This window comes from Oxyura jamaicensis (genome assembly GCF_011077185.1).
Source record: "Oxyura jamaicensis isolate SHBP4307 breed ruddy duck chromosome 1 unlocalized genomic scaffold, BPBGC_Ojam_1.0 oxy1_random_OJ106682, whole genome shotgun sequence".
NCBI classification, from domain to species: domain Eukaryota; kingdom Metazoa; phylum Chordata; class Aves; order Anseriformes; family Anatidae; genus Oxyura; species Oxyura jamaicensis.
Window position 1 is genome coordinate 52618 of NW_023303267.1, and position 65331 is coordinate 117948.

The following is a 65331-nucleotide window of genomic DNA, read 5'->3' on the forward strand; positions in this document are numbered from 1 at the left end:
GCTAGAACATTGCTGCCTGTTCTGGTGGTAAAAATATTACATATTTGAATGAAGTATAACTGTGCAATAACTGAACTGAAGGTGCTTGATACTGTTGCATATACATTCTACTGCATTCTACTACATCTCTCTGGACATCTCTATCAGTCCAAAATTAAATCAGGTTTTAATAAACTTTGCAAAATGAAAGCAACTAATTAAAGGCCAAGGAGAAAAGTAGTAGCTTTATAGTTTTTAGGCTCTACTGTTGTGACACAAGCAAGTAGCAGAGTCCCTGATCTTACATTTGAAGTCACTTAGATGCCACATAGGATATGCTGATGTAATAGTTACAGATAAAGGATGTAAGGTGAAGAAAATAATTAAACAAGTCATGAGACATTACTGCTATACAGATACACAACACACAAGAAAAAGAAATCATGTAAGCAAGGAAAATACATGGAGAAGACCTAGCACTTTTCCTGGAAAATATAAAGGAGAGCAATTGTCTAAGCTTCTCTGTGTAAACCTTATTTGGCAGCACAGTGGATTTTAAGACCAATGTTTCTCACATGTCAATAATGTAAGGACATTGATTTTCTTCATTAAGTCAGAGCTATAATCCATGAGACTGATAACAAAAGAATTCATGGTACTTTGTTAAATTTTCAGCTGATTAGCATCCACTCCTACAACCCACAATAAACAAGAATTTAAGTGACTCATTCAACAACAGACTGAACTGCTTTTCTATGAAACAGTAAAATGTCCTTCTTTGGGCACATGGTGCCAAACTTAACCAAAAAAAAGTTGTTTGTCCACAATCTTCTCAACATATGACTTATTTGTCATGGTGTGTTTTCTAATGTTTAAGGTGTGATCTTCTCTGCTTCTCAGCTCCCATTGCTCCCGAGCCCTGTGCCCTTGCCAGTCCAAGACGAGCGTTTCTCACAGAGGAGGACGTGGGCAGAAGAGGTCTCTAGGACAGTCTGTGACACAGCACACACAAGATGCTCAAATGCACCTCTCAGCTTAGGACTTTCTGCAGCAGCTCTGGAGAGATTTGTGGCTCAAGGGTACCAAACTAGACTGGGAAATACAGCCCTGCCCACAGCCTGTCAACAGGCTTACAGTGAGGAAAATCCTACAACCTTAAACCACCATTTCTGGGGAGAGTATTCAGGGAAGCATCACTGTATTTTCTCTGATCTTCCTCTCTCTTAAATATCTTCTATTGGACAAAAGGCAGGATACCTGCATAGGTGATCTTTGGTCTGACATGGTATGTCTTTTCTTATGTTAGGTAGGACTACTGGCTATAATTTGATATCCAGAATTCAGAAAAAGAATGAGAAAAGATCAGTTTTCCTAGATGTCTTTTCTTCTTTCTTTTATATATATATATATTCCAACAAGTGCAAGTAACTCACGATTTTTAAAAAGTCAAGAAAGAAAGAAAGAAAAAAAAATGATCTGTAATGTCCTTGCAAGTAAGTGAATGACATTTAGAATTTCCACTATAGAAGTCTGACTATATCTGATTGATTTTATGCTGGAGAATTTAGTTTAGGCAAGCAGTACTGCTGAAGTCTCATGCATCAAAACAAGGCAGATTTCATGTGAGATCTCCTGAAAAACAGAATGGAACTGTACATCTAAGCCTTTCAGGTACACTTTGTACGCTTGACCACATAGGAAGCACACTGAGAGCTACTTATATCACCTAGAGAAGCACGGCACAGAGTGAGCCTATTAATTCCACCTGTGTGACTTCCTTTTTGCCACATACTTCTCTATAAATGACAAAAATTATCATCTTGGGAATGAAAATACAGAATAAAAACAGTGATAAAGGAGTTCTCAGAACTAGAGAGTTAATAGCAGAGCAGCACCTTGCAAAGTTTACAAATTGCCATCTGAAAAAAAAAAAAAAAAAAAAAAAAGAAAAAGCATAAAGACTCTTCACCTAGCAAACTCCTGGAGGAAGTAGGGTGGGCAGTGGCTGAAGAAATTGTTCAGACATCTGGCACACATGAACTAATTCAGCCCCAGCCTCACCAGTCACTCCAGAAGGCTATGGTGAACCACAGCTCCCATCCGAGTACCAAAACCTAGGTGTCACTCATCCTGGAGGAGTGCCCAAGAGATTTCTGCTCACTGCACACTAAATATAAAACCCACATTCACAAACTACCAAGAAGAAATTGGACTTGAAGGGATACCATCCAAAGGGACCTCGACAGACTTAAGCCATGGGCCCATGCAAACTTTATGAAGTTCAACGTTTTAAAATGCAAGGTCCTGCGGCTGAGTTAGGACAATCCCAAACAGGAATACAGGCTGGGCAATGAGTGGCATTGAGAGCAGCCCTGCAGTGAATGATTTGGGGTTGTTGGTGGATGAAAGACTGAATATGAGCCAATGTACACTTGCAGCCCAGAAAACCAATCGTATCCTGGGCTACATCAGAAGAGATGAAGGTAAGCAGAGGGAGGTGATTCTCCCCTTCAGCTCTGTTCTTGTGAGACCCCACCTGGATACTGCATTCAACTCTGGGACTCCCAGCACAAGATGGACACGGACCTGTTGGAGTGAGTCCAGAGGAAGGCCATGAAGATAATCAGAGGGATGAAGCACCTCTCCTATGAAGATAGGGTGAGAGTTGGGGTTGTTTAGCCTCTAGAAAAGAAGGCTCTGGAGAGACCTTATATCAGCCTTCCAATATTTAAAGTGGGCCTACAGGAAAGATGGGGAGGGACTTTTTCAGGGAGCATAGTGACAGAACAAGGGGGAATGGTTTTAAACTGAAAAAGGGTAGGTTTAGTTTAGGTATATGAAAGAAAGTCTTCACTGTAAGGGTGGTGAGGCACTGGAGCAGGTTGCCCAGAGAAGTTATGCTTGTCTCATCCCTGCAAATGTTCAAGGCCAGATTGGATGGAGCTTGGAACAACTTGATCTAATGGAAGGTGTTCCTGCCTTAATTTCCTTTGTCCCTGTCCATAATTTCCTTTTATGACAACGTTATCCACCTTGACCAATAGAATCCAGGTGATGTAAGCTTCCTGAATGCCAACAAAGCTTTTGATACTGTTTCTCACAACATCCACCTGGACAAAACGTCCAGCATACAGCTAAAAAAATATATAATATAATGGGTGTACAATGTCTGATGGGTTTGGCTCAAAAGGTTACAGTAAATGGGGTTACATCAGGCTGGTGGCCAGCTACTAGTGGGGTTCAGGCACTCCATTTTAGGGCTAATTCTCTTCAGTGCCTTCATAATTGACTTGGATGTAGGACTCGAAGGTGTTTTGAGTAAGTTTGCAGATTATTCTAAACTGGGAGGAGCTGTTGACTCCATCAAGGATTAGAGAGGCCTTGCAGAGAAATCTTGACAAGGGGCTGGGCAATCACCAACTGCATGAAGTTCAACAAGAGCAAGTGCCGGATTCTGTTCCTTGGGAAAGTGCAACCCTGTCTGTATGTACAGACTGGGGGGACAAGAGGCTGGAGAGGAGCCCTGCAGGAAGGGATCTGGGGGTTCTGATCAATGGAAACTTGAATATCAGCCCTGGAAGCCTAAAGGGCCAACCATACCCTGGGCTAGGCAGTCCAAGGGAAGTGATTATCCTGTGCTGGTGCGCCTCTGTGCTGGTGCATCCTCAACCTCAAGTACTGTGCACAGTTTGGGGCACCACCATATAAATAAGACATAAATCTATTAGTGTCCAGAGGAGGGCAGTAAAAATGTAGAAGGGTCTACAGGGCAAGACAAATGAGTGGCTGAGGCGCCTTGGTTTGCTCAGCCCAGAGCAGAGCAGGCCGAGGGGAGGCCTCATGGCGGCCTGCAGCTCCCTCACGAGGGGAGCGGAGGGGCAGGCGCTGAGCTCTGCTCCCTGGGGACAGTGACAGGACCCGAGGGAACAACATGGAGCTGGGACAGGGGAGGGTCAGGCTGGGGGTTAGGGAAAGCTTCTGCACCGAAAAAGTGGTCAGGCACTGGGACAGACTGCCCAAGGCAGTGGTCATGACACTGAGCCTGCCAGGGTGCAAGAAGCATTTAGACAATGTTCTCAGACACATGGTCTGATTTTTGGGTGGTCCTGTGTGGAGCCGGGGTTTGGACTCGATGATCCTTGTGAGTCCCTTTCAACTTGGGATATGCTACGATTCTTCTTGTACTAAACACATGCTTAAGTCCCTATAAAGTCTATCATATTTAACCCATTGGGATGGGAAAGACCTAGGCAAGGAGCATCGTTATTCTTTGGAGAGCTGCTTTGAAACTTGGATTTGCATTATCATAGTGTTAGTTGTCAGTGTGATTTTAAAGAGAAAAAATAAGTCATTCTATTTTTATTTTGTTACAAATCCTGGAATTTGATAGACAACTTACTAACTTCTTCCACTCAAATTCTGTCCTTTAGTGTTCTTACAGTGACAGTCCTGCTACTTGTCTTAGATGACTAGACTCCAGTTAAATCTCACCATCTGAATTAATTCTCAGTTTCAGATTAATTTTATCTTCTCTTATCAATGTTCTGTTATTTGAGTGCACTTTCTGACCCTGCTTATTAAGGGGCGGGTTTGATTTGAATTTTAAATTAAAACAGCATTCTTCCCTGGGATCACATGCTGATAGAAAATGCTTTGCAAATTTTGTGACTTAAAAAAAAAAAAAAAAAAAAAAAAGCAATAACATTTTTATCTGAAGAGCACAATTATGTTTGAGGTGACCAACAAAGACAAAACAACATTCTGATCGTTTAAATACTCTACAAAGTCAGCACAATAAAAGTGGGCTTGACTGAAAAACACATCAATCAATAAAGCAACAATCATAATTTCACATCACTCAGAAAAATGTTTACCTGTGGCTGCATTAAAGACTGAAAAATTAATTTTGCTAACTTTCAGAGGGGACGAAATGACCTTTTACCAGAACCACCATAGCAAATGTTTAATTACTTTCTGACTTTTTTGCATGATAGCAAAACCCAGAATCCCACAAGGCATGTGAGCGCAGAGTCCCATCAAACAGAGGTCGAGAGGATCTTACATACAACCAATTCTAGTCCCCTATATATTTATAGCTACTCTGATTGGGGTGAAAAAGAAAACAGAGCAGGATGCATGTGCTAGCTCAAATCCACGATAAGTTGTGCTACTGAATTTTGGATAAATTGCAAGTGGCAGGTCAGTTCTACCAAACAAAAAGGGAGTTATGACTGTTAAATCTCACAAAAGCATGGGCTATTATTGCCAGATCAATACATGATAAATAACAGTGTATCCCACACAGACTGTGTATCTTAAATCAACCCTGTCAAACTATGCTTGTTGAAGCAGAGCTAAAAATGACATTGAAATTTTTCATGCAGTTTGTACTTCAGAGTAAATCCAAGGAGAAGTAAAGAAAGAGTGGATCCTCTCAGAGAAATTACTCTTATCTAGCAACAGCATTCCTGCTTCACCGGGACTGAGGACATCTAACTAGCAGTGTCACTCAGGCGTTCCTTCCCACAGAACTGAGTCTTAAATTGAAGAGTACACAGAGCATAAAATACAGAAGTGAATCACAACAGACTTATACCCCATGCCTCCTGTTCATCTCCCCAGAAAACTCCACTTTTGCTTTCAGCAACTAGTTTCCAAACTTTTCTGACAAGTGAGTCACTATCCATCCCCCCATGTTTCTTTTGGAGAAAAGAAGCCTTATGCAATTTTTTGGTGCTGAGAAAGGCTCACCCATTGCAAGTGGCTGACAGGGAGCAGCCACCACACAGAGCTGGAGATGTGGGAGAGCTAGCCTCAACACTATGCACAAAATCCTCTTAGAAAATGGCTGAAGGCTGTAATTAACATAATATTACCACTAACAATTATGTTATTCATCAAAAAACTTTTCTTTTTTTCCCTGAACATTTGAAGGAACCATCTCCTAAATACCACCTTCCCTTTGAACCTCTGGGTTTACCAAATATTTCACTCCATGCCTACATAGACCTGACTCTGGTTTCCACCTGCATTCCCTCCCCAGCTTGTCTTCTCTATTACCAATGTGTTTCTGTTTAGTATCATTTAAAATTACAGTTTTAAGTCAGTTCATCTAAACTTGTTCTGTTGAGAAAGAAGTAAATAGCATTGAGCATATTTGGTATTTCTGCGCTAAGTATAATCTAAACCAAAATACACCTCCAAGGACTTAAAAGCTGCTGTAGCTCTTTGTCATATTATATTGTTATTAGCAATAACAATATAGCAAAAGATTTTTCCTTTTTTGAAAGTGTGAGCCCTTTTTTTACTCTGTATTTTCTCAGACAGAATTCTTATTGTTTTAACAAGCACCTTTTTTTTTTTCCTGGAAGACATCTCTTCTAGATAGACTTTCTGGCAATTTTCTCACCAGCAATAATTTCTGACCTATTATGGGTAAATCAGCAGCATTAAATGATCTTCAAAGCACTTCTGTGGATGGTGCAAAATGTATATAAACTGCTACAGTTAGTTACTGATAGTTATCTACCTTCTGGTGTCATTACACAGAACAGCCTAATATACATAATCACACTAATTATGCAGAGCACAGCACAAACAAAAACAAAATGATACGCTGCTTCACACTGCCACTCTTTCAACCAAATTCATTTTCACATTTACAGTACTGTAAATATGGACAATATCATTAAAGCAAAATTTGAACATAATTATGAGTACCAACTCCATATTAAATTTGTGTTTTCCATCTTCAGTTGTAGCTAGCTATTTTGATGCATTTTTGATAGCACATTAAATCACCAAAAACCTGGAAGTCTACCAACTTTTCTGTCAACAGTATCTCTGAAAGTTAAATATTAAAAAATCTGTAATCACCTACTGCCTTCAAGCTAGCATTCCCTGCTTTACATAGCACAAGGAGCTGGTAGGAATTAACACACACAGAAAAAAAATCTTGACATTAGGTCAAAAAATTTTGTCCAAAAACAGATCTGCAGGTAATTCAGAAAATAAACATTTTTTTCCTGTTTTTGAATTAAATATATACATTTTAATTTCCTCCACAAGAAGGAAAAAGGATAGAGAAAATATGTTCAGCACTATCATTTCACATCAATTATTTTTTAAGCACAATGAAACCTTGGAGCCCAAGCTTGAGACTTCCCACACTACAGTATCATCTTCCATGAGCACAGCTGTTTTCAGAGTAAAAACTCCTCTGTAACCCCTGATAAAATTACAAGTGACTGTTAACTAAACCATGCAGTTATTTAAAAAGAAAACTCCTGCTCAGACACCAGGCTGCTCTGAGGCTGGGGCTGCCACTTTGGATGGTGGTTTGCTTGGAGCCACGCTGGGCTTTTTCCTCCTGTTAGCTCCAGCAGCTGGAGAACACTCCAGTACAAGGATGAGAGTGAGCTGAGATTTACTAGCAGTTATTTTAGGGATGGGTGATGGAGGCACCTGGAAATGACTCATCAGGTATCAGAGATAAGACACTGCTGTGGCTGAAAGAGTACCTAGAACCCACCTAGATAAGCAGTAAGTGATTATTGCACTGGTGTGTAATTGTAAGCAATGAGTTACTGCTGGCACAAAACACCCCCATTTGGAAACTCAGCAGATTGAAGAGGAAAAATAAAAGATGGCCCAGTCTAAAGCCTCCAAGGGAAAAATCTTGATACCAGCAGCAACTGTGGAAATCTTTTTCACCTATTTGTATACTAGCTCTTTCACAAGTGGTTTCATCTATTCAGGCTTATGACATTTGAGAGTGGGAAGGGGAGGAAAGAGGGATCATTACAAGCAAGCTCCAGAGAAAAACAAAATTCTGAATATTTTGTTGAAGGATTAATTAGTAGAACACTGAAGCACACTGACCCATGCTAATGATGTCCTCCTTCGCACCAAGTGGGTGCCCTGGTAGGAATTCAAACCAAGACCACCAAGAGATGTAGACCACGGGAGAGTCAGCTAATGTGAGAATAAACCTGCAGAGTCCTCTCTTGGGTCTGCAGGACCCAAGGGTGATGTTCAGGTAACCCAAAATGATCGAGCACAGGAAAGACCTTGACACCAGCCTCCAGATTCCTTCAGCCACTGTCATGAAGGTTCCCAGTCCCAAAGGGCTGTGTGAGCAGAAAAACACAGTTTCTCTCTGGACATTCCTTTAACCAGCTTCAGTTCTTATTTTAAGAGTAAAAACTAAAATGCTAACATTTCTTAAGAAAACAAGGCCATGAAACAATGCTGGCTTTGTGTATACATCCGTGCCTGTTTGTCTTTCATTTCAGTGTCTCTTTCCTAACCTTTTATGAGCCTGTTGGCCAATTTCCGTCTAATATGACAGGCAAGAAGAAGTCTCAAAGACATTAAGTTCCTACACATTTCCGGAAAATAGGGCGTGGGTAGAAGAGAAAGACCTCATTAATGCTGCCTGCGAGGGAAAGGCTGTCGAGCGAACTCCTACCTCTTTAGGAACCAGATTGCAAATGAGAGAGAAAACAACACGCAGTAATGAGTATCTCAAGTGTGGGAAAAGCTTCACTGAGTGCTAGTACCTTAGTAGGTTGCAGAGGATCCAAACACAAAACCCCAAACCATAGGAATCCAAACTTCCTTTTCAATCTGTTTTTGACATTCAGTTTTATCATTTGGGATAATTCAACCTCGTTTAGTTGCAGGACCTGAAATGAGAAGGGAACCAGATACGCCTGTGTTTGGGGTCCGAGTGTGCATATCTGTGAGCTCACATAAGCTTCATGCAGGAAGCAAATGCCCCCAAATAAAATAACAATAAAAAAAAATACTCATATATTAAATGTCCAGGTGCTGGGAAACTGCTTTCTATAATTGCTGATAATTGATGGCCATTAATAAAACTGATGGAATGCTGGTTGTTGAGTGAATCCTGGTAAGGAGTGCATTATATGGACAGTGCAGCAGCTTACAGGAAAGGAAGTGTCTGATTTCCACAAAACAACTTAAACAAAGATGAAAGCTTTATGATCAGAGTCGAGGTTAGGGATATGGTTTAGTGGGGACTGTTAGTGTTAGGTTAGAGGTTGGACTCGATGATCTTGAGGTCTCTTCCAACCTAGAAATTCTGTGATTCTGTGATTCTGTGAGGTTGTGGCTTGCATATTAGATAAATATCTTGCTTCTGTGTATCTAGCTGACTAGAGCAGCTTTGACTCTGATAAAATTCTGTTTTTATGGTTTAGAGTCAAACAGTAGCCAATTCTTCACAAACTTCTTCACCATGAGCATGGTTTTTATTTATTTTTATTTATTTATTTATTTATTTTGTCAGCAGGTTTCATTCTGTGTGGTCTGTGACTGGTTTTCCACCAGGTGCAGATATTCAGGTCCTCACTTTCCTTGGCAGGAAATCTCCTACAACTCTCCTAAAGTGCAAGCCTCAGTTCTTCACTCCTAATACACTCTGACAATAAAAAGGTCTTCAAGTTGTCACCTAGAAGTTATGGCACCTGCTTGAAGACAGTGTCTGAATCTAGCTTTTCAAACACCTATTTTTGCATCTTTACATTTGTTTCAACCTTAATTTCTACAGAAACAAAATATAAAAGATAATAAGGTTTTAAGTACAAAGGATGACATTTTTTTAATTGCAACATTTTCAAAAATATTTCCATTTCAAAAGAAAAATTCTCAGTGCACATACTGGGTGAAGAAAATGCATTACATAGAACATTTTCAGCTTCTGTCTTAGAGTCATGATATTTAATTTTTGCATTCATTTTTTTTTCTGGGAGTGTTGTGTCCATTTTACTTCATCTCATGATGTTGCTAGAATTAATTAATTTTATGCCTAGATCAAACCACCTCCCTAATAGGTTCACTTATTCTTTTGGCCGTGCTGACAACACTCAATGGAGCACAACGTTGAAACTGTTGAGCCAGCACACACAAACCTGCTAATATGTATGAGAGGTCAGTTCAGCTTCAAAAAAAAAAAAAAAAAGAAAAGAAAAACAAAAAAAAAAATCAGCCACAACAGCACCAGAGCTAAAAAGTCTGGCCTTTAAGCAGGTATAGCCAAGTTAGGTAAAATACAGAGTAGCCACTTATGGCCAAGGGCTAATCTTTCACAGATTGCATGGGTGGCAGGTTGATAAATCTGGAATTACAGCTAGTCCCCAGGAGGAAGGCTGCATGCAAGCTGCATGGGGCTTTGATTGTTCAGAAAAAGGGCAAAACACTAAGGATCTCGAGCCCAGGTTGACTCGGTAGAGAGAACCTTTTTGGAGTCATCTTTTACTAACTCTACAGGACACCAGAGCTCTGTTCTCTGCTCCTGTTTCATGAGAAGGTCCTAACCTCTGAGTAAAAAATGTATTCAAGGTTTACAAAATCACAGGTTGGTTGAGGTTGGAAGGCAGCTCATGTGGTCCAATCCCCTACTCAGAATATGTGTGTTTACCAGTCTTTTAGCAGAAAGGGATGAGTTTTGCCAATAGGTATCTTTTCCAATAAAGTTAAATGTTAAAAGAAGCAATGCTTCTATAAAACCTATATCAACAGGCTTAATAAAATATACCCTCTCTCCCTAAAATCTTTTATTAGACCGAAGTGTTTGCTACTAGTACTACTGCTGTTGCTACTATAAAATTTCAATCTTCTTACATGGGCTTTAAGAGTAGGTTTTATGGATTCTTCACCAGTAGATAAGAACTCTTGACTCTTACCTCTGTGTACTTGAATAAATTGCCTCATATATTTTGTTAAATTGTTATTAATCATATTTATTACTTGAAGATTTAATCCTTCACTTGAGAGACTCATACAGAGAGTAAGGAGGTATACAGTACTGGAGGGGCACATCACTGACTTGTCTACCTTTTCCAAGATACCAAAGGCAAGATCTCTACCCATACAGCTACCCCACTTCACAGCAGATAGTGATCTCCCTTTAACACCTGAAAGGCATTTCTTATTTAACAATGGCAGATAATTAAATAATCAGAGAAGCATATGCCTATGGAGACCATTCAGTCCCAGGCACAACTGTGAAAATGTTTTTTTTTTTTTTTCCCTCTAATTAGTATTGAAGCTGATTTCCTCCTTAACTCTTTATCTTACCATGCATTTGAATTTCTCAGAAGTGTTCACTTTGACTCTAAGAAAAGCAGTGTTTCAAACAACTCCCACCTCTGCTGATGTCTGGATTAGCACTCCTCCTGGAGCAAAGTGTTTCACAGAATGGCTCTGCTTAGCAGGATGTGGCACCCTGTATTTGTGCGAATCAATCCAGGCAATTTCAGGGTCACTTTTAGCAAAGGAAAGCCTGCCTGTTAAGACCAGATAAGAATGAGGTCATTGATTTATTTTTTCCTCATTATCTGGCAAGGTTTCAGTTGAAGCCTAAACCCATTATCTCTGTGGAAATACAAACATGAGTTGGTCCCTTGAAGCAAGTTAATTTAGTTTGAAAACAGTTAGGGAGTTACCTTCTGAATTCAATTAGCTAATAACTCCTGATGGATATGGGTCATAGCAGATCAAGGCATCGTGCTGGTTCAAGCTGAATGCAATTCCAGGTGGTATCAGAGAAGCACATTTCCCTTTCACACCAAACCACGGCTGCAGCTTCCAGCCACCGTCTCCAAATTCTACAAAAAATAAAAGAGACAAATTCATGTCGGGAGGAGGGAACACCCTGGGGACAAGAACAGCTGCAGTGCCTTTGAGCCACGGCTCCCCCAAAGCTTTCCTTCATGCAGGGAGGATATCAGCAGGGGAAGGACTTGCCCCTTCCAGCCAGGCTGAACAAGGCCCTGCTGCTCCCTCACAGTAATTAAACTGCATGGATGTTAAAACCAACCCCCACCACCACCACGGCCCAACGTGGGATCCATTTTCTGTTCCCAGGCAGCACACAGTCCCTGTTTGCCTGTGTTTCTAAAGAAGAAGCAACACTCCTCGTGGGCCAGCAGCCATTTCAGACTGGGCTGGGAAAACATTTCCAGTTTAACAGCCAAGTTAGAAAATAATACCACGACAGAAACCCTGACAGGCTGAAGTACACCGTAAAACCCACTGGTATTGCTGTAATGAAGGGGAAGCAAATGGTGCAAGGGCAGCACGTTGTGACTGCTCCCTGAAGGCAACGCAGCGCTACCGCAAGCTAAGTGCAGCTCCCTCCCACAGAAACTATTTTTCATGTTACACAAAGGCAAATTTCTTCCCAATATTACCTCAGAACATTAGCTGGATTATAATTCTTGTGTGTTTCCAAACTGATTTCCACCTTAATTTCGTTTTGAGCGCCTGATTAAATTTACCCTCCCCAAAGAAACAGACGTTCAATTTAACTCCAGCTTGACGTTACCGTCACACTGAAATACAGTGCTCACGGTTGTGCTTTTAGTTAAAGAGCAATTTTGTCACTGGATTGAAGAGGCAGTCCCTAACCATGGCTTGTTGCTGTGCACAGTCTCAGAAAGCAATCAGAGCAATACCACATAACAGTGCAAAAAGGGGAGCCAGCCATCTCTCTTCAGGGAGCTACAACGCGCGTAGTTACAGGACGAGGGAGGCCGTGTATCATGCTTGCCCAGCACACTTTACCTTTCCCAAATGGCTCTTTTCATCCCACCAACATGCACCACGGGACCGCGTGCAAGGTGCTGCACCAGTATTCATTTTATTTCCTCGTTCTTTGGGGAACTGAATTCAACACCCAAAAGCACGGGGCTCTTTGTTTCATCAGAGCAGGCCTCAGGGCTCTCCCTCTTTCACATGGTTGGATCAATGTGGCCTTTTGGCTACTTTCTGCCCTGGGACTCTGAGGGGAAATCCAGGTGACATCTACATTATATCAGCACAGAACCCATGGATCTCAGGGGTATTACATGTGCCTTTCTCCCAGGCTGACCCCTCATAAAAATATATATATATATATATATATATATATATCAGAAGAATTACATCGGATCAGATTGAAGGCCCATTTTTCGTCCAGTGTCCTGCTGCTGACAGGAACCTGTAGAACCTAAGGGAAATAATTTTTTAAAACGAGCTATTGTGCAGGCCATTTCCCTGCTCTGTGCCCAGCAGCCTGCAGCCAGCCACCCAGGAGTCCTGCAGCAGAGACATCATCTCTGTGCTGCATAGCTCTGGATGGCTTTATTTTTCCTATTACTTTGTCTGGTCACTTTTGAGCCCATCCAAACCCTTGACACCCACAGGACGCTGTGAGGCTCGTTGCAGCGTAATCGCACATCATGAGGAAAATGTTTGCTGTTGTTTGCTAAACTGCAACCCGATAATTCTACATGATGTCCCTCATTCTTGTTCTCTGAGAAACACAAATAATCATCTGCTACTTATTTTCCCTGTGCCAATCATGATTTCAAACACGGCCATCACATGCCTTTCTACCTTCTCTTTTTCCCTCTGAGGAATCTATTTAATCAGTCTCAATTCAGAAGCCACTCCATATTTCTGCAAATACTTGTCAGGTTCCCCTGTTCCTTTATGGCTCAACTCTGTGCTTTCTTAGACAGGGAGACCAGAACTGCTTGCAGTAATCAAGAGGTGACTGCACAAGAAAATGATTATTTTGTTTTCTATGTCTTCCCTAGTAATTTCTGACAATCTGTTTGCTGTTTTGAACATCACTCTGCCCAAGCCAACATTTCTTAGAATCACTCATAGCCAATCTGAGCTCTGTTTCCTGAGAGGTAACGGGTAATTTAAAGCCCATCTTCAGCAACATACAGTTGGGTTGATTTTGTCCCGTGTTTGTTATTTTGTACTTGCTGGCTCTGATTGCATGCTGCCATTTCACTGCAATGTCACTTGGTGTTGTGAGATTTTTCTACATTTTGTGAGGCAGATTTTTATTTTCCCTACCGTTAATAACTTAGTTTAGGAAACAGCTAGTGCATCACTATTTAGCACATTTTCCTGGCCACTAATGAGTATGCTGGACATCACAGATCTTAGCATAGGCCCCTGTGGTATTTCATATGCTACGTCCTCCTACTGAAGTAGCTGCCCACCTATTCCTACCCCTCCCATCCCCTTCTTAGCTACTGATCAATCCCAAAGGGGATCTTTCCTTTCATCCTACAGCTGTGTTGCTTCTTCAGGGCCTTCAGGATCTTTCCTAAAGTCCCTTTTAAAAACTGGTGTGAAATTGCCATTTTCATTCTCAGTGGTCCTTCAGTACAGAGGATTTATGTGAAGGGGACGTGTGTGTCTTTCTGCTCAGCTATGGCAAGTTGGCTTTTGCTCCATTTGCAACTCATGTGGGTTGCCCACTGATGAAAAGTTTGAACCCACACAGCCGCACTGACCCTTCTCTTGATGATTCTGGGTTCATCATCGTATTGTTATGGTTACTCATCTAAAGCCTGAGATGTTAAACAAACGAATGCCAGGGACAGACTTCTAATAGCACCAGTCATTTGGCAACAGATCCGGTAGTTATTCCAAATTAATCTGGTTATTCCAAACAAGATTTAACTATGCAAACGTACCTCAGTGCTTTCTAATTTTGCTTGTTTTTGTGTTAACAGGCTTGCTTTTATCTCAGCCCTTTTCTGATTTTTCACTTAATGCCTTGAAATATATAAACATGCAAGTTTCAGTGACAAAGCAACTCAGCTCCTCAGAATATGGCACAAGTCCTTAGAGCTTTATACATACAATAAATTAAAATACACCAGGATCTCAGACACTGTTTTGCATGTATGAGGTGCTATCTGTATAAGAATTCAATCACAAAATTCATTACAAAATGTGACAAGTGGCCCGAAACCTCCAGTCCTAGCTGCAGTATAGTGTATACAGAATTTTATGAAGTGGTGTAAAGAGAAAATTGTTTCCAGAAGGCATCAGACAGATAAGATAGTAAAGATAAAGACTTCCAGACAACAAGTCGGAAAACAGACCACACAGCAATGCCCAAAAATGCATCAGTATAATCAGGTTACCAATGTTCCAGTTAGCTCTGAGCAGGTAGGTGTGTATCCACTCGTGAAGTAAGACTGGACATTAAAAATGCTCTTGTCTCTGGAAGCAGATCTTACGGTGCATGTTAATATTGATGGATTGTTCTCCACTGATGAGGCAAAAGGTTCCAGTGGAAGAAAACTAATGAGTTGGAGCTTTGTCACTGATACCCGTGTCTGTGTGTGTACAGGGACATAAGGATGGACACAGAGCTCACGGAGTGCTGTAGAAACACATGCATCGAGCTTTGCAGCTCATATGCCTTTTTGAAATTGAAACGTGAAACAGGTACAGTGGTGCTACTTTCCCCTTGTGAAACACATTCAAACGTTTCATTTCAGATGAAATGCTTTTTGGATGGGGCCGTTTATGTCACTGGAGCTACAGTAAGTGCCACTAGTCAATAACTAGTATCATTTACTGCAAAATTTCGTGTACAAAAATACCTCCCTCCACCGCACTCCAGCAGCCAGGAGGACACATGTATAATGAATATTTCAGTACTTAGCACTCATAAAGAAAGGAAAACCCAGCCGCGTTAGATCCCAAACTCAACCACATTTGGACAATCGCTGCACAGAAGCACAGTGTGAATGAATGGTTTCCAGCTAATTAAAACCTAACAGCCACAGCAATGTTTCCAGCCCAGCAGGTCTCACTAATGTTTCCTCTTTTTTTTTTCCCATTAATGTTCATTTCATGTAATATTTTAGCGGTGTTTGTGTCTCTTGGTGCAGTGTAAGTCCTGATGCTCAGAGCTAGGCCAGCTTCCTTGCATCCATCTTCCACGCTAAGCGGCTGTACCCAGCAGTTGTGTACAGCCACTGTGTAGGACCACAGGCCAAATCTGACCCGTGGCAAAAAGAAGACACTCTGCAATCCATCCCTGTTACCATTTCAAACCCCCTGACTTTTTAGCATTTGGATTTGGCAGTGCTGCACAGGAGACTCATCGCTGTCTTTCTCGCAGGTATCTCTTGCAGCTGAGGTGTTTTTTTTTATATTGCAAGTTTGTCTTTGTGACAGGACAAAGATACATCTGCAAAATTCCAGGAAACCGTTTGCCTGACAGGTTTGGGGCTTTTCTGTGCCATTGGGGATGAGGGTGCGGGGGCGGTTTCTATCAATTTATTTCTTCTGCTGCTGTGCCGAGAAGCATATCGCCACTGCTGAGCAAACCTCACGCTGCTGACTTGTGAGAGCAGCACCGGCACCAACAGCAGGCTTCAAACCACAGACTTTCAGGCTAAAAGCAAAAATCCTAGCAGCTTCTGAAAAACAGCCAGCCTCTGTGGCTGCAGACGGAGCAGATCTGCATTTTCTTTGAGGGGGTGCAGAAGGAGGTAGCACACTTACTGACCGCTCTATATCCTGTCACCTGGATCTTCTGTTGGCTCTTTATTCATCATTTTTCAAAAAATCACCCGTCCAGCATTAAAACAGGGCTAGGTAGGGTGTCCGCTAAGTGAGGTGGGTAGGAGGGACGTACGCTAGGCTGCTGGTGACAGTCTTTTCCCACCACCACCCCCCCGATAACCACCCTGCAGCTCTCCCAGTGTTATCAGAAGCGCCCAGGAGCACCGAGATGAGAAGCGCGGACGCGCTGAAGCACGAAGCGGCGTGGGATTGCAATGAGCTGCTGATCCTTAACAAATAATTTGGTAAACACAAACAGCCATTCCCTGTGGTGACCTGTTCTCGCACGCCCCGCAGAGCTGCGTGCCAGGTGCGGGAGCAGGCAACTTGCACGGCGCGCTGCTGCTACCTGCAGACAAAACCCATGGCACTGCCAAGCCCGCTCGCCACAGCTGGTTCTGACTTTTTCCAGTAAGTAAGCTGCCCTTAGGTTGTAATAGAAATTGAATCACAAAAGAGGCGATTTGGGGCATTTTTGATGGGGCAGTTCTTAACTTATTCCTTGCTAAGCAGCCATATGTTCCAGTCTGCTCGCACCATGGCTACAGGCTCACCAAGAATTAAAGTGTGGTATCAGCCCTCTGTGAAATGGCAGCACATGTTGCAAATGACCTTGAAGACTGTTTTCCTACGGGAAGATCAAGAGATATGGAACCTGACTTTTCGTGTTTTTTTCTTTTTGTTGTTGTTGTTTTGGTTTTGGTTTTTGGTTTTTTGTTGTTGTTTTTTTGTTTTTCTTTTTTGTAAGTGCTGCCTGTCTTGTTTCCATTAAAAATACCATCTGGCAGGAATCTAATCTCAGAAATCAACACCCAGGTCTAAGAGAGAAACTCTGCCCCAAGAACTATTCTGTGTTATCAACTTCTTTAACTGGGAACCTCAGCTCACTCAGACAACTTTTAATAAGCATTTCAAAGCATACGCCTGAGGAGAAATTCCATTTAACAGCTAGCGGTGCAGCAGGTCAACACAGCATTTTATTTCTCTTACCAATACCAGCCATCTTAAAGATCTTTGAAGGTTTGGCAGTTTTAAAATCTTTTTAAAAAAAAAAAAATGTTGAACGCTGCCTCCCACACGGTGAACAGCTGAGATGAGACAAATTCTGACAAGAGGGCTGCAGCTCCACAGTCACCCTGCCCTGCCTGTACCCGTTTTGGGGCGGTTTTGCTGCTTCTGAAAGCACAGGGAGCACCCCTATGCAGCAACAAGAACCGTGTGCATGCTTAACAGCTGGAAGCAGAGATGCAATTTTATTTCCAAATGACAGCGTGACCAAAACCACTTTTTTTACCACATTAACACTCTAGGTTCCATACAGAAGAAAGTGGTCACAGTATTTTGTTTTTTACCCTTTTAATTTCAGTTGTTACACCATGCTTTACCATACCCTTTAAAGAAGAGAGCAGCAGATACAAGCAAATCAGCTGCACACGACCACAGAAATATTAGTCTCTTCTAACTGTTTTCCTCCATTTTTTGATTCTGTAGTGGTGAGTAAGATTGTAGGGTATAAGCAAACAAATGCATTGCACACAAGCAGTATATTTTAAGTGTAGTATCTTGAACACATTTATTATCTTGAAATCCCTATGCTTTTAGTTAAAGAGTTCATAAACCTGCAAACTGTCTAAACTTTTATGAATAATGCTCTTCTAAAGAAAAAGTAAGCAAGCAATAACACATAAAACTTTTAGATGGTAATTCATCCTGGGTTTTGGTTTTATGTTATTTTTTTCCCCTAAATCATGGGAAAACAACAGCACTCTTTAAAGTTTAGATGTGGTACATCAAAAATTGGCTCTTGCACAGAGCCATGGCTTCTCAAGGTCCCATGTGAAGCTGACAGCCCAAAGCAGAGAAGGAGCTTTGGCTCACGAAGCGGTGAGGTTTGTGTTGACTTAAATCCATGTACAGTTCACCACCAATACAGCTTAAGTGCTAAATTAAACTGTGAAAAATACATGAGGTAATGGAAAGAGATTCAAGAGAAATAGCTATAGTATAGTATGTCTATTTCATTTCCAACGACTACGAAATTTTGCTTTGCAAGGAAATGTCTAGGTCCTTGCACTACACCAAGCTGACATGTTCAAGAGTTGAACCTCTGAAATCTATGCAAAATTGAATTGGAACAGATGAGGATATTGCCATAAAAAAAAAAAAAAAAAAAAAAAAATGTAATGTCTGCATTTATTTATAGTAATTCTAAATGGAGCAAAGAGACTTCCGAAAGAGCAAAACAAGAATGAAGGTTCAATATATTCAGCTTGGTTAAAGTAGAGATTGTAGTTTTCTGGACTTATGCTTAAATTCTAAGGAAAAAAAAAAAAAAAAAAAAAAAACTGTATGTAGCTAGCAAAAAGGAAGTAGAAACAAAAATCAATTTCAGTACTCCATAGTGACTAGGTTAAAAGTTACTTTCTGAAACATATTTCCACCTCTCTTACTCTAGTTTTATGGCTAGTTCTTGTCTCACTTCCTCCTTTTATAGACTACTTTAGTCTCCCATTTTCTTTCCTCTTAAGAGACACATTAGAGAAAACTTCTCACTGAAAAATTATACAAGGTTGATTATCTTTACTGTTCACAGAAATTGGGGTAGACGATAAGTATTGAATATATCTTTTCATCTTGCATTTCCTACACTTGTGGGCTTCACGATTTAAAAACCAAAACAGAACAAAAGCTCCTGGTACCGGATCCCCAGATTTTAGAACATGAAGGGACTTGCGGAACACACTTGAGTTGTTTTAACCGGTATAACAACATCTTACTGACACCTAGTGGGCAGTGCGAAAGCGACCAACGCACTAAGGCTAGTGAATGTACCTGGTGAAAAGCCATTTTACTCTTTCATGTGTCCAAATGAAAGAGGAAGAAACCCTAGATATTGAATGGTGCTAGAAGGTTTATGATATAAAAAGGATTAGCTTTGCAACCAAGGAGAGAGAGGAGAAGGATGCAGGCAAGAGTAAAAACGAGATGGGAATTCTTTAAGACCGTTCATTATCCCTGTATCGTGGAAATGTCACCTCCTCTTCTCTGGAATGCCTTGATGTGCTCCATGCCTTGGGCAGCAGGGTCTACCTTTTCAACCATTTTATTTTCCTCCACTTAGCCCAAATGAGAAGTATGTAGCACACCCAGAGTGTTAAATGCGGCTTTAGTGACCACCCACGCAAGAGACACAGACAAGTATGAACTACCATCAGTGACCTCTGTCTCCATTCTGGTCTGAGAGGATATGGATTTGAGTTTCTACAGGGTTTCTTTCCATCTGTAAGGCTGCTGTGGCAAGCCCCTGTGAGGGCTGGAACACTTCTTGTCTTCTTGTCTGAACTGAGGAGCCAAATTTTCCCTATTTTTCCGGAGGCTGGCTAAGCTAGGGACTTAGGCAAGAATGAGCTAACCTAAGTGCAGGCCTCAGGAGGCAGAACCAAAGTCAGGACCCCGAGGGCAGATGCCTACAAACCAATACGAACAACGCTGGCAGGGATCACTGAACTTGACACAGCTGGGGTTATCACTCTGTGGGTGAAGGGCTCCCTTCTGCCTGGTCAGCAGCACTGGACAAAGTTAGTTGGGCTGGTTTTGCTCACAGCTGTGACAACTCGGGGCAGGTCTTGATATTCAGCATTTCTGTTCAGGTGTGGTACCTCAACTCTCCTGGGTAGTCCAACAACTTTTAGAGGATGGCGTACACCTAGCAGATGCTGTTCAGTGCTGGTTTTCTCTGTCCTCACTGGTTGGTACAACTGTCCAAAAATTACACTAATGATCAGAGAAATTTTGGGCACTTTCTTTGAATAATTGTTTTTTAATGCAGTGAGAATTGAAATACAAAGTAAACACATTTACCCACCTCCAGGCGATAGCCAAAGGAGAACTGATAGGGCCCTGTAGAGATGGCATTATTTATTGGGTCAAGCAGACAGCTTTGCAGAACTTGTTTATTTTCGCCACTCCGTAGATTCTGTCATCACTTACACAGGCAAAAGAAAGGTTTGACTGGATGGTGCTTTAGCAACTGTATTCCCACATCTCACCATGACTACAAGTATCAAGTTGAGTGCTCTGTTTTGTCATGCTCAGTCCAACACATCAATGACATGCTCAGTCCTGTTACTATCACAGGAACCCCGCAGGGTGTCTGACATTGATACCGTGAGGAAACAGAGCTGGCCTTGGTCCACTCACAAGAAGGAGAAAGGGGAAGAAATTAAACACAACTTTCCTGTGGGTGGTGTGTTTGCAGAGGAAAAATATCACTTCATCCCCAAACACTGGCATATGCCCCAAAGGTAACTACAGGAGTAAGTATACCTGTTACACCTCTACACTGCCTAATGGTGGACTTCACATAGCTTCACTTCATATTTAACCAGCCATATCGCTTCAGCAGTGACAGTATTAGCTGCAGTTAGAAGTCAGAATGAACCTCCCATAGAAACAAACACCACCACCTAGCAATCCTCAGCCTGACAGGATCCTCAGGGACCCTCAGCAGTCAGCAGACACACAGCTAGCCCCACTGGTCTAGCCTTAACAAGAGCCAGCAAGGAAAAGGCTTCTCTAATTGGTAGCTTTAATTGTGGTCATTCTGATCCAGTAACACTTATAGAACAGGTGTTTTCCGCCATCCTTTCTCCAGCAAAGTCTTCTGCACTATAGATTTTCTCACATCCATGACAAATACAATATATTTGTTAAAATGCCCTTGTAAACCATGAGGAGAATAAAACCGTGAGTTTCACCAGCACAATACTGAACATCTGCTGCATCTGTTCCAGGAAATGGTGACAGGCATAATACTAATTTTTCCAAGATATTCTTATATTAGGTCATTTAAATGTACAGACAGAACCTGTATAACCATTTCTAAGCTATGTCAGTATCCTAAATCACTCCCTGCTTCTGTAACTTCTGTGCCATTGTGGCAATAACACCCTTCCACAAACAAGCACTTGCCCAAACTGAATTGTACCTGAACGCCTGAATATGGCATGGCTTGCAATAACACAGCCTTTAATGCAGCTGAGGAAAGGAAGGATTTATAAGTTTTCACTTTGAAAATGGTAAACCTTACCAACTTCAGAAGAGCTGTACAAATGGACGACGTTCAGCACAGTGATGAATGTAGCAGAGTATTTCTCTTATTTCACATTAACAGTATAATTTAATTTCATCAAGTTAAACACAAAAATCAGTCTTTGGTTTAAGTATTTCATCACTGGACAAAGAAAGAATGGTGCCTGTGTTCTCCATTTGGCCACTGAAGAGTGATATATATTTGCATTTCATTGTAGTTTCCTTCTACAAAATTTTTCATTTTTTAATTATGTCCAGAAATCTTAGTAGTACAGTAGGAGCCAGAAAGTCTTTCTTTCTGCTCTTTTGAACTCTTTTTAATGCCTACACATGCATAATCACATATGAACTTCAAATTGGTGCTATTTAACATTATATTCTGAAGATAAAACCCACTGTCCTTCAGTATTTCCTCCTCTCAAAAGTGGCCTGATTCTTTTCTGTGTTGCTGCATTGATTTTATTGGTTTTCTCCTTCATTTATTTGTATTTTGGAAGATCTTTTGATTGTGGGATGCTAACATAATGCAAAGTGCATACCTTTCAACTTCTCTTTTTTTTTCAACTTTACAGTGTGACTACTCTTCAAATCATTACTCTTTCTTACAGCTCAATACACCAGCAAAAAGAGAAGAGCGGGACAACCACAATCATTTTCTCTGTGCATGCATGGAGGCCATGACTGCCACTTTCCTTACAAACAATGAGATTTAGGAAAGCTTGGTATTAAGTTCAGCAGTAGTAGAGATGGATCACGTAATGCAGTACTCTCTCACCCCATTTTAGCAAACTTAACCACAAGGTCACCTGAACCCAAAATCAGTGGGAGTACAAGGACTCTTCAAGCACTTTTATCCACCAGGCCCAGAGTGCATAACACTTTGCACAAGCCAAAGGGCTTTGTCCGTGTGTCCCTTTAATGACTTGTCCCTGATAGAGGAGGAAAGACAAACTTAAATAGTAGCATTGAACTGAAGATTTATCCTGCTTCCAACATTTTTGGAAGTATGATCAGAGACTGGCCACCATCAATTCACTGTGAAAAAAAACAAGACAAGAGGACTTCATGTGCTATCAAGTCCAGTTCCCCTGCAGGTAGACATTTAATACAACTTTTTATAATTTGCTCACGCATACTGATCAAGCCCTATAGCTGTGTAGGTATTTTGCTTCCATACCTGTCAGAAGGTTGTTCCAGAAGCTTCCTTGTCTCATCCTTGGTAATCTTCGGTCTCGAGCTGGGCAAATGTGCCTGAGTATGATTATTCCTGTGACATCAGCATGAATGTCATTTTATTTGCATGATCCCTAATCTGTAGAACCTAGAATGGAACTGAAAGGCAAACATGATAAAATGGGGAAAGAAAACAAACTCCTGGAGAGGAGTATGAGCTTTGGGAGAAGGGAACACTAAGATCACACATCAAGAAGTGCAAGTATGCCTGTAGAGTCATGTTTCTCCCACTTCCTTGAAATTATTTTTATGAATTATCTTTTCAAAGTGTAGTTTCTGTTGTAGCAAAGCCAGAAAAATAGTAAGATGTGTTCAAGACAAAATATATTATGACAGATGCATTGCTAATCCCTTCTTTTACAGAGGCCTGTGTTCTTTGAAAATGTTCCTCAGCATTTTCTTTTGGCTCTACACTTTACGTCCTGTCTGGAAAGTTACATCCCAGTAAGTTCTGTATCATTTTTAAAAGCAAGAAATGGTACTGCCCGTTCTGGCACAGGTACTGCACCATCCTGAAAGCACATCTACCACAGATCACCTGCAGAGATAGGAGGTGATGTGGATGTTCCTCTGTCAAAGCCTGAACGACCGGTTTCTCCATAGGATGGCATCCACAGAGCTCCGAGTGCCCCCACTTTCGATGAGGCGTACCTTCAGCTCTCTCACATCTTCACTTTCAAGGATCCTGGTTACAATTTAACTGTCAGACCTGAACTGTCTTGAATAGGTATACCTGGCATAACCCCGTCCAGCCAGACGCTGTGGTGCAAAACCTTACTTACAGCTTGTCACAGTTTACTTACAGTCCTCAAAATTTTTGCTCGCTGCTGAATTACCCTCGAGGCATGCTTAAGTGTGACATATGCAGCTACTCTGCTATATGAACCACGTTTTACTCGGCACTGAGCAAAATGGTCTCTCGGGAGGCAAACAAACTGGAATTAAAAGGCCCTTTGTAAGCCTCGGTTCTGTTTATCCACGTTCTTCATGCATGGGGCTCAGCTCACTCATGAATTGATGTCTATATGGCAGCCATTCAAGGCTTTAGACCTAAAACTGTATGTTGGTTTGCGTTTAGTTCATCTGCCAGGGTAGAAAATAAAAGCTTGAGTCAGCATAGATGGATGGATATAACCACGTATGACGAAATGCCCACAGAACCCACACTGCCGCAGATAAGAGATAAAAGATGGGAGAAATCTTCCTGCAGTCCCCTCCCGCAATCACGCACAGGACCCAACACACACACTCTTTTCCTATTTTCCTTTATTCTTTTTCTCTGGAGAAGCACAAAACCTACGCTTTCCCGGGCGGGACCCCCCCGCCGATGCCGGCGCAGCCGCCGTGAGGCGAGGCCGGGGGCCAGGCTCCTCCCCGCCGCCGCCCCTCGGCGGGGACGTGCACTGGTTCGGCGGGCTATGGAGGCCGGGCGGCGGTGGCTGCGGGCGGGCAGCGGGACACGGGCCGGGGGCAGCGCCCTGCTGGTGGCCGTGCTGGCGGTGCTGGTGGTGCACGGCGCGGCCGCGGAGGCGGAGGATTCGCGGCCGCCTCGGCAGCGCGGGGACGAGCAGTGCCACTACTACGCCGGCGGACAGGTCTACCCCGGGGAGGCGGCGCGCCTGCCCGTCACCGACCACTCGCTGCACCTCAGCCAGGCCAAGAGTAGGTGCGGGGCCGGCGGGAGGAGGAGGAGGAAGAGGAGAAGGAAGAGGAGGAGGGGGGGGGGGGGGGAGGACCGGAGCCGTTAACGGCCGGGGGGGGCGGTGGGGCCGCCACGTCAGGCCGAGCGCCCGGGGCGGGGCGCCCTGTGCCCGGGGTCCCGCCGGGAGCGTTTGTGTCCCGCCCCGCGGTTCTGTCGTGCCAAAGGGAGAGCTGATCTAACGTTTAACTGGTAATCACCGGGGCCTGCCGTTAGAGAAATAGGAGTGGGTTAAGAAAAACGCGTTATTAAACGATACACCAGCATGTTTTGCGCGCCCGCTGCGATCCGAAGTACTGAAAAGGTCACCTCGCGCATTTTACCTCAGGGTCGTGCCCTGTCACGGGCCTCCTGCACCGCCTCGCGCGTTGCAGCACCGTGAGGGCAAACACGCAGAGGGCAGGCGGGTTGTACATCCCCACAACAGCAAAAGAGCTGCTAATTAGGCAGCAGTACTGCTCACAGCCAGCCATCACTGGGTTTGGTTCATCGCTTTTGTGCCTACATGGGTTACTTGCTCTGTCAGATGCAGGTGCAGACAGCTTTGTTGGAGTTGCAGTAAAATGTTTAGGGACAGCTCTGCCCTTGGAAAGTCCAGTTTTGTGGAGCAGAGTGGAGAGATGTCCAATGGTTTTAAGGTTTTAAGTCCTTTCCCTGCACCAAGCCAGGACATAACTTCCATTTTAATCGTTTGCTAACAGATGCAATGAGAAAAATGGAAACACAATCAAGATATCTGTAACCAATATCATTTGTTTTTTCCTCCCTTTGTAATGCAAGTTATTACAGTATCCCATTTTTAAAGGGAAAAAAAGCCTTTAATTTAAAAACATGTCAAAATACAGTATGTTTAATTTCTCATCTGCCTTCCTCCTTATCTGAAGGTTAGCTGACCTTCAGTCATATCCTACAAAGTGATATGATTGGGGTGGCTGGTTTTTTTTTAACGAACAACATACTTGAAACACTTCTGAAAAGCTCTAAATAACTCGGGCATCAATACCAGCATTCACTTGAAAAACAGTCCCTTACCTACAAAGACTCAATAAAAAGGCATTGGAGAGAAGTCCTGAGCTTGGTATATGATCAGAAAGACTTCTACAGAAGAGTCAAGAGGAAGAGCATTTCTTTTTTTTTAAAAAAAAAAAAAAAAGTAAACTGAAATTATCAGTCATGGCTACTGATTTTCTGTACTTGCATTACGGTATCCCTTGTGTGTTATACAAAGTGAAACCAACAAAGACCGTTACCACTTACAGGCATGGCTGTGTCTGATGTTTTGAGGTTTGTTTTTTTTTTGCAATCTTTGTTGTATATACCTTCTAACTATATTTTGCAGCTGTGGGTTGCCTGAGAAAAGACGACTAACAATGAAGTCATCATCTAGATAATAATTAAGATTCCATATATTTTTCTCAACAGCAAGATAGTTTCCTGGGGCTGCATGTCAATGTCCTTGACATCACAAGTATACTCAGATCAGTTGGGTTGCACATTATATCTCCAGCATACCCTACATTTGTCTCAGAATTCACATTGAAAATAGTACATATGAGAATAATTTCTAATATTTTAAAATTCAAGGTTAATCCCTTTCAATAGTAAATACCTTTCATCGGTTTTAATTTGATTTCTTTTAATACAGCCATCTTCAAGACACAATTTGCTTAGGAGTTGTAATTTAACATATACTGCATTTTGAGGCGTTTGCTTCTAAACATGTAGCATATATTTTCACATGGACTTGAACTGCAAGTAGATTTTCATGGCTGAAGAGTAACAATATGAATTTGGACCATCTTATGCTTCTGGTTCACAACACTATTCACAAAATAGTGTACTTTCCCAAAATCTAAAAGAGTTTCTCCTTCAGTCTGACAGATGTTCTGTCATGAGTTGCTAGTGAACATGTGGTTTGTTAAATATGCAGAGAGAATGTTTGCGTGGCCTTGATTATGCGATTGTGTGAGTGATTCAAAAGGCTCATATATAGCACAAGTAAGTCAAATTAATTACTTTCCACGCATACTTAAATGTACAGGTCTTCATCATTCTGTAACTTCTGCCAGCTTTGAACTTTCTGAAGTAGTAAGTTTGTTTCTGTAATTGTGTGTGGTCGGTTGTTTTTCAAGCAAAGGAAAGAACAGTCGTCCTTGTGCATGAGCTGGCTCATAAGCAGCTTTGTTTGAACATGTGCTTTGTACTCTGACTGTAATTTGAATGTTCTTCGTATTCCAGTCTCCAAGCCAGCACCGTACTGGGAAGGAACAGCAGTCATTAATGGAGAGTTTAAAGAGCTGAAATTAACCGACTATGAAGGAAAATATCTTGTGTTCTTCTTCTATCCTCTTGACTTGTAAGTATGACCTGAGTAGACAAATCAAGTGCACCTACAGTAGGCCACTAATTCATTCATTCTTCTCTTTATTTGGGGGGGGGGGAGGGTCTCTTCTGTTTGGAAAGGGTTTGGGGAAGAAAAAGGGAGTGATAGAAGGAAATGCATTATTTGTATTTTCATCGTGCGTTGGTAAAATTACAACACAATATTTGTCATACTAGTGTTGTCTGCTGCTTTGTGTCTCTGTGTAAAAATAACCTTTGGTCTGTAGTACCCAGTAGGCAACCTCTATATTTTATGTTATGCTATAAATTGCTGCTGCAAACAAAGGAGAGCATCCCATCTGTATTTTCCAGATTATATGTGGGATTTTAAAAGATGGTGTTTTCCCTTTAAGTTCATCCCATAACATCCTAAGAACATTTAACATTACTCTCCTTTATTTGCAATGCAGTAAGTCCACTGGCTGAGTGAAAACATTTCTACTTTCTACGAAACAGTCCCGTTCTTTCCCACAAAATGAGGAAAAAAGGAAGCAGTGTAGTGACAAAGATGTATAACTAGCTTACTTTTATATAGAGGAATAACTTGCCTCTTGGCCCTTAGCTTCAAAGTCCTAGAAATTGTGATTTTTTACCACATTATTTCTTCTGTAGTGGAAAAAATTGAAGTGAAAATAGTCCGTATCTGCAGACGTACGCTGTAACAAGAAGCTACCAATATATTCCTCTGAAAAACTTGGCATGTTGTGCTTAAATTCAGCCCCTTAATATTCATAAAGTCTAAATGAAAGTAACTATAAGAACACTTATTATCCAGATTTCAAACTGACTGACTGTAGGTCTCTAATATTCAGTAATACAGTGTTTGTATCAAGGCTAGAATCAGACTGGAAAACTTGTCAGGCAGCATTTTGGTAAATAATTGAAGAAGCGGTAAAAAAATAAGTAAAAGCTGAAATATTTCTGATAAATACACTGCTCTATTTTTTTTTTACTTAAAAAAATTAACTGCTTTGAAAAAGCAACTTATTAGTTAAACTGAGAACTTACTGGATGCTCATGAAATGTTGACTATATTTTCTTTTAAATTATCTAGTACATTTGTATGTCCTACTGAGATAATCGCCTTCAGTGACAGAATTGAAGAATTCAGAGCAATAAATACCGAAGTAGTAGCATGTTCTGTGGACTCAAAGTTCACTCATTTAGCATGGTATGTATCTTATGCTTGTCTTCTAAAAATTATTCATGGGTCCATCTGAGCTGAGGAACTGTGTCCCCAGATTTACAGCCTGTGTAGGTATATCATAATATGTGAAAGCGTGATGCTATTGATACAAATGTTAACATTATTTTTCAGTGGTAAAAAATGTTAACTCTAGTATGTGAAAAGTACCTCTATCTTTGAAGCTTGTTTAATATGCCTTGCTCAGAATATGTCATGTTCCAGTCCAAAATACGTCAAATACAAAAAAAAAAAAGAGATAAGGACGCCAGTCTCTGTAAAAGTGAGTTGCACTCTCCCAATTCATTAGTATGTTGGACTACGCTGGTATAAAGCAAATATGACTGTAAAGAAAGAGGTCTTTATTAGTAGATATGGCCAAATACTGCAAAAGATCTACTGAACCATAGATAGCATTCATCTTCCTTGTGTGCAGAGCAAAAAAGAGAATTGTTACTTGCACAAAATCCTTCTGTCTGTACTGTTCTGTTTTTTTGACTTGAATTGGTGTAGAGAACATAAATCTTTATGAAGAATACATGTGTATCTCATTTCTTTCAAAGGATTAATACTCCGCGAAAACAAGGAGGACTTGGACCTATGAAGATTCCCCTTCTTTCGGATTTGACGCACCAAATTTCAAAGGATTATGGTGTATATCTGGAAGATCAAGGGCATACCCTTAGGTATTTCACTTGGTTACACTTCGTGTTGTCGTGGAGTAGTACTTACCATTTCATATCTAAAGATGCTTTTGGAATTTCTTTTTAATGCTCTCCATTGAGCGATATATATTAATATCAAAGTGGTTTTTGTGTGTGTGTGTGCAATAGCATGTCCCATGATCTTACACTGTGAGCACTTTGAGCTCCTGTTTATAGTATATTAGCAAGCCTGCCGCTAACTTGCAGCATATACATACAAAAGAGCTTACCTTCTCATTTACACAGTTAAAATGTTACGGTAACACGTCGTGCCAGTTATTTATCCTTACACAAAGAAAGTAATTTGTGCTAAGAAACTTTCATGTGAAGTCTTCCTTTAATTCTTGAAAAATATGAGGACTCAGCAGTCTGACTGGGATCATAGTAACCCCCAAAGATGCAGGCATTCTTTGTTAACAAGCTGTGCATCAGCAGACTGCAGTACTGTTACGAAGCAAGAGCAGTTTTGGCTTGAGAATTCATGCACAGACACAAAATAAGTACTCAAGAACACACACACAAAAAAAAAGCCGTAATGAGTCAGAACAGGGGGCATGTTTGATAACCCAGTGTAACAACAGGCATCAGCAGATGCAAGGGCAAGGCAAGCATGCAGCGAGAATTCCCCAGAATTGCTGTTACTCAGGGACCTCCCAAGTCAAGACTGGAGTCAAGACTGCTGGTAACTAACAGCCCTAAATGTTGTATCTTTTGTAAACTTGATTAGTTCTTTTTGGGAACCACCGAACGCCATAGCATCTGCAACATCCCCTGGTAGGGCCTGCCAAAGTTTAGCTTTACATTCTGCATGAAAGTATCTGTTTGTTTGTTTTTAATTTGCCCTCGGCTCATCTGATAGCCTGGGTAGAGAACAGTGGGTCAGTAGTATTCTAAGGAGGTGGGTATTGTGTAGTACTTGCGGAGACCAAATTCCTCCCATCCAGCAGACATAAAAGCGTGCGAATGCAACAATGTAATTAGTTCTGTTTCCTACAAAACATATATATTTATTTTTTCCACAGAGGCCTTTTCATAATTGACGATAAGAGAATCCTTCGACAGATCACCATGAACGACCTTCCCGTTGGGAGATCAGTGGATGAAACTCTCCGTTTGGTACAAGCATTCCAGTACACAGACAAACATGGAGAAGGTGCTCTTTAAAGTTATTTCAAGTTGAAGATAGTTTTACTTACGCTGAAAGTTGTCTTTGTAGCTTTTGGAAGAAAGATACTCAGGAGCATTAGGGACTAGCCTTATGAACTGACTGAAGTGGTTTGGCTGTCCTGCTACAAAATCTGTGGTCCTCATTCCCCCCTAGGCTGTTTCTAGTGTGGTAGTTTACATTTTGCTTCACATCTCTGTGAACTCAGAGCATAAAAGCATTCCCCAGTCTGAACTGAGGCATCGTGTAGTACCTGCCAAAAGCAGAAGGCTCAAGGAAACATAACGTCCTGAATAATCAGGCCAAATATTTCAGTATGTTTTGACATCCTGAAAGAATTGACATGCAGGCAGTCCTTGTCTTGTATCGTTTGTTGATGATCTGTGACAAATAACTGAGAGTGCTTCACATCAAGAAACACGGTGTTACTGTGTTAGACTGCCATTCCTGTGTTCTTTACGAGCACTATGAGATCGTTTTCCCCTGACAAAGCAGCTTTCACTGACTTGTCATTACTCGGTCTCAAGTATGGCTGGCTATATACCCCCACTACGGTTCAGGCACAGAATGAACCTCTCACATGTTTTTAAATAATACATTTAAACAAATGCATCAATTAGAACATTTATTTAACTATTAATACACATATTCAGCAGTTTAACCTCCATTTTAACTCAGTTTCACTTGGTATTTTGTCTGATAGCACACCGTAAAGCGTTGTAACACAACAAAACTCATTCGGCTAAAGCCTCACAAGGAGACTTCTGAATAGATGTGCAACTGTACTGATGGTCACAGCATTTAGTTGCACTGCGTGTGAACTGCATGCTGTAATCCATTTGCTCCTTAGCAGGGCTTCAAATAAAATCACTCAGTCTCTTCTGGGAACTCTGGACTGAGAAAGGTAGATAGGTCTCTGTGAAGTCACCTGAACTTTATTATGAGACTTTCACGTCCAGGCGGAATGGGTGTTCGTTTTTAGATGCTATTTTGCCAGTGCTTTGTCTAAAAGTCTAAGAATTAAACCAAGGTATAGACATTCACCCAGAAATGGGCAGTTTTCAGTTAACAGAAGTGCTAGGTGGTATCAGTCATGAACTGGTACCGATGCCATCCCTTGTACAACAAAAACTGTGTATCTATTCGTGGCAGATACTTAAATCTGACACTTAGTGCTGTTTTACTTCAAGTTCAGAAAGGGAAGTGTCTGTAACTTTACTTAGTGCAAAATTTAAGTGTGTTATTTTCATAAACTATCTTTTTTTTTTCTTCCAGTTTGCCCTGCTGGTTGGAAACCTGGCAGTGAAACAGTAAGTCATTTTCGATATTTAAATGCATGTATTCTTGGAAAACACACAATTATCGTTTCCACTAAAATCAAGTCCAAACTGTTTGCAACTTTCAATAAGATGATATAAATTGACTCACAACATTATAGTTAAAGCTTGAGTGGAAGTCGGAAGCTCCTGCTTCCAGTTATTTGACCATACAAATTGTTGGTTCTGTGGAGTCTCACTGTGGGTCCTAGGCACTCCCCAGGAAAAATGATACAAGCTCACAGGCTGCTTTCAGCTCTGACAGAGACAGTGTGCTACTGTCGGAGCACCAGCAGAGAGCACTGCTTTGCTATGCAGGAGCTCTTCTGCCTTTCTCCGTACTCGCCTACAAGTGAACACAAGCACAAGAGCTGGGGTTCAGATAAACACCCATTGAACTCATTTGTCTTCTCTGTGCTTGGATCAAGCCTCAGCAGAATAACAAAGCTTTTACTAGAGGTCTGAGCTGCCTAGTTCAGATGAGATCATGGTCGTTCATTTGAGAATGTGGCTTTCTTCTGAATCGTCTGGTGATGACTGAGCATTGTTGTTTAAGAGCTGTCTCAACAAAAAGCAGGTCCCAGCAGCCTCTAACTAAGGAGAGTAGTGAGCATTTTAATTGATAATAAAAAGAAGAATGTTTCTTTACTGGATACGAAAATTTTCCAGGACAATTGAAGTCACCTCTTTAAAGCCAGCAGAATATTGTCTTAGTGGACAAAGTTGGATATTAAGAGCATAAGGTGAAAGAGGACTTGCCAACGTAATAGACACATTCTAGCACCGAAAAGTTCTGCCTTCCATAACAACGGATTACCTAATAATACATAGTCAGTTCTCTTTCTCCTCTTTGCAAAAGATGCAGATAACTTAAGTAGCAGGGTAGTTCAGAAACACTTTCTCAAAGATGTAGCCTTTCCTTGTAAATGTGTTTGATTTAATTAGATCAAACCAGAGGAAGCCATGAGAGTGTGGTGGCCAAGGGAAGAACTGTAAGTAAATTCTAAGGCACTTGATTACAGATACTGGTTTATTAAAATATCTTGTTCTGGGGGCAAGCAACATAGAGGTATTTGCTCTCATCTGCCAGAACTCTTCCTTTGGTAGGCTGCACTCTCTCTTCCCCCAGTTAATTAAATATTACTGCTACTGCTGTTAGATGTCTTTAAAGATGAACAGTAATCTAATATCAGGTCAAATTATAAATTACTCTTCCATGCGTTGCTTGTGGGTTGGCCTTGGCATCATCTTTTGAAATATTGTGCTGTTCTGGTTTCACAATTTGTTGCATTTGCATAATTTTGTTTTTTGACTAACACTTTCATTTTTGTTTTTTGCACAGATAATTCCAGATCCAGCTGGAAAACTGAAGTATTTTGATAAATTAAACTGAAGCTCACTTCTCTTGAATTACATAGGTCACGTTCAACTTGATTTTTGCCAATAAAATTTCCTTAATTTTGTTAACTTCCATGAGTTTGATTAATATATAACTCTAATTGCTTAAGTGCAAGTCTAGCCTGTTTGAAGCACGGCTACGTTATTAGTTATTCCTATGAGATACGTGTTTGCCCTCTAAGTTTTGGTTAGGTATTTGGTTTTCCCAAAAGATATTTTTCTTAGCAAAACTTATGAATCTAAGCCCAGCATGCTATGGACAGATTGCTTCATTTCTGCAAAAATCTTGTCTGCTTGATCACACCCTAGAAAATAAGCTGGAAAAGAGTCACTTGGTTAAGGTATGTCACATTATAGTCCAGTGGAAGTAGCAGCTAACCCTAAAGCCAGAAATACAATTGCTGGATTAAACTTCCAGTTTGTCCAAAGCTGGCAAATATTTCTCATTAAGCTCCTAAGCTTATAGCCAAGGCTACATAACTTGGTACAGCTGCATGTAATACAGTACTGCTCTTCTAGATCACCTTATTCAAGAGCTGAACCAGGAATCCTTTTTCTATGCTTGTATTTGTAGCAGGTATGCTGATAAGAACAATTCCATTTCACGTGGTCTGAACCTTCCCAGGTCGTGTACTGGTACAGGTGTATGCGCTGGTTAGTGTCCTGCACTGCCCCACTCATTAGCTATGGCTCCTAGTTTTAAGGGAGTAATTGTCTTCCTCGAGGTAAGTGTTGACATGCCCCATGGCCATCAGAAACTTGTTGCTGATGTACACAAATTTATTCTTTCAAGGGGCAAACAGTACAATCACCTTGTAAGACACACTTAATTCTTGCATGCACTGGAGATCCCTTTCATAAGAATGTCTTTTCTTGCTCCTTCCCACCTCTCCGTCTTTAAAGATAGCATTCTAGGGTTAGTGCAACTGGAAAAACAGCACCTGATACCAGAAGTATCCCAGGAAGAACAGTACCTGATACCAGAAGTAAACAGAAGTAAAGTTACCTGGCTTTGTAAAGGTCGGTGAGCATTGACCAGCTGCCCAGTTTAGTCACTGCACAGAGAGAGGCAGAGGCGGCTGCTTCAGCTCCAACACAAGCACTTGCCTAAGCACACGCCTAGGGCAGAGGGACCTTACAGCCTTTCGATTACAGCCTTTAGCAACCCTGAAACACCAAAGATGACAACAGGCTTGAATAACTCCAAGCAACAGCAGCACGACTAATGCAGGCCCAGCCTCATGGCTATTCATCAGCAGCCCAAGGCATGAAACAAGCCCAACGTACGTGCCTGCACTGTAGCAGTTGTGCCCTCCTCTCCAGCAACACCAGTAAGACTTCGCCTGCCTCTCCGGCCAGGTCACTCGTTCACACCGAGTACTAGCGGAAGGAACCTTTGTTACACCAAGCCAGCAAAGTGAGACACAAAAACGGAGCTAAGTTTTCGCCTGTGTTTTAAACGTTTTCCAGCCTGCAGCTCCTTGCTGAGCCAGGTGAGTAGCAGCTTAGAGGAAAAAAGCATGGGTTGTATCACAGCAGCATATAACAGCAGCAGCAGCATCAAACAAAAGCAGACATGGAAAGCTGTACCAACCCTGAGCCAGGAAAAGAAAACAGCACCAAAACACTGAGGAAAAAAAAAAAAAAAACACTGATCTGCACACTTCTTTGAAAATAGCACATTTAGGTTCACAGCAATGTAGCTATACTGAGTTTAAAGGCCTCAGTCCTCTAAACACTTGTAAGAAATGGGCTAAGGAATCATTAAGAAAAAAATCAACAGGAACAATAAGCCTTAAGGAAAAGTCCTTAAGCAAAGACCCACCTCCCCATGTTATCTTACATATTTGAAATGAAAGATTATTTCCATGGAAATAAATGAGAGATTTGGATATGCTGGCAGGGAAGTTTAAGAAGAAAGAGACTGAATTTAAAAAAAAAAAAAAAAAAAGTGGTGTTTGAGACGGGAGAGGTGGGAAGTGGGGGTATGTAGAAACAAAGGCAGCAGCTCAGCTGCACACTGCCTCCGGGGAACAGAGGGACAACTAAGGAAGGGTGAGATCCATGAATGAAATAATATTGGAAACTTGAGGGGGAAGACACACTGAAGTCTGTCATTCTTGGACTTTTATGAGGATTCACAGAGGTGTAACACAAGGCAAGCTGAAGACCTTGCTATCACCATCTACTAAAGCCCTTCTCTTGCTCTACTATTGAGACCTTGGTTTCCAAGTAGCCTGAGCCCCCGTGTGCCATTTAATGGCATCAGCTGATTTTTGTGCTGTCCTCCATTGTACAACAGCCTGAGGAGCAGCTCTGAGCAGTCCCGAGCTTCCTTGGGTAGTGGTTCCCCCAGCTCCAGGCTAAGTCAAGGAAGCAGTGACAGAAAGTAGGAGTGGAAACTAACAGGACATGAACATAGCAGATACACCTCTTCAGAGTGTAAGCCTCTCTCTGAACTGACCTTTGCTGGAAGGATCATGGTCTTCGACCTTCACACATTACATGCATCTGAGAAACAGTAAAATAGCAATGAATTGATGAGGTAGCTTTCAGGATGATGCTAGGATAGCTGCAACTTCAGAGGCTTAAAAACATTCGTTGAGGCTGTTTTATATTATACAGTCAGCATGTGGAGATCTTCCAGCAAAACCGCTAAGAAAAAAAAATAATTTCAAAATCAGAGTCTAGTAGTAGCATTACCTTGGATAGGATTATCCAGCAGGCAAAGCAGTTTAAATGTTTGCTTTGCCCTTCCATGTTCTGATCAACAAACGGACTGCTGCAGTCATCCTCCTAGTCTGGGGCTCAAGTTTTGCCGCGTATATTTAGCCCATCTAAAACACGCCTGAGCTGAAGGAGACTTGCTGGGACACTAAGCAGCATTTGAGTACGTTAGTATCACGCATGGGCTGCAGCTGACAAAGACAAAATACAGGCAGTTCCAGTTGAACTCCTGAAGTTAATTCTAACTCATTCATGGTAATGAAATGCTGAGGCAGTAGGTACCAACCTACTTCTACATGCACAACCAACTCTTGCCTACTGCTTGGCTTAAGGGTTTCTAAGGTCGTCAGTAGACCTAGAAGTGTTTTGTGCCCAGCTGTAGGATCAAGATCTTCAAATAAGCATAAGTGGGACCAAAATTAAAATCCTAAATATTTTTAGGCAACAAATAAAAGCCATGATATCTTCTGAAAGGAAAAACCATCAGCAAAACTCACTGAGATTGCACTGAGCATCCTCAGCACTGCTTGAAACACGTCCCTTCTGATTTTGGTGCACAGAGTTGAATCTAAGGATCTGATTTAGAGACGCTGCTTTGAAAAATACTGATTGGCATCACAACCACCTCAAATTAATTCAAATAGCCTGGGCAGTGCCAGCTGCACTGGTCTCTTGCAGAAGACACAGTGGTCTGCTCTGCCCCTGCTTTCAGCTGAGATCTGAAATGGCAGCAAATTGCACCTCACACAACTCTGCCCCCCGAGCCCTTCCCAGGGCCAGTATTCACTGGCCTCTCTTGGAGTGCATGAAGTGCAGATGCAAACTTGTCTTTTGAAAAGGAAAAAAAGACAAAAGTTCCAGGGCTCCAATTTCTTCCAGCCTTACCAAGAGCTGTCCTCGAGCCCAAGCCCATGAAGCCGTATCTCACAGACATACCGAGTTTAAAATTCATTCAGCAGAGCACCGACAATCAAACAAGCCTGTCAACAGACAAGGAGTGAACATACAGTAAAACCAATTAAGTATGCAGTAATTTTGGAGAATGTTTCTGAACTAAAACCCTCACTCCCTGGCTGTGCTGTGCCAGCAAGTTTCTTCCATGATTTAGTGGCAAAAGTTTCATGAATATTTGAAGAGGGACTACCAGAAGGTGTTAGGGTGAGTGTAAGTAAATAACTTCAGGCTTTTTAAAAAATAAAAAAAATAAAAATGGGAAAATAGAGACATTTAAAACAAAGTGCTTGTTCAGGTCCTGAGCTCAGCCAACCCCAGAACTCATTTACATCAGCAACTGAGAGGACCAGGGGAGGCAATCCAGCTCCTGCAGATCTGCTCCTCCATGGCACGATGGCACAGAAACATTTCCATTACAGAGCTACAGCCAGTTACACAGCTATGTTCACTGTAAGTAAAGAGATCTTCTATTAATAACTCTCGGCTTGAGTGATAATGATTCATCACAGCAGTGAGGGGCTGGTCATTAAGTTACAATACAAACTCAGCATTAATTACTATGGTAAAATATTTCTATCCTCAGTGTGAGATCTAAGTATTTATCTCACACAAACGTACATAGAGACATGCATAAATAACATTCCTTGAACAAAGATTCATTTACCTATTATCAAAGATAGTGACAACTTGGAGTTCGTGTCCCAGACAAAAAATAGGTGACAAATTCTTTGTGTATTTATTACTATATGTAAAAGATGTAACATACATATACATATTTGTATATATAAACACCGAGGTTCTGCATGACTGTAAATACATTTCTATAATGACTGCAATTGTGGTACGTGATTACATTATCATGAAGTACAAAAACAGCAATTCTCTCAAGCATCTTCATTCATGAGATAGTTCCTTTAAGCAACTTCATTTGTGGGATTTGTTTTCTTCACTGCGTCCAGAGGTTTTGATGTCAAGCCTTGCTCTCTACTCTATAACCTTTTTCTCCCACCCCCTTCCGAAGGCTGAATTTAGAAATTATGATAAATTCATATTCAAATATTGATACATATAAAAAGCTGGGATAGATTTTCAGTTCTTTATTTGTTCGGTCAGTCAAGTATATTCCGCTTCAAAAGAGTTTTAAAAATAAGGAAAACAGAAAATATAATGCATACCCAGAGTAGCATAACCATTACGGAAAATGACTAAAAACAGCTGAATCAGCAAGAGTGTAACCAAAGGGGAAAACGACATAAGGATCTGGAAGCTTGATCTCTCTGCAATGCATTAATGCCATCTGGATCAGGTAACATCCCTGCTCCTCCACTGGAAAGCAGCCTAACTTACAAATACAGGCAGCAAATTCTTAGAAAGGAAAGACCAATGTGCAACATGTTTGTTGTAACATTCAGCCTCTTTATAGGAGTAACAGTCAGCTTTTAGGAGCCACGAACATCATACTATCCTTCTAGCAACAAATAAAGCTGCTCCTAAACATTGTTTTTTTTTTAAGCTTTCTTATTCTGAAATACAAATCTCAACACCCTGTTTTATCGACTCATTTCATGCATCTGTGCTGTCACATCACTTCTACCCAGTGCTTCCTGATTTCACAAACTTTAAACCTAGAAGAGACAGATGAGTCCATTCTCATGGGTTATAGAACACCACAGTTCATCCATTTAACCTGCCATGGAGCCCAGCTACTCCAGTTTAGGTGTCCACCTGGCACACAGAGAACATCGGTCTTGATTTGAAGGTATCCAAGGCCACGTTTTGTGCTTGTGACTAATTATCCCCACTGCCAAAAGCTGATGCTTTCCATCTGCTCATCCTCCTAATTTCAATACGTCGGGCTTTTTCTGCCAGATACTGCAGATGAAAACTTTCTCCACTGCATCAGAAGCACTTCAGTATGAACTACTTTCTTCCTGCTACTTATATATGCCATAGTCATGTCCACTTCGGTGTCCACTCTGTGGTGCTCAGTTGCTCCATCCTTCATAGGTAAACTCAACAACTTTAAAAGCTGTTCAATACTCACATTTCACTACAGCCTACTGAGGCTGTAGTGAAATGCGAGTATTGTACACAAATAACTCAGTGAGTATGTACACAAATAACCCAGCTGTGGAGGATGTCATCTCCACGGGTCAGTCCGATAAAAAAAAACCTCTCACCACTCAGCACCTGACTCGAGAGCTGTTCAGCACAGATCCTCTGGGCCCTTAATTCCTGCACGGATCAAACATAATTGTTACCATTTTAGCAGCATTTTCCTGCTCTGCTCCCAGTTCTGCTCTACAATACCATTTCCCAGTCTCACAAAATTTCACTGGTCAGATCACTACTCCATACGCTACAATAAATTACTCATTCAGGAACTAGTGTGCAGTTACAGCAGAAAAACAACAAATTTAGAAGAGGCTGACAGGGCTGGCAGTATGCCTACAAGGTCAGAACAGACCATCTAGCAACCTCACATCATTGCAAAAACGTCTACCAAGTGAACGTGAAACCATATAAAAAAAAAGAAGCTGCAACAACCTTGTAAAATCCAAAATGATGGAAAATACCAGCTTGTACACTGTGCACACTAATAACTCCTGAGCTTTCAATTGCTACCCAGATGCCCGTGTCGTTCTTGAAAAACAAAACCCTAAACCTAATTTACACAAGAATACAGGTCAAATGGCTTCATCTGTGTCTATCTACTTATTGCACACGTTCTTCTGATAGAACTTCTATCAGTTGTCAGAGAAGCACAAAGGGGAGCTACCAAGGGAAAAAAGGCAGATGGTGACAAGACAGCAAGGGGGGTAACAAGATCTCTCAAAGCAAAGTATGATTGTATTTTTTCAGCCTTATTTCCTAACAGAATTGGTGTGTCAAAGGAAATTTCAAGAAATCCTAGTAGCAGAGAATAAAAAATCCACTTATATGCAAATACATAAATATTATTTAAAAGGGAGGGGGTGTTTTTTTTTTATTTTGGTTTAGTATTGAGAACACTTGTTTGTTAGCCATCCGTGGCTATGACTCATTCGTTCTAAGACAGTATGCTGATCCACTGCTGATGCAGCTCTCAGTGCCTCTCAGATTTCTTTCATGGTTGCAGCAAAGTGTCGCTTCCCATCTAAATACAACATGGACTCTGAAATTAGGTGGGGAAAGAGAAAAACACATTAACAACTTAGTATCGGTATCGGACAACTAGCTGCACAGAATGGTAAGATTAAGAAGCAATCCACATTGTCTTCACAGCATAAAATAAAAGTGCTTTGCCACGAAATCCTGTTAAAATATTCAAATGCCAATAGTTCATCTATTAAAATGACAAATGTTTCAACAGAAAGGAAGTGTTCTTTTCCACAGTTTCGATGGCAATGCATTAACTGGATACTCACCTCCGTATGTTTTGGGGACAACACGTGGGACCTCGTTTTCTGACATAAATGTAAAATGGAAGATGTTGGTTGTGTGGTGCTCTCTAGTATCTGCATCATACACCTCACTGTGCACTCGAACCTGGATGTAGTTTTTCTCCGTGTAACAGACCTACACAGTTCGGAAAGGAGTTACAGGTCATACTTAATCACTGGCACTGAAAACATGTAACAGACAATTTTAGTGTTTAACAAGAAAAATCATACACATTCATAACACATGGTTCACTATCAGTGATTATCAATGATAACAGGAAGGGTAAGTTTTTCTGCTCTTCAAAGAGAAATAAACTCCTACCTGTCCAGAAAGCAGTAATAAGGATCCAACCTCAACTGGCCTCTGAAACATGATATCATCAACAGATACAATAAAAGGTCTGGAACCCCTGAGAAAGAGAAAAAAAATTCTTCTCAGGAACAACTAGTGTACTTGGAAAAATTTAAACTATTTCCTTCCCAGCATTTCGGTGATGGGTTACTAGAAAATAAGTCTCTTTCTTAAATGCAGGCCACAGGAAGTGCTTAAGAATTATGCCGTCATCCAAGACAAAAGTAAGAGGAGGAAACCTCTTGCACACATAGACATTCTTTAAGGTTACGCTATTGCATTGTCATTGTATCTTATGACTTACACTCGCTAGGCAAACTTCATGCCACCTTTGCTTAGGCCTGATACAAGACATCTTTCTATTAGGCTACCCATGCTCCATTAGGCTCGGGCATAGATCTTTTCTGGGCGATGATGAGATGTAGTATTTATTTAGAAGAACATTTATTTTATACATTTAGGAAAAAAAAATCTTCAAAGTCAGTCTCAGTAGCTTAGTAAAATAGAACAAAAGAGACAAAAGATGCAGTTTCTATCCCTACGTTTAGGAGGGATAGGAGCATGATGCAAATCTCTTTGCAAATATGACAGGTGTTCTAAGTAAAACAGTGCTGTGAAATAATAGTGCAGCATCCTCCTCTTAAACATGTAGATCTTTTCTACTCCTATTGTCATTAGGTTGGCTAGGATGGTTTCCTGACCTATCCATACACGCACAATGTTCTATATTTTATACACATAAAAATCTGCAACTCACCCACAGCTGCAAGCAGTTGCCCATCCCAGTTCAAATGCCTTTCTCATTAGAAAACCCCCAAAGATCCTATTGAAGATGTTCCGCTCCTGTAGAAACAAAAAAATCAGACTGCTGCATCACATATGTTCTTCTCAAAGCACTGTGTTGAAGTCTGCACTTCAGTTTACAGCATTTAACAGAACTCCGAGCACCTGAATGTACAAAGACATGGAAAAGTCCAAGTGGCTGAGGAACCTTTACTTAATAGGCACTTATTTGATAACATAAATCTCTAGACTGCATCATAAAGTGGAAGCCCAAATTAAGTATTTTACAAAGGAATTTCTTTACACTAATTAAGCAGTCATAGGAAAGAAAGTAAAGAGAAGTCTATTTCACAGTGGCAATCCAAATAGATACAGGTTTTCCATTCCATTAACAGAAAAATGGCAAAAGAAACTAAGATCTAAAAATATTGCAAGGACTGCAGAACCTAAACAAAATAATATATTAACTAGTCTTAAAAGACGATTCATAATTCAGAAGCCATTTCTGTAGTTTATTCATATTTTTCAAAATACCTGAGGATGGCAGATCTGTAGGCCCTTTAGCTTTGCATCTTCCATCCACACTGAATTGGGTGGTAATATACGACTCCTAAAACTTACTGTCCTATGAAGGAAACAAAAAAACTTTACATGAGCAAATTTCAGCAGGTCAAAAATGCAAAAGAAGTAAATGCAGACAAACATGAACAATAGAAAAATCGAAGCCAAACAAGCCACCATCCCGGAATGCTGTCACTGAAAGCTGCTCCAAGTGAGCCTGAAGCTGTATCTAAAGCGATACTTATGATTGCAATAACAAAACAAAAGCCTACGTTTCCCTTCTTTCAGAAACTTCTGATGATGTCCAAACTCCTTTGAAGGAACGATCTCAACTTCAGAAAGGTACATTAAAGAAAAGATAAGCCACATCCACAAAACACACTTTCCCAGAAAAGCCTTACACTATTTAGTAAGTCAGAGTATAAATTAAAAGCAAGTAATGAGCTAACAGAATAATTCAACATCAAACATGCAGACAGTCTGAGGTTTTCAAACCCAGGCAGACTGTGTACAAAACACCTCTGTTATTTTTAATGGAAGGTATGTCTTACTTTGGTGAACAGCTTTGAAAATAACTGTGTAAGGTTAGTGAGTCAAAGAAATCATCCACAAACACAACAGCACACTAACGTTATTAGACATTGTTCTACAACCATCGGCACTGGATGATTTCAGAGAAATCTGAACTGTAAGAAAAGTGTGCCAACACTGGTCTCCCTCAACTAACGTTGCCCAGGATTACACCTAAAACACACTGCAAAGCTACCTGTTGAAAATATGGCCAATTCCTGCCCTCACAGGCTTTCTGCTACCTACCTGGCAGAAAACTCTTATATTGTGTAAATTACACAGCTGCAAAACCATTGCACTCCATTATTTGGTTAAAGATGTTTTTTCCCCCCTCAGGATTATTCCTAATATCTTACACTGAAGCTCTCTGTGCTAACATTTCATCATCTTGGCACAGCTAACACTCTTGAATGATAAGAGACTCTTTTAAGAGGCACAGATGACACGTCAAAGTTTGTACCTGTATTTCAAGTAAAATGACCCACAGTTTAAATGGAAAAATGGGAAAACAGAACGTGTGCCTTTATGCCAGTATGCCCTCTAAGAGCCCACTCAGAACGCACATTAAATTTCCTTCCTCAAGACTCCATTTCTCCTCCATCCCTCCCTTTCTTGCCTTGTGTCCAATGTATTAAGGAATATGTCGTGAACAATGTTTCTTTCTTCTGCAGTGGGAGCCATTTTCAGTAAGGAAGCAGTGCTGAAATCAATCCTCTTTAACTTGTTCACTAAGCAGAAAAAAAAAAAAAAGAATGTTAGAGTTCAAAGGGAAAAAAAAACAACACACATTTGAACTGGCTGTGATGATTTGAATCTGGTATCAATCGACTCCATATTTTTTTCCTCTGTTAAGTTAAAAGCTAGAGCTTGACAACCCTAACTCGAACAAAAACCTGGCTTTCAGAACTGACTGCATCTAAGAAAAATACAAACACAATGAAGCTGATACCCAGTCCCCTTACAGGAAACTTATGTACTCCCCTTGAAGTACAGAAAAATGTATCAAGCAAGAAACACTACATAACAAACAACCTCCTTCAAGTTTTGCCAATGGTACTTAATCTCTCAACAACACTGACACGAGACATGACAGAAAATCTGCTTTTGAACAAATGAGGACTATTTCTTGGTAGAAGAACTTCTGAAGTCTTCTTCCTTCCAGCTACTAACTTGAAACTAAGGCAGATCTGCATGCTACCGGGAAATACAGAATCAAAGAACCATTTAGGTTGGAAGAGACCTCTAAGATCACCTGGTCCAACCTTTAACCTAACACTGCCAAGTCCACCATTAAACCACGACACTAAGCACTACATCTACATATGACATACTTTCCCCTTGCTTGAAGATTTCTTCTTCCTCAGGGCTCTCAGGAATGAGTGGGTTAACAAATGCCGGCCTATGGACAGAGATTTGTAAATTACTAACTTTACAAGAACTTGTCCTGTAAATACATTGTAAGTGTTTCATTTTTTGCTTACATACACACTACACAAGACTAAAAGACATACTTCAGATTATACCATAGAAATAAATACATTATTTCATAATTGGCAGCTGCCAACAGAATATCACACTTGCTTAACTGCCTCTTCGGAAGTGAAGCTATCCAACCACAGTCTAGTGTAATTAAGAAAAAATAATTGACACATCTGTGCTTCATAAAGAGCTAAATCTGTACCCATAGATTACATGAAGATCATTAAAGCAGAAAGCTATTTAGAAGCTCAGCAAACGAAGAAGTGGCGATCTAGGATAGTCTAAAATAGATATCCAAAACCTGAACAGCAGCATTCCTTCTGGAATGGAAAGAGCACAGTGCTGTAGCTAGCGAGTGTTCTCACAATCTACATGTTCCCATGACAGCCTTATCAACAGCCAAAAGCTGTTTACCACATACGTCACTTATCACAGAAGATGATACGAGGCTGCCTTGAGTCCCAATTCATACATTTACTTAAGTGCACAAGTAAATACACTCTAACCAAATTGCATAAAACTTAGTTACTGCTTTTCACAAGGCAGGGCAAATGCTTATTTTCTGGACCCATTCTTCCTCATGATTTCCACTGATTATTTTTATATTTTAAACACTTATACAAATACTCAAAACAAGATATATATGCAAGTTAACACACACATACGCACATACATACACACACACACACACACACAAATATGTAAATCTGCTAAGCAATTCACCTCTGTCCTCAGGCTTTACTTGGGCTGGTAACAAGAAACATACAAAGAGACCTTTCACTTGGAACAGCCTGCTCTTTTCCCTTGTTTGCTAGAACTCTGGAATTTCAAGACACACCAGCTCCTGCACTATTGCAAAGCTCATTCCCCCTCTCTTCAGCTCAGGATGCATCTTCATTAGCTCTCCTGTCCAAGCCCCTGAGATGCAAGTTTTTTATGGTCCAAAAGCCATGCAACCAGATTTCGGGGCACTATACCCAATCTAATATACCCTGTACCTCTCTAAAAGGTTTCTACCTCACCCAAAATACTTCCAGAACACACCAGGTTTGTGGTTAGCTGCCTTGAAGGACAGACACTGAAGTCTGCATGAAGTCTGATCTACATGGGCTTATGCAGACAGCGTATCTCCTCAGCTGTCCCTAGCCAGTTTGTAAAGCAGAATAGAAATACTGCCTTGGAGTATGATTGTTTGTTTGTTTTGCTACATTAGTCAGTCTACTAGTGTATAATGCCATTTTTGCAATTTTAGGGGAAAAAAAAGAGGGGGAACCATAAAATTAAGTATATATATTTTTAAAATGTATAAATACACTAATAGAATCTAAAAATAACACAAATCTGATACAGAAAATCATACTGATAACTACTTATAATGTTATCAGGACTAAATAATTATGTCAAGCAAAGTCCTTCCAATAAATAACCACCTGTATTTAATGAGGAAGGATGTTTAAACTAGTTAGAAAATGGTTTATTACTTCTGCAGGCTATACAAGGTGTAAGAAATACAAGATGTAAGAAATACAGTTGATCTTTCTAGTATTGGAGTCATATAAACCAAAATTGAAACTGAGCAGTCTGGTCAATGACTGAGTATTACAGAAAGGGTGAAACCAGAAGGGGATTTTTGTTGTTTGTTTTGTTTTGTTTTATGAGAATACCCACCAGGTCCATGTTTTTTTTACATAAATTTTTATATAATTTAGGTTAAATATTCTGACAACACCTGCCATAATGAATTACAGAATTAATGATACTATTAACTCAAAGGCTATTTAACCTACCTGAAGGAAGGGTGCAAAGAGGGTGAAAAGATCCATGGGTGAAAAGATCCATGCTCTTTTCATTGGTGCCCAGAGCTAGGACAAAAGCCATGGCACAAACTGGAACACAAGAGGTTCCATCTGAACATCAGGGAGCACTTCTGCTCTGTGCAGGTGACAGAGCACTGGCACAGAGTGTGTTCAAAAACCCCCTGGATGTGCTCCTGGGGAACCTGCTCTGGGTGTCCCCGCTTGAGCAGGGGGGTTGGACTAGATGACCTCCAGGGGTCCCTTCCAACCTAAGCTGTTCTGTGATTCTGAACCATTGAGACTCAATCTTTCAGTTTTTTTAGGGCAAGAAAGCAATCAATTTTAACAGCTACTGTACAATGCACGTGGGCTTGTAGTCCACTGATTTACTTCTTTGTTCATCAGGCCAGTCATTCAAACACAGGGAAATCTGTTATGGAAAAGGCACAGATCCAAAGACTAACAGCAATGCCTGGTATCACTTGACTCCTGAATTCAAAGCTCTGATGCTTGCCCCAGGGAAGTAACATTTGCCAAGAGAAAACATCAACTATACAATTCATTTATAACCCGCACCATACAGCTTCACACATACGTAGCTGCCATGTCTGCCACTTTCACCACAACAGGCGTCTGAAGACTATTTCCCTGGCCTACAAATTACCGTTTGTTTTCTGGGTCCCGGGCCACCATGACAAAGGTTGCATCTAACACAGGGCAGTAATCACCGTCATGCAACTGAGAGAGACAGGAAACAATTGTATCTTTAAGCTCTAAAGTTATAAAAAGCGCTTCGCAAGCTATTCAGTTAGTATCACCTACACAATCACATCATTATCACAGTGTTTACTTTCATTTTGTCATCCCTTCTAAGATCTCCCACAGTAGGCTGAACAGAAAGAAAGAACACAAGTTAGAACTACATTTTCATAAATTCTGCAACAAAAGCATTAAGCAGAGGAATGCTAATTAACTACTGTCTTCAACTAGGGAAAAGTATAAAATAAAATTGTAAAATGCCCGATTACTCTTTATTCTGAGCAATGCCAAAACTATTTTACTGCCAATACCAAACTGGCACCACTGTCAACACCGGGAGGCAGTTCAGACAAGAATGGTTTAACATCATCTTCTACATCAGAGGCTTCACTTAAGGACACAAACTGAATCAAAAAATATTTACCTGTTTATCTGACTCATAGCCACTCCTATCACATCAGTAGACTATCCTTGCTACTCTAAATAATTAAATTACTGAATGTTTCTGCTAACTAATCAACTGACTGTAAGTATTCAATGGAAATGAGGGATTTTTAATTAAATTAATATTCATTTTGCTTCCTGTACAGTGTAGTCACACCTTCCATTTATTTTCAATTAGTATTTAGCATTTAATAACTTATTACAAAAATTATGCTATGCAGTAGACAGTATGCACAGAAGATACAATTTAATACCGAGACTGAATATCAGCATTAAAATTTATAAATCTATAAAATGCAAAGATACAAGGAAAATAACACTTTTCAAAAGCAGGGAGAAGCTTCTAAAGATACAGAGCCCAGATTCCTGTTTTGTCTCTATGAGTATTACTGTTCTCAAAGTTAACTACTAAATTCTGGTTAAGAAAAACACATGTCATGACAGAAGGATTAGTAACAGCGTATCCCACATTACCTAAACTACTGGAAGTCATCTTGGTTATTCTAGAAAATGCAATTTAGGCTGTTAGTGTCATCATCCAAAATTCACTCTGAAACACCTTGTAACTGGTGACGGAAGCCACAGGAACTAACCTGCAGCATGTGCATCTTTACTTCCATTGAGGTCTTTCCAACCCAAGAAACATTGCCTGTGAATTTGATGTCACAGTCAGGGAGTACGACCTTCTTGCGCAGATCTACGAGAATAAACGTTAGAGGTTACTGGGAGACAGATCACTCACGTCTCATACTAGGAAGACTGGTTCCTCTAAGATCTTTTTGTGTTGTGTAAGCAGCAAAGCACACAAACAACCCAGAAGAGACAGCTGTTGCACAGGACCACACTGCTAGCCTGCAGTTCCTGCCTTATCTGTTTTCACCAAAACCAGAAGTGGAAGAAACGGGCACACATGTGGCAGGCGGATGGCAGACCCACAGAGGTGGTCAGCAGAACATGTGACACAAGCAAGGTCCAACTTCACCAGAACACAAACAGTTTAAAAATGAAGCTAAGAAACTCACAGGCTAATACAAAACCGAACATAGAAGTGCAGGAGGCACAAAAGAAGGGAAAACTGAAATGCTCTCTTACCCTCCTCCCTTCTATAAAAGACAGAGTATTTAAGAGGTCAAAGCCAAAACAACATGAAGGCAACTCAACAGGGGAGGGAAGAAGGTATCCCCAGTAACAACGACAGGAATGCAGAAGCTGCCGAATGAGTAAGATAAACAGATGAAACTATTCCTGCTGATCAAATTGCCACTTACTAATTTTATCTACCAGGGCTGTAACTATCGATAAGGGAGACCTTGGCTGTGTTTCCTGCTTGGTGTGAGTATAGCAAATAAGAACTGTGGAGAGACCAAAAACAGTCAGCATTTACTTCTCTTGTATTTTAACAAGAATTTTAGCAGAGCAGATCAAAACCATCTTCGTGAAGCATGAGAGGTACCTGCAAAACACAAACTGAAATATCACAGTGTAGGAGTGCATGACTTCCACATTTTCATGTACTTAATTCAGGAGATTGCTATAAAGAAAACAGTGATTCAGCAGCTGTCTCAGCTCTATGTGTATTTACTTACTACAAAGAGAAATTTAACTGAGTGCCTTAAATGAACCCATCACTCCACTCCTTCCAATCCCACATAGTCTGTTCCCTTATCCCTGTAGCCCACTCTCTCAGATCCTTCATTCCCTTCCTACCGCCTACTTTGATTTCAGGCAGGTTGTTCAAGGATACATACTATCTGCAGACTTGTTTTCACATACTGATTCCTTTAAAGAGGTGCAGATTAGATGAACTGTGCCTTACAGGCATGAAAGCATAGTTGGAGGTATTTATCACACCGTAATCACTACTAGCCAAATGATTACTTAAATTAATTAGCTCTGCTCATGAGGGCATATGCAAGCAAACAGACTCCTCAGAGTAATAACAGACTCCTTAGAGCAATAGTAAAGAGTAATGTTGCAAAGATTTTTTCTTCCTAGTAATCAAGTAATTTTCACCCAATAAGGGTTTCAAAAGCATCTCATTAGGTGCAGATACTTTACAGAGAAGGAAAAACTCTGTCTTTCCAGGAAATGTAAGTAAAAATGACTCAAGTCATACTTCTAAAAATTGTTGTGCCCATCAATCGTGGCATCAATACAATTAATAATAGTCTGAATTGGATTTATCAGAACCCTAATGCCAAAGACAAAATCTTAGAAGTTGATCAATTGTTCACGTGGCACATTTGTCAAGATCACTGGATGTGCTGGGGAGAGTGGAATGGTACTTGTTTCTATGCAAACCTCTTACCACCATTCTGAACACTGTGTAACTGGCACAGAATCTTGATTTCCCCAAAATAATTTACGCCCAGTAGAACTGACTGAAGACAAGTATGACTACAAACAAGGCAAAGACATTCTGTGCTGTTACCAGGAAAAATCCAAGATCTTCACAAGTCTACAGAGAAAATAAGCAAGGCACAGAATGAAAAACAGGCTCGTCTCATTTATCAACTGAAACGAGCCACTAGTTTCCAGTCTCGTTTTTAATTTAGGACAGGTCTTATCTTCCATATCCCAGTACAAAATACAAGTCATCCAGCTCTTTTGCCTGTCCTCATAGATAAGTGACATGCATTCACTTGTTTCTCTGCCTGCCTCAGTCTTGGCCATCTGGACCCACAGAAGGTCTTTCTGTCCTGCTAAAAGAACCATTACGTACGTACTTCCCCCTCAGACCTTTCCCTTAACAAGCACTCATTTTTTTTGTGACAAACCTCCATCAAAATGCTACTGACCAGCTAAAGAACTTTACTGAAGAAAGGCATCATGTGGTGACATGTTAAGACAGAACAGAATAGCTGGAAGGGACCTACAGAGATCGTGGAGTCCAACTGCCTGATCACTTCAGGGTTAACCAAAAATTTAAGCTTATTACTGAGGGCATCATCCAAACGCTTCTGGGCACTGACAGGCACAGACAGCAACCACCTCCCTTATAAGCTTGTTTCGGTGTGTGACAGCAAAGAAACGTTTCCTAATGCCCAGTCTGAACCTCCCCAGCACAGCTTTGTGCCATTCCCACGCTTTGTTGCCCTTCTCTGGGCACTTTCAAGGACCTCAACGTCCTTTTCATGTTGCTGAACAGAACTGCATGCAGTGTTCCAGGCGAGGCTGCACCAACACTAAATGCAGCAAGACAATCACCACTTCTGTCCAGCTGGCTGTGCTGTGTATAATAAACCCCAAAAAGCAGTTTGCCCTCTGGCTGCTAGGGCACACTGCTGGCTCATGCTGAGCCTGCTGTCAGCAGCACCCCAGGTCCCTTTTTGCTGAGCTGCTCCCCAGCCACCCGGTTCCCAGTCTGTGCCCGTGCCTGGCTTTATTCTGTCCCAGGGGTAGAATCTGGCATCTTTGTGGAATTTCCTGCCGTTGCCAATTGCCCACTTTTAAGAGACAAACATCAAGTCATATTAACAACCCAGCAATTATTTTAGCTGCAAAACAGGAATCAAATATCTTGATATTTTAAAGACCGTGAATAAATGACAAGGAAAAATAAAATAAGAAAGCTAAACTGTGAAGCAAATGAGTATAATTATTCTTATAGCTGGTCCTTTACAAACTGGCAGAAGCTGAAGCTTAGCATTTTGTTTCTGACTGTTCCTATTCATACTTCATCCTCTTTCAGCATCTTTTTTAATTCCCCTCAGAGACAGCACATTGATGCAATCCTTGCTGAGGTCATATTGTATCAGTACTCAAACTCACTCTGCATTATTTGTGTGTTCTTTTCAAGGGCACAGATACCTACCTCCTAAACTGTCAAGATCTTCAAGTATCCTTCCAAACCTGTAAGACACATTTTTTGACAATTAAATAACTACTTCCAAAATTTGTTAACACTTTCCTGTATGCGTCCTATATTTACTTTGTTACCTTACACTGTTGTATACATTCAGATACTTCTCTCTTATTTGAGGTTGACTTCCTAGAGGCAGAATAACTTCCAAATAGCTATCTTTCATTCTTCTAGGGGGGAGATCTTCCTGACGTTTTGCCAGTAAAGTATGGAGAGCTTTTCTTTCTTGCATTGCTTGCACATGATCCCTAGTAAGAAAAGAAACACTTCATCTGGAGTATGAGAAGAGTATATCAGACAGCTGAAACTCTCTCTAGCTAAAAGATGTCAGGCTGAAAATTACCAAAACAAAAAAATGAATTAAAGATACTAGGACAAATTAAGTGTGTCTTGAAAAGAAAGAGAAATGCACATAACCAGATAAAGGAAGACTATTGCCAACAAGTTTTAAATAGCTTTCTGTACCAGTTGCAAGCACATACTTTGTACTAAAGAGACGAATGAAATTTATCCAATTCTGAATGCTACAAAAATATTTCCCCTTGAAAAAAACTTAGTTTTAACAGGAAAAAAAAAAAAAGAAAACTCAAATCGTGTGTAATTTAGCCTATAATGTTTTGTGTGTATTCACGCCTTCCATAGCTACTGTATTACAACTCTTCCTACCGTGTCAATTTTAGAGGACTGTCAACCTACCGTCTCTCTCAAGAAGTAAAGCAGATGTACAGTACTGGCTAGCACTGACAACTAAGAGAGCTAATCTGGTAGGAATTGTGATCACCTACAGATGACTTCTTCCTTTACAGCAACAGTTCATGCACAAAAGAGGCACACAAAAAAGGGAAAGTTAATCTACATATTTTCCTTTTTTTTTTTTTTCTACCCAGTCATCTTACAACTACACATGAAACTTGTGAAAATAAATAATACAGAAAAGGGAGAAATAATTCAGAGCTGCTTTTCCAGCACCACCAAGTCCTGAGGGGTTGCAAGTCTCACAAGGCAGATGGGGCCAACTTACTGTCACTTCTTTCCAAGCTGGTTCCTTGCACAGATACCTGTGATACGTAACAGCAACCTTGCCCAACATACTCTCTTACCTGTTCCTCCAAAGTACCCTCCCTTTAAAAGTGCAACCTAACTGAATAAAGCAAGTATTTCCTCACATCCCTACAATCAATAACAAAGCACTAAAAATATGACTGTTAAACATGCAATAGTTCAGGCAAAAAGCAAAAGAGTGTGCACAACTATTAATTAAATTTTGTAGCGGTTTATGCCTCCTCGTGCTCTAAGCAACCAAATTTAATTTTAAACTTGTGGTGGATGCATGCCACTCATTCAGTCGTGCATGCTGCATTGTTGTGATTTGAGTGCCACTGTGTTTAATAAAGCCAAAAAAAATCCGAACGCAAACAGCAAAGGAACCTTTTCACCAAAAATTTTGTCTTAAGTTTTGACTTTGGATGAATTCTGGCTATTAGTCATACTTGATGACATTTTTGGCTTTGGCTTTTATATTTGGGAGAGGAGGTACAGAAAGAAGTCACATTTCAACTATTTATACTCCCTCTTTGCTGTATAATAATTTTGGGGAAAATGTGAGTCCATAATCAAGGACAGTAAAGGCTTAGCAGAAAGTCTCTTTCTTTTTTTAAAATTTTACTGTTTATAAACATATGAAATATGGCTTACTTCATCTGGACAAAATGACAACTGCAGAGTTCAGAAAAAAATGAAAATAGAACAACCTACTCCAGAGCGTTTATGTTTGAAGTTGGGCCACTGCACAGAAATAGAATATACTAGATGGCTAAGGAAAGGTGCAATGTCCAAGAAGATGCTCCTTTACTGTGGTGGTTTGTGGGTTGTTGTTGTTTGTTTGTTTTTTTGAAAGGTTTGCTTTCAAGGGCTTTCATCAAAAGGTTTAAGAGAAATCAGTCAGAGACTAAATTAAAAAATGTCTACAAATACACAGAAAACAAGTGATAAAAATGCAGCTATACTCTGTTTTTACCAGTCCTATCCTGGCTCCTCTGAGATCAGCAGCAGAACTCTTCACTTTGGCTTCAGAATGTACTCTTCAATACTCAGACATATTGGGCTCAAGGCAATAATGTTTTTCAGTGGCCAAGTACTTTTACATCCTGCAGTTATCAGTCATACAGTAACAGTATTTCAAAGCATTAACTAATAACTGCCCAAAACATTCTGGGAAATGGCACTGTTTCTGAAATGGCTACAACTCTACCTAAACTGTAATGTAAGTCATCCCACGAATCTGTCATCAGATTGTACCCCAGACAAATTCTACAGGCTTTCTAATTCAGTGGATTAGTTATTCTTACTGACTTCAATAAGGTCTAAGTCCTCCATAATCTAGATCTAATGCCTATGTGAGACCTATAATAAGAATCACTGCACTGTATCAGCAATGAGCAAATTCATTGTTTTAGTCACATGGGTAGGAAAGAAGAAGACATTTATAAGCAAGGTGTCACTTTTTAAAACAAAACACTGCTGACATTTACAAGAGAAATCGTGAACCCAAGTTTCCTTTCAGCAAAATTAATAGCCCAAAGTGTTCTTCCAACATGCATCTCTCTCCTCTCCCAGCACTCCAGGTGGATATGCACCAGGCCCTCACAGTCCTTCCCTAGTTCCCATTTCACAACCCTACCAGGCTGTTTTCTCGGGTCGGTCCTCTTCAGTCATTCCATGGTCTAACTCGATGAAAGCACTGGCTGTTCATGCTCCACATTTACCAACTCTGTGTCAGTCCAACATAAAAGTGGGTTCTAAAGTCTACATGACCCGTATCCTCCAAACCTCCCCGCATATTAAGCCTGTCATTCTCAAGCACTCCCAACAATGGGCTTCCTTCTTCATGGCGGTTTGCAACGCACTGTATGCTTCAAGTGTTTCTGTTGCATTTTTTACAGCACAAGAAAGGTACCTAGACTCAGCACAGTAGAGGGAAAAGAAATGGATGGAAGATCAGATTTGACCGGGGCCCTCTACAGCCTCTCTCCTCAGGCGGTATTTCCACATGGCATGGTTCCTCCCTAACCACTATGGGCTGCATGAAAGGCTTCCTTAAGAGTCATCTTCTAGACTCCTTACCAGCTGACCTCACAAAAATTTCAGGCCCCATGATGCTTAGTTACCAGTCTTCCTAAACAAAGCTCAACTTCCCCGATTCGAGCATTTTCTTTAGCGGGCCTACAATGCCGTTTAGATAAAGCTATACAGAAGGCCATGACATATCAGACACTCCATCCTGGCAAGCTCCTTTTCATTTTCTTAGCAGTCCTCAAAATGTGTAACAAGAGCTCAGCAAATATGGTCATAAAATGATCACCCATCAAGAAAATAAATGGGGGGCAACCAATCAGCATCACAAGTTCCCCTGATGGCTACACTGACTTATTCAGAAGCGTTAACAACTGCAGGATTGTAGGCAACCCTGTCTCATCCGTGATCATAGAGGGGGAGGTAGGTAAACTGGATAAGCCAAAATTTAGGTGATTTAAAACAGATTATTCTACAATTAAGTTCCAGCAGAGAAAAGAAATCCCTGAGATACCCTTGACCAGGATAAGTCCACCAACAGATAAATCAAGAGATAATAGCAACATAACGTTTCCAGTAAGGCCCTAAAGCTCTTAGACTTGCATCAGATTCCAAGGCAATGAGAATCTTGTAAGCATCAGGACCTTGTATTTTGTTCCCTCGGTGCTAAAGATCTGCTAGAAAACTCTCAGAAGTTTGTGATCCACAAAGTAACAATCCAAGACTTTGCTTGCATTACTTTTCAGTTTGAATTCACATTTCTACTACAACTCTGAGTTCTCTCCATGTTTGACAAATGAAGTAAAATACATTTAATGTACACAGTACCTCCAGTTGGTAGATGCTCCCACTATATCCCTCAATCTGCTTCGCACTGAAACAAACAAACAAAAAAAATCAAAGCAAACAAAGCTTATTTTGGCAAGGGAAGAACGTGAGGTTGGCTGCTTGGTGCTAAAAGGCACAATCCTCATCCCAGAACAAACAAAAATTAAGCAAATTCATGCAAATAAAAGCCTGAAAAACAAAGTTTGGCCAAATTCACTGACGTTGTTAGTAGGCATATCACAGCAATGGACTGAGTAACATGATTGTGTAGCTTATTTTGTACAGCCAATAAAGAATGCATTTAGAGAGGTTGTTAATTAGCACCGCAGGCATTTAATTGCATTAAGCAACTGAAAGAGACAGCAGATCAAGACCAGATTGAGAAATTCTGACGTGAAAATATTTCAGTCTAACCACAAAGAAACAGTGGAGATAACACAGATCAGAAAGTTGTAAAAGGAACATTAAAAGGACAGTGCAGCTGGGAGACGGGGAGCGAAAATAAGTATTTTTTAATTAGACCTACACATGAAGGGCAGGTAACACCAGCAGACTGGGTACTGCCAGGAGGGTTTAGGAGCCTAAATTTCTAGAAGCCTCAAAGAACACAACATCCAGACACCGAACAGAGAGCTGCAAAATTGCTTCCCACACTGTTTGCACTATCACTGTTTGCTCTGCATAGGCAGTTATTCTACTCTTTCCTGCTGGGGCTATTAAATGTGTTAGGGTCTCACCAAATCTACCAAGATATTCTGTCTCTGTTAGGCAGGTAAATGCGTGCTACTCAGAAACTCAAAAACAAGCAGCAACAATTCCCAAATTCATAAGAGAATAGAGCTGAGAATTGGATGGCAGGAATTCCTTGCTTATTCACAAAGGTTTTTAATACAAGAGGGCTGAAATAATAGGATAAAATAGTGACACATCAGGGAAGGGCTACAAAAAAAAAAAGTGTCACACAAACAGAAAGAGGGCTGCTGGTGACTCATGAGCTGATTCTTTTTACTGTTAAGTTATGGGACACCATCACACATTGCACACCACAAACTAAATACCTGGCTGGAGTACTCACAGCACTCAGCTAGCTGTTCTGAGACCCCTGGAGCTAACAAAGCTTATCCCTATGGACTGAAATCACATACCCCTCCCACTAGCCCCCCATTTGCTCATTCCCTACTGCAACACCTTCAGCTCCCCTCCCAAACCTCTAAACCTACCTCTGTTTTGCCAGGCCTCCAGCCAAGCACCAGCAGGAGCTGTGGTTAGCCCAGGGCTCCACCAGGCTGACAGCTGGCCACTATAAAGAGCCCAGGTACCTGGCAACTGCCATCATACACAGGCTGACCCGCACGCAGCGCTAACTCGGGCACCCTAAGGAACCTCTGACTCAGAAGCTGGTTTTCACAAACCTTGTGGGAACACAGTTTGGGATTTGTGCTTATCTATCTCGGCTGGCAGCAAGCAACAAAGGAGTCTGGAAGAAGAGAGGGAAAAGAAGACAGACAAAAGACAAAAGCAGATTACTTAGGCCTGGGTTCTTTAGGAAATTAAGCTGAAAATACATTTTGAAATAAGACGAGTTCTATTACTAATTCCAGTAACAAAAAATGTCAGTGAAAAAGAACTGACTGAAAATTTTAGAGCTGATTTTTTTGGAAGGGTCAGAGGGATCTGATTCTTTTTTTTTTTTTTTTTTTTTTTCCCTTAAGAAGCAACAACAGGCTTGTTTACATAATAGGAATTACTACTTTCCTGTTACTCACACTCCACCTGTGAAGATGCCATAGCATGCATTGATTAACACAGTGTTAGCAGAAACACTGTCATAGCTTCTAGAACACAAAACCTCAATTTTCCAATAGCGTGCAGACTGTGCTGGGATGGAGGGGGAATAAACAGCACTTTCTCTGTCTCGGTTTAAACTAGGTTCATCTTCCTTTTCAGCTTTAGAGACGTAAAAAGCTCTGAAAAACCTCGAGTCCAAACCTGCAAACATGTATATACCATTAGTCCCATTTAATATTTCTGATTTTAGGCATACAAGTAAACATTTGCCAGGCTGAGACCACATAACTTTCATTTGAACAATAAAAGGTCAAAGTGTAAGTGTTTCTAAGACTTTGCCAATCTAAATCTAGTCCATTGTACAGGCTCAAAGCCTATAAATCTTCTTTTTCTTTCCCCTGGAAAAATTATACTGCTTTTCTAGATTTTAATGATTTTATAACATAAACTTAGGTAATTAAGCATAAAAATTCATGCATTCTCTCTTCTCATTGGCAAATGTCTTAGAGACACCGAACAGTTCCAGCAAATGGGTTTTATCCATCGTTAACACACTGCATATTTCACACTAACTCCTCAGCTGTGGTCAGTGGATCACTACAGCCAGAGCAGCAGGGCCTGAGTTTATTTGAGCTGCACAGTACAGTAACGAAGGACACGAGGGCAGCTGGAGGAGCTCACTGCATCCACCTCTGCCATCCGCAGCCCCTGGTGCTGGTGCCTCCCCAGGTTCAGGCAGACCACACGGCTGTGTTTTACCACCAGCCTGGTGTAGAGCTTCGCCTGGCCTTCAGTGAAAGATGCAGAAATCCACTGTGTCTGAACCACAGCCTTTTTCTATTCAAATGTCTAAAATGAAGCTATGTACTGCAGGAGATGCTACGTAACAGATTTTGTATCCCACAAGGCTTTTAAAAATGCATTTTCCAGCATGCTATCAGAAATACTCTGTGCTATCCAAGATCTAGTACAATATTCCACAAAGATGACCAAAGACATTCACTTGTCATGACTCACAACATTAAAGAAGGCAAAGGGGCTTTAAGCAAGTCGACAGAGAAGAAGTTTTCATTTTTGGTGAGCAATAAAGTAAGGCAAAACAGTAGCTAAGTAAGTTTAGCGTAATAGCAAATATTAAAATATGTTCAGATTACCACAACACACCATTATTCACATGAATGGGTAAGTGTCCTGTGGAGTGGAAAACACAGGTTAGATAACAATTACAAGAAACTATGCAAATGACATCGATTAAGGAGTTACCTGATTATTTCACCTGCTTAAATTCCATTTGTGTACATGTCCCTTAATTTTAACCAACTCTAAGCAACCTGTCCTTGCTCACTGCCAAGGTTTATGGCCAGTATTTTTGTGATTTCAACTGAGTCAGTCATCTCCTTCAAATACAGCTTTCCAGTTCCTTTGTCTACCGGCTCTGCACAGTATCTGCTTGCAGTCTAAGTCCAAACGTTTCTTCAAACTCGGTGTTACCATTTACTGTTAACAAACACTATCAGTTTGGCAAAGCCTAGCTGCAGCATTTTTCAGGAAGCAGGGTGAGTTAACTCAGAGGAAGCTTCTGAAGATCCACTCGGTGTGCCTCTAGGAGCACCATCGAAGAACTGAGGGCATTCACAACTGGGACCCACCGTTGGGAGGAAGCATGTGAAAAGCTAGTAAGAATAAGTATCTGGTGTTTTGTGAAAGCAGGTACACCAAATTAAAGGGAATTAGTTTACATATCAACACAAGTTTGCAAAATGTTACTTAAATGCTACAGTTTTAGAACAGAATCTCAAATATCTACAGTTATTATAGTCCAAGAAATATTAGCATTCCTTAGAACGAAAACAGAGGCAAGGCCAGGATGGTTCCACTATTTTTACTGGCCTTCTGGATAGCATCATCACAAAACATCCAGATAATAGAGCGGGGTAATATTTGCAATTATGCAATATCCTGTATCCTTGCTTCTCTCCTTCAACCTCCCAAATTACTATCTTTAACCTATAGTTTGTGTTTGCATTTTTCAATAGTCTAACAACTAATAACCTTCTTCTTCTCTTTTACTGGATAACCCTGAGTTTCTATTTCAGAAACAGAGGAGAAAAGAAAATATCAGAAACAAGCAGAACTCCATGAAGGAGTTATTTGTATCTGGTTTTAGCTCTTTTTCTGCTCTCCTTTTCTCAGTACATAGGATAAGAATGCAAGAAAACATTCTTAAAGCTTCTCAAACAGGAACACTGGTTTATTATTATTAGAGCATTAAAACAATCTTTCCACACAAAACTCTATTGAGAGAGTGCATTTTCGTGAAACTAATCTGATTAAAAGGTTTCTCTCGCTGTATGAAATTAGCAGTAGTGACACCCTAACAGTTCTGTATGACTCATTATTTCCACTCAGTTCCTCTGTTTCTCAGCCATTCTAGCCAGCCTCCTCAGCACCTCTCTGTATTGCATTGACTTTCTATCTAGAGCCTCCTCAAGAAGCAGCTGTCCCTCTAAAAGAGAATCACATACTCTTCCAAGTCTAAAGAAGCAGAGTAGCCACTAAGCCTGTAAATTCAGTGTCCTGTACATATTTGTAGCCAACGATCTCCAAACACATACATTCTGATGCTTCCTAAACATTTATACTATGAGCTATGGTATAAATGGTACAAACGTATACATGGTATAAACAGTCAAGGACATGCCCAGATGCAATGTGTGCAAACCATATCAACTAACTAAGGGGCACCACCTGAAAGAATAACCTCCTCAGAAACATTTCCAAATCTTCTTCTAAAGCACAGCCAATTACTTTACCTTCAGCCATGTCTGGAAGCAATGGCAAGCCATTGGTCCCAGAAGTGAGCGTCCGAGCCAGAAAAGAAGGAAGCTTCCACATGGTGCACAACCTATAGACGAAGTGGAAGAATTTGGTGTCATTAGTTCTAATGCCATTAAAATAAGTTATTTTCATAAAGATTAAGATCTCTTCAAAAAGATTTAATTAAAATTTATTTTTGAATGCCACTGATTACTTCAGAAACCCCACTCCTTATTGTCAGCCCCATTTTTCGAATCAGATGCAATCCACACAGCAATTCAAGCCAGACGAAATTCAAACCAGCACCTGCCATTACCTTTATACAGGAAGGAAGAATGATTCACTGGAGGCATCCGTTCTTTTCACTGACTATCCAGAGGCCCTGTGACAACCAGCTCAGACTGAATACCAGCTTTTACACTACAGACATCCTAACACAGATGGTGACTGTGCACATCTAAAAAGCTACCCGTGACTCTAAAACATTCACTTTTTCTGTGCCTGGCTGGCACCCCCTCAGATGGGGATCGCAAGGCCTCCAACACAGTGCCATTTGGCTAACCCTGGCATTCACCCCATGGGTCAGCATGGGTGCAACTCCAAGTAAGCCTAACGTGCAGGGTCACAGAACCATTAGCGTTGGAAAATCCCTTCAGGATCATCCGGTCCAGCCACCTCCCTACTACCACTGTCACCCACTGAACCATGTCCCCAAGCACCACGTCCAGCCTTCCCTTCAACACCCCAGGGACGGCGACTCCACCACCTCCCTGGGCAACCCGTCCCAGTGCCTGACTGCTCCTTCTGAGAAGAAATGTCTCCTCATTTCCAACCTGAACCTCCCCTGGTGCAACTTGAGGCCATTCCCTCTACTCCTGTTGCTGGTTATCTTCAAGAAGAGGCCGACCCCCAGCTCCCCACACCTTCCCTGCAGGTGGGTGCAGAGAGCACTAAGGTCTGCCCTGAGCCTCCTCTTCTGCAGCCTGAACCCAGCTCCCTCAGCCGCTCCTCACAGGACTTGTGTCCCAGACCCCTCACCGGCGTCGTAGCCCTTCTCTGGACACTCTCCAGCGCCTCAGTGTCCTGTGCGGGGCCCAAAGCCGATCACAGCACAGCGTGGCCTCACCGGAGCAGAGCACAGGGTCACGACCACCCCCGGCCCTGCCGGCTGCACTACAACCCAGCCAGAAGGGACGGCCCCGAGCCCCCGGCTCACCGCGCGTTGCAGCAGCCGCCAGCCGCCTCCCCCGGGCAGCCCCAGGGCCGTGAGGCAGGCTCACACCGAGGGCTGCCGGAGAACACCCCCCGGCCACGGCTCCGGGCACCGCCCCGAGGAGCGCGGCGTGCGCCCGTCCCTCAGCTCCCGTCCCGGGGAGCCAGCGGGCGGGCAGCCAGCGCTCCGCAGCTGCCCACACGCACGTACCCTGCCCGCAGGAGCCCCTCCGCCTGCTGCCGGGGCGGCACGGGGGAAAAATCTGCACCGAGACCCCGGGGAAGCCCTCGGCCTCACCGTGCGGCCGGTCCGCCGGCACCATGGAGTCGCCGCCCGCCCGCCCGGCCCCGCCCGACAGGCGCCGGGCGCGGGGAGGCTCCGCGCCGCTGGAAGGCCCCGGCACCGCCCCGCGGGGCTGCCTCTGTTCCCGAAATAAAAACAGGCTGATTTAACGCCTGCTACGGTTCATTACAGCGTTTCTTTCCCTCATTTTATATACCCCCCATCGCTCTTTTTTACCCCCTGCATTTCTTTCCCTAATGTCATACCCCCTATCGCATGTGTGCGTGCCGCAGGAGATTGTGTATGAAGCAGGAGAGGTCTGAATCACAAATTCATCACCTCACGCTATTGCAATGACGATCCCAATGTACCAGCTTACAGGAATAAGCTTCTAATGACCAAAAGACATCCTCATAGCAGCAGTCCAAAGTGGTCATCCTTTTATCTCCAGTACACGGACGTCCGTGTCATTTCATTACATGTCTATTACAAGTTTGCATTTGCCCCACATTCAGAGCAGTGCTAATGCAATATTTCTTACTTTTCTGTCAGGAAATAGTATTCTTTTCCTACGTATGGCCTAGTGTAGCTAAACTCTTACTGTAAGTTGCTTGAAAAATAAGCAATTGTGAACTGGAAGCAACTGTGAACTCATCAATTCAAGTACCGAGTACTAGGGGAAAAAATAGCCAGAAATGCAAGGAGAACCCCAAATGTTATCCAAACAGTAGTCAGGAAAAGTAACAGGTCAACAGTGAGTACTAACTGAACATGCATTCTCTGTATTTTGGTCCAGAGATTTGACAGAGATATAGCTTGGGTTGAAATACTTGAGAACAATTAATACTGTAATCAAAAACGATTCGCTCACTGCATTTTCATGTGGAATAAGCAGATCTTACCCTTCTCCTTTTTATTTGTTATAAACAGTGAACCTTAGAGGCATGAGAGAGGCATTCATATAGGAATTTGAGGAATCTTTCCAGCGAAGGAGGAAATCAAAAATTAAAATACCAGAAGTAAAGAAGAATTTGATTAGTGGAACACTGAAGAAAGCAAAGTGGTGCCCACTATAAGCCTTTCCCTCCAGTTTCCAAGATAAGAAGAAATTCAGATATTTAGATGCAAGAATATGTTAACAGTATGAGTGTCCAGCAGAGGTTCCCCTCTGATAAATTGTCAAGCCGCCTCACCGTGGCAGGGTCCTGGGGAACTAGCATGGCTGTTTCCTGTAGCCTGAGACTAGACAGGACTTCCATCTGCTGAGGATGTGGGGAAAACGTGCCTCAGTAACATACATAGCATTCTGAATGCTTTTATTAATACCAGTTCCTGCTGCATGCAAGAAAATAAATTACTGCTTGCTTTCTTCTGTTTTGCATTACAGAATCACAGAATCATCTAGGTTGGAAGAGACCTCCAAGATCACCGAGTCCAACCTCTGACCTAGCACTAACAAGTCCTCCACTAAACCATATCACTAAGCTCTACATCTAAACGTCTTTTAAAGGCCTCAAGGGATGCTGACTCAACCACTTCCCTGGGCAGCCCATTCCAATGCCTTACAACCCTTTTGGGAAAGAAGTTTTTCCTAATATCCAACCTATACTTCCCCTGGCACTGTAAAGAAAATGTTCAGAAAATTACATTTTCTGTCTCCTCACTTACAAGTAAGATTGAAAGAGAAGATAAAATGAGAATGAGAGGAAAAATGTGTAGGATCTTTGCAGATAATTCTAACCATTTTACCCTGCACGCACCAAAGTATCATCTCTTTTGGTGAAACCACCAATAGATAGCCAGCAGGCTGTGTCTGCAAGAAGCTGCTGGTTGCTCTCAGAAGAAAGAACGAATCCAGACTTCAAGGCATATTTCATTTTAACAGGTTATTTCAACATTGTTTTATGCTAATGGCATTTGCTAACCACTTTACAGCACACATATTTGCATCATTTGAAAAAGCTTGATCCTTTTCAGGAATCTTACGCTACTTATTCCCATCCAAAGTGCAGATAAGTTGGCTGACCACTCAGGGACAGAATATGAGCCCTGTGGAAGTCATAAGGAATTTCAGTATTGACTTCAGCTACATCAGGATGTTATGAAACTTTCTGAAAGGTGAACAAACCTGAGGCAAATCCTAGAAGCTGCCTCTAAAATACAAGACCCAGCAGTCTGATTTATTCACAAAACTGAATTATTTTCAGAAGCTGAATTATTTTCAGAAGTAAAATATGCTTGCCATTACACTGAAAAAAAAAATACTACAGTAATATATATATATAAAAATGCAGCATAGATTCTGAAATCTAGGTACCTTAGTCATGTGTTTTGTCACCTTCCTTTTTGTGTCTTTTTTTTTATTTTTTTTTCTGTATTTCCTATTGGTTCACAAAACTATTGTAACACTTGATGAGTTTTTAAAATATTTTTTTCCTTCTGCCTTATGAATTCGAAAGCTAACTCCAGTGACCTGGGGTAACAGAACATCAGCGTATTTCTAAGCTAGTTAAAGCAGGACTCTCAAAAACAGTCAAGCTGAAAAGTACTTTTTTGCTGAAACTTCAGTTTCTAAAATCACATGACTTTTCTGACTTGAAAGTGAAAGAAACCAGGTGCTTTCTGCTCTTACACAACAGCAAGTTTTTTGATAGTATGCCTTCCTCATTTAAAATGGAAAAGAGTTAAGACAAGACAAGCACTGTCTGACAAAGATAGTATTCCCCATTTCTGGTCCCAGAGTGATTATTTCTAGGACTTGGAAAGACGTATGCTCATGGAATCCCTTGTAGTTAGGCTAGGTCTATGTTTTGGTAGTTTGTTTTGATTCAGTCTCCCTACCAGAAGACCAGTCCTGAAGGATTTCCAGATCTCTTACTGTACAAATCTTCTCTTCGACTAGCCATTGGCTGGAACACCTTGTTTTGGAAATGCTGCTGTTCTTTGGGCATCTCAATTTTTGCTCCAGTAGAGGGTAAACTGAGTTTAGGGCGTTTGCATAAATTCAAAATTACTCTTCCAGAACTCTAAGCTTGTCCCACTGCATGCCACAGGATTTTCTTGACTCACAGTGGCCACCAGAATACACGCTTCTCCATGCAAATCACTGCAGTATCATGTTGCATACTGGCCCCTATGTCTAAATGAAAGGTGAACCTCCTACGTCATTGTATACGTACCGAAAAATAGGGTGTGAGTGTTGTGAGTAAGTTTGGGAATCCGGGTTTTACGGACTGTTACTCTGCCTGACTTAACGTCTTCCCATACCTGAAATCACTCTTAAAACAAGTCAGATTAAGCTAAATATAAAACAAAGAGTGGACGTGATAGTTGCAAAGGTTATAGAAGAGGGTGTAAAGAAAACCATGTGTATTCCAAATAGTGACTTCTATACTTCTCATCCCGGCGGCCTTGCTCGTGGGCCTATAGACACGCACATCATCGAGGTCAGGATCCAGTTCTCTGCAGTATGCATTTCTGCTGTCCCTAGGTTGTGTTCAGGGGAAGAAGACCAGGGCTGGGGATAATTCCTCCTTCCTTTCATAGTCCAAAGCTGCCTTGGGGGGCTCTACTTATTCAGGCTGAATTTCTTCAACACACTTTTGTGTCAAGGACATTCGTACCTCCTGGACAGCCTCAGCCTTCCTTAGAGCAGACTCCTGGCAGATTTCCTCCTGTTGCAAAAATGCTGCTGCCCTCTGTGTTTGTGTGCTGCTCCTCCCTCCCGGTAAGGTTGGTCAGCCTGGTCACTTACGGTTCTTGTAAATGGTTTTTTTTTTTTTTTTTTTTTTTTTTTTTTTTTTTTTTTCCTGTCAGGCAGGAATACACCCCGTGCCCTAGGCAAAACTTTGGTTTGTTTTGAGCTCTTTCTTCCCCTATATAAACAGCTATTTGCAAATCCTACTCTGTCCTAGGAAACAAACACAACTAATACATAATGTAAATTACTAGCTTTCACTCAAACATAGCTAGAAAATTTTAAAGATGCGGGGCTGCAACAAATGTAAGAATTCCAGCTCCCCATCCTGTCTGTGAACAGCAGCGTTCAGTATATATCGACTCAATATTGTGTCAGCCAGCCCCCTTACAGCCTACGTGGTTCCAAGTGGGTGGGTGCCTTTGTATTATGATTTATTTATTCTTATTTGTGGGGTCTGGGTTTGGTCTTTCTGCCAGGGAGCACAGACAACCTGGGAGGCTTTGTGTGCCTGTGGTGACCGGAGGGTTGTGCCGGGGGAAATTCGTGGGGTACAGTTGATGTGATGCTGTTTGGTCACGTAGTGGCCACCCAGCTCTGGTTGTCACTCAGTTCCCCGGCCCCGGCCCCGGCCCCGGCCCCACCGGCCCGGCCCCTCCGCCCCCGGCCTTCCTCCCTCAGAGCCCCGCCGGGGGGCGCCATGACGGGCGGGGGGGGGGGGGGGTTGTTGTCACGAGACACCCGCACCGGCTGTTGCTGGCAGAGCGGGGCAGGATTCCGCGGAGCGGCGCCGCCATTGGCTGAGGGCGAGCAGCGCGGGCGCTCCCATTGGCTTGTGTGTAGGGGAGGCGGAGCGCGGGCGTCTATAAATAGGGCCGGCGGAGCGAACGGTTGCCTAGTCGGGGTCGCAGCGCCGCCGCAGCAGCAAGGGGAGGAGGAAGAGAGCCGCCTGTTCACCGAGCGCCGCCGGGACATGCTCGCAGCCTGACTGACCGCAGGTGGCCGCCGCGCCCGGGACACGAATGAAGAAGCAGCTGCTCCTCCTGTTCACGCACCGGGGACTCGTCAGCCGAGGGGGCCGAAGGGGGAAACGCCGTCGAAAATGGCTTCGTTCAGTATCCGCGCTGCGCGGCCCGAGGACTGCCCCGACCTGCTGCGACTGATAAAGGTGCGGCCGTTGGGGGCCGTTGGCAGCCGTTGGGGCCTCAGGAGGGGGGCGGCCGGGGTGGGGAGGGGCTGCTGTGTGGGTTTTTAGGGGTGTTGTGGGGGACGTGAGGTGTTTTCGGCCGCCGCCTGGTCGCAAACAAGGCGTTGCGCAAGGCTGGGCGGCGGGGGGGCGGCGGGCGGCCAATGGGCGGCGGGTGAGGGCCCCGGGGA

The 65331-nt window shown here is 41.7% G+C and overlaps 2 protein-coding genes across 9 annotated transcripts; one reads left to right on the plus strand and one right to left on the minus strand.

The window, feature by feature from the left end:
- The first annotated feature begins 24070 nt into the window (after positions 1-24070).
- On the plus strand, positions 24071-32621 carry LOC118156979 (peroxiredoxin-4-like). 2 transcript variants are annotated; one of them, XM_035311237.1, is made up of 8 exons: positions 24071-24363; positions 26639-26756; positions 27837-27953; positions 28529-28651; positions 29692-29822; positions 31110-31144; positions 32096-32142; positions 32493-32621. In XM_035311237.1, exons 1-8 carry the CDS (start codon positions 24120-24122, stop codon positions 32494-32496), a joined length of 819 nt encoding a protein of 272 aa, XP_035167128.1. In that variant the 5' UTR covers positions 24071-24119; the 3' UTR covers positions 32497-32621. The 2 variants fall into 2 exon arrangements, with proteins under 2 accessions (XP_035167128.1, XP_035167127.1); XM_035311236.1 differs by lacking the exon at positions 32096-32142 and having other exon boundaries at positions 24072-24363.
- A 6594-nt stretch (positions 32622-39215) lies between these two features.
- LOC118156977 (acyl-coenzyme A thioesterase 9, mitochondrial-like) lies at positions 39216-60316 on the minus strand. Of its 7 annotated transcripts, XM_035311229.1 has the most exons (16): positions 60273-60302; positions 58759-58850; positions 57110-57136; positions 54158-54203; positions 50335-50505; positions 50210-50247; positions 47664-47747; positions 46989-47092; positions 45857-45930; positions 43249-43316; positions 42534-42645; positions 41321-41411; positions 40761-40846; positions 39974-40061; positions 39637-39787; positions 39216-39383 (listed from the first exon to the last, which is right to left on the minus strand). In XM_035311229.1, exons 2-16 carry the CDS (start codon positions 58838-58840, stop codon positions 39325-39327), a joined length of 1281 nt encoding a protein of 426 aa, XP_035167120.1. In that variant the 5' UTR covers positions 58841-58850; positions 60273-60302; the 3' UTR covers positions 39216-39324. The 7 variants fall into 7 exon arrangements, with proteins under 7 accessions (XP_035167120.1, XP_035167121.1, XP_035167123.1 ...); XM_035311230.1 differs by lacking the exon at positions 57110-57136 and having other exon boundaries at positions 60273-60316; XM_035311232.1 differs by lacking the exons at positions 57110-57136; positions 60273-60302 and adding an exon at positions 55570-55634.
- Positions 60317-65331: the final 5015 nt, after the last annotated feature.

Bases quoted from the DNA above. Each gene is read 5' to 3' on its own strand.
- LOC118156979 (XM_035311237.1), top strand. From the start codon at position 24,120: ATGGAGGCCGGGCGGCGGTGGCTGCGGGCGGGCAGCGGGACACGGGCC. The intron at 26,757-27,836 runs GTAAGTATGACC...TAAATTATCTAG, and splicing joins TTCTTCTATCCTCTTGACTT to TACATTTGTATGTCCTACTG. The intron at 27,954-28,528 runs GTATGTATCTTA...TTTCTTTCAAAG, and splicing joins AAGTTCACTCATTTAGCATG to GATTAATACTCCGCGAAAAC.
- LOC118156977 (XM_035311229.1), bottom strand. From the start codon at position 58,840: ATGTGGAAGCTTCCTTCTTTTCTGGCTCGGACGCTCACTTCTGGGACC. The intron at 54,204-57,109 runs GTGTGTTGTGGT...TGTTTGTTTCAG, and splicing joins ACCCATTCATGTGAATAATG to TGCGAAGCAGATTGAGGGAT. The intron at 40,847-41,320 runs GTATTTTGAAAA...TTGTTTCTACAG, and splicing joins TACAGATCTGCCATCCTCAG to GAGCGGAACATCTTCAATAG.